This window comes from Primulina tabacum, chromosome 12 (genome assembly GCF_025594145.1).
Source record: "Primulina tabacum isolate GXHZ01 chromosome 12, ASM2559414v2, whole genome shotgun sequence".
NCBI classification, from domain to species: domain Eukaryota; kingdom Viridiplantae; phylum Streptophyta; class Magnoliopsida; order Lamiales; family Gesneriaceae; genus Primulina; species Primulina tabacum.
Window position 1 is genome coordinate 28,797,880 of NC_134561.1, and position 72,089 is coordinate 28,869,968.

Here is a 72,089-nt window from a genome sequence, read left to right on the forward strand (position 1 = left end):
CGACTTTCTTCTCCCTGCGGTTGTCTTTCCAACCCACATTGCTCTCTACCATATTAGATATGATTTCAAGCGCTGCGGTCGGCGTTTTCCTGTACAGGCTACCGTTTGCTGCCGCATCAAGCATAGATCTAACAGATGGATCCACCCCGTAATAGAATGTCTCAACCTGTTGGCCTACCGAGAAACCATGTCTTGGGCACATTCTCAACATCTTCTTAAACCGTGCCCATGCTGAATTCAGTGATTCCCCATCTCTCTGTCTAAATGAGGTGATTTCATTTCGCAGCTGTGTAATCTTAGTTGGAGGAAAATACCTGTGCATGAAAACCTCGACTAATCCCTCCCATGTAGTGATAGAACCAGCAGGAAGGTCTCGAAGCCACTCCATAGCTTCTCCTTGCAGTGAGAATGGAAATAGTCTGAGTCGAATGGCATCAGTACTCACCCCATTGTACTTGATTGTATCACAGATTGACTGAAAGTTCTCCAGATGTGCATTAGGATCTTCAGAAGGTGATCCTCCAAATTTGACTTGGAGTTGAATCATCTGGATGATGGCTGGCTTAAGTTCGAACGTGTTTGCCTGAATTGTAGGGCGGATGATACTAGAACCATAACCGCCAAAAGCGGGCCTATGAAGCTCCATTAGAGTGCGATTATCCTCTTCTCCGGCCATGTCTTCAACTTCTGGTTTACGGTCTATTTCAGATTCTGCTTCAGATTCGGATTCAAGAGCTAAGTTGTTGGTCCTTCGAGCTCTACGGATGCTGCGAAGAGTGCTTTCAATCTCAAGATCAAGTGGCACTAGATTCCTGACGTCTTGAGCACTGCTCATATAACACGAGCAAACCCCTGAAATCAAAAATTTAAGTGTACAATTTAAGCTCCAAAAGAGTGTAAAAAAAAATCTGAAATAAAATTAACTAATTAAAATACTAAAGATTTAAAAATAAATGAAAGATTTAAAACTAAGAATAAAAGCCTAGTCTCAAACAAATAATTTATCCTAATATTAAATAAATAATCCCCAGAAACGGCGTCAAAAACTTGACCGAAACTTTCGGTTGGGAAAAATTCTAGCAAGCGGACTAGGTCAAGTTATAGTAATTGGACGACAAGTCCAAGTATCGATCCCACAGTGACTATTTTTCGAGTACTAAGATTTAAATTATTCGATTCAATCTAGGCAAACGATAATAAGTGATTTGATGATTATTTAAACTAATTAAATCGACTTAACTTATACTAAATTAACGACCAAATTCGAATTCGCAGAAAAACTTGGGACTTGGGGATTTTCAAATTTAAATAAAATGACCGGGAACACACGACGGTAACAAACTCTGGTTATTATCATGCACTGGAATTATTTAACTACAGATTATTCGAAATCACGATGCAATCCTCTAATTTAACTATAAACCTATTTCTAGAATTTATAATCCTATTTTCATTTAACAGTCCAATTATTTTTAATTGAATTTAATTAAACAAAAATGCATTTATCAACGATAGAATTACATCTGTCGCCTAAAATCGCACACTGAAACCGAATACTATTTCTAGTCGGTTTAACCGTGTGTTGATTAATGTTTTTGAAGCTAATTTCAATCTATTCCCTTTCGAGTCAAGATCGAACGACAAACATGCAAATAATTGGCCAGATTAAAAGCACGAAGATTACGCAAACATTAATCAATAACATAAAATAATTTTATAAATCAAACAATCCAACGAATAAACAAAATCAATCGTTTGTCCCTATCGTGGTCCCGATCACAAGAAAAACTACTCCATAAACTCGAAACTAAAGTCAAATCTAATATTCGAATTCATGACTTAAAATAATAAAACGAAAGAGAAGAGAAAATCTCAGTGATGGTGCGCGGTTCTTGCGTGAGAAGTGCACGAATTCTCTTCCTTTTCTCCTAAGTCGTCGCCGTCTTCAACGATGCCAAAGTTCTCTCCTTTTCGACTCCCCGTTCTCGATCCGGAAAAAGTCCCCTATTATCTTCTATTTTCTTCTTTTTATTCATTCAAATCTCCATCAAATCTGCGCAAAATTTTGGATCTGATATCACGTACACGGACCCCGTGCATGCATTAGGGAAAGGGTCCGTGTAGAATCTGTCCAACGTTTCTTCCGGAATACTGGACACGGACACCATGTAGAGGTCTGTTCCGGGCTCCGTGTACACTCTGGATTTTTCTTCTCTCGAGGATAGCCGACACGGACCCCGGATACCGGTCCGTCAGGGGGTCCGTGTAGACTCTGTAATTGTCTTCCTTCGGCTTCTGAGGTACGGACCCTTACACGGGATCCGTGTATAGGTCCGGGTGTTCTCCTTTTGCTATTTTTCCTGGTATATCTGACATGGCATTGCGAAGCTTGACTTTTCTTTCATTTCTTTGGCTTTCATCCTCTTTTGGTCAAACCTGCAAATAGCCATAATGAGACGAAATAAGCGCAAAAATCGGAATAAAAACACCAGATAAGCACGAATACGACAAAATAAAGTCCCTAAAATGCTATATAATTCGTGCTTATCAGCGATCTACACTTACGGCCGTACAGTGCTTCATATGGAGCCATACCTATAGACGACTGAAAACTGTTGTTATAGGTAAACTCCACCAATGGCAACTTTGATTCCCAACTTCCTGAGAAATCGAGAACACATTCACAGAGAAGATCCTCCAAAATCTGGATAACTCTCTCGGACTGACCATCTTTCTGTGGGTGAAAAGCTGTGCTAAACAACAACTTTGTGCCCATAGCTGAATGTCGACTCTTCCAAAATGATGAAGTGAATCTAGGATCTCGATCAGACACTATAGAACGGGAATACCATGAAGTCTGACGATCTCCCGGATATACAACTCTGCATACTGAATCATGGAGAAAATCGTCTTAATAGGCAAGAAGTGCGCTGATTTAGTAAGATGATCAACAATAACCCATATAGCATTTGACCCTCTGACTGACTTCGGCAAACCGACAACGAAGTACATGGTAACATTCTCCCACTTCCACTCGGGAATAGGAAGAGGCTTGAGCATACCTGCTGGTCTCTGATGTTTCGCTTTCACTAGCTGACACGTCAGACACTCGGATACAAAACGTCTGATATCCCTCTTCATTCCGGGCCACCAATATAATAACTGCAGATCTTTGTACATCTTCGTATTCCCTGGATGAATAGATTACGGCGACATATGGGCCTCAGCTAAAATATCTGCTCGAATAGAATCACTGCTAGGGACCCACATTCTGTCTCGATACCTCACAATACCGTCTCTAACTATATACAAGATACTGCCCTTGGCCTCATCTCTCTGCCTCCACTTTGCCAACTGCTCGTCTGCTAATTGTCCACTGCATATACGGTCTAGAAGAGAAGACTGAATCGTCAAAGTAGATAGACGAGGAACTCTACCTCGAGGATATGTCTCTAGATCAAACCTCTGCATCTCAAACTAAAGAGGTCTCGGAATCACCAAATGAGCCATCACTGCAACTTCCCTGCTCAACGCATCGGCAACTACATTAGCTTTGCCAGGATGATAGCTAATGTCACAGTCGTAGTCCTTCACTAGCTCCAACCAACGCCTCTGCCGCATATTCAACTCTTTCCGTGTAAAGAAGTATTTGAGACTTTTGTGGTCGTTAAGATCTGAAACTTCTCTTCGTACAAATAATGCCTCCAAATCTTCAATGCAAATACTACGGCTGCCAACTCTAGATCATGGGTAGGATAATTCTTCTCATGAATCTTCAACTGACGAGAAGCATATGCTATGTGGGGCCCTTAGCTCCTAATCGTTATTACAATGCAATCTGATTAGGGTTAACTAATTACAGTGGAAAACGAGTTTAAAATTTCTTTACAATGAGCCCAAAATATTTCTTCTATAACTTAAATACTGAAAATAGTATTTAATCTCAAATCATAAAACATGCCCACACGTAATCAAAACCAATCATATACAAACAACTCATATCCTCGGGACATGTCCCGGTATATAGATACATATACATATATACTAGGAACAAGACATAAACATAAAACCTCAACCCAAGCTGTGGCTCCCTCCAGAAGTACCCTCTCCGGTCTCCTGATATCCTGGAGTACCTGCCATTGTCCACACACAAAGACAACAACAGCACCCCTTGGGGGTGAGCAAAGCTCCGTATGGAACAACCAATCATATATACCACAAGTATCTAAACAATGATATATGGTATGCAATGCATGTATGTCGTGGAGGTATCAGGTCAAATGCCCATCCACTGAGCACATGTCAGAATCAATCGAATCGCTATCAAATCAATGCTCGAGCTGGCACACCGGCCAATATGGGATACTCGTATGATAGCGTCGGCAAAGCGCCATCAAGTCCCAAATCTCATATCCAATCATATGGGGCCACAATTGTCTATGCTTTACGGGTCATATAATACCGGCATAGCGATTGTGTTCACAAACCCCGGAATCCAATCAAATCATATCAGGTACCCAAGGATCATAGCTCAACGTGCATGTCATGTATCGATGTATGCATAAAATAATGTGTGTTAACAAAACATTTATTTTATACATCGATATCTCAATCTCAATGTCATGTATGCCACATCAATCAACAAATAAGGCATATAGACACATTATCTCATTCCAATCAATCAAATCAATCCGACATATATCATATAATACAGATACCTGTCGTATGTTACCCGGTCGCAACATACCTCAATTCTTCGTTCCGGTTGATGTAGCTTGAGGATATCAGTATAATAATTTATCTAAATCAATAACATAGTCATTTCAATCAATAACCTGATTCAAAATCAATAATATAAGTTCCAAATATCTTTTGAAACTTTGAAAATTCATATCAAATCAAAATCAAACATAATTCAATTCCGACTTCGAATACGAGTTTCTTGTCGGTTATTCTATCACATATAGGAATCTCGACTTCAAATACATGCTATTTCAGCACTTTCATATTTAGAGGTACTGAAACTAGAAGAAAATTACCTCAAAAAGAAGCTCTCGACGCGAGGATTCCGAATATATAATTTGTTTTAAGTTTGGATAACGTTTCGAGGTGATTTCATACGCTTGAATTCGATTTTCTTATGTTTCTTCGAAGAGGGAGAAGAGAAATGAAGATAATTCTCACCAAAACCGTCCATAGCAATCTTAAATACCATACAGCTGAAGCGACGTGCGCATATGCGCGATATGTTCTGCCCCCGCGCGCGGGCCTGCGCAGGTTCGTGTCTTGTTCTGTCCGAAACGCTATTTTAGGTTCCGAATTAGCAAAAATGGTAAACAGGAAAGTTGTATATCTATGTCTTGGCTTTCATTTGCCACTAACCTCACTCAATTTGGATATCGGATGCGAGAGTTATGCTCATTCTCCCAAACTGTGTCATTGTAGGAACTACAACGCACACGATACACTTCGGGATGATTTTGCCCATATTTCCAAATGGATTTGGACAAAACTCAAACCATGAAAGTTTTAGTATTATGTATTATCTTTCCAATGAAATTGGCCTCATGTCATTTGGACCAATACTCTGTTAAATATGCTGAAAACCGTAACATGTGTCACTTTTCTGTTGCGGTTCATCACATGTTCCAAATACAAATCAATTTCTAATATTATCTTTCATCCTCACCACCTATTTTCTCACTTTAATTGTCATGATATACATCATATACATAATCACATGACAATTTCATGAATTATCGATAATCAACATAGGATTTACGATAATACGATACACGGTCCTTCCATTTCTCCCCCACTTAAAAGATTTCGTCCTCGAAATCTCAAGTGTCCATATATACATAACATTGGCAAACATATAGTACGTCACCAATTATAGTATATATCAAAACTAAAATCAGTAAATGGATCACTATACATTGAATACAATGGAACAGATGGAAGAGAATCAAACAAATGCGGATATGAATCTCGCATCTTGCTCTCCAATTCCCACGTCGACTCTTCCACCCCATGTCGTGTCCATTGCACTCAAACTAGCGGAATCGATTTATTACGCAATACTTTCTCCTTCCGATCCATAATACGAACGGGTTGTTCGACATAGGAAAGAGAAGGATCAAATTCAACCTCATCAGGTGCAAGTGCATGTGATGGATCTGGTTCATATTTCCTCAGCATAGAAACATGAAACACATCATGAATAGCAGATAGAGCTGGTGGCAATGCCAATCGATACGCAAGATCACCAATTCGATCCAGAATCTCGTATGGACCAACATAACGAGGAGATAATTTCCCTCGCATGCCAAATCGAACAGTGCCTCTAAAGGGAGATATTTTAAAAAATACTCTGTCACCTTTCTGGAATTCCAAGGGTCGTCTTTGTTTATTCGCATAACTCGTTTGACGATCCTGAGCAGCTTTCATCCGCTGCCGAATTAACTGAACCTTATCATTCATTTCCTGTATCATTTCAGGTCCAGTCAATTGTCTCTCACCAATCTCATCCCAGAATAACGGTGATCTACATCGTCTCCCATATAGAGCTTCAAACGGTGCCATACCAATACTCGTCTGAAAGCTATTATTATAAGAAAATTCGACCAATGGTAAGGCATCTTGCCATCCCATTTTGAAGTCCATCACAACAGCACGCAACATATCCTCTAACGTTTGAATCATACGCTCGGTCTGGCCATCAGTTTGAGGATGATAAGTAGTACTCATAGCCAAACGCGTACCCATCGCTTCCTGAAAACTACCCCAGAATTTAGAAGCAAATCTGGGATCACGATCAGATACAATCGAGACTGGCACACCGTGCAGTCTCACCACATTCTCAATGTATAAACGTGCCATTCTCTTATAAGGATAAGTCCGCTCATACGAAATAAAATGTGCAGATTTCGAAAGTCGATCAATAATAACCCAAATAGCATCACAGCCCTTGGGCGAACGAGGTAAATGAGTCACGAAGTCCTTAGCAATATGTTCCCAATTCCACTTTGGGATTTCGAGACTATGGAGTAAACCTCCAGGTTTCATTCTTTCGGCTTTCACTTGCTGGCAGACAAGACATTTCGAAATAAACGCAGCAATGTCCTTCTTCATACGTTTCCACCAGAATTTTGGTCTCAATGTCAAATACATCTTTCGACCTCCAGGGTAAATACTGTATTTACTACAATGTGCTTCTCGAAGAAGGGCAGATTTCAAATCAGAATCATCAGGAACTACCGGCCGATCATTAAGTCGTAAAGAACCATCAGAAGAAATTTGAAATCTAGACTGATGTCCAGCAGATACAAGTTCTTTCGACTTTTGGATCTGAGCATCGCTTCGTTGGGCCTTTCGTATTTTCGATATTAAGTTCGGCTCAATTTGCAATGCTGAGACAGTGACAGAATTCCAATTCGAGTGAAAAGTCCAGCCAGAAGTACATATATCCTCGTGTACTTTGGCGACACAAACAGAGGCTAAAACAGAATCATAAACTTTCCGACTAAGGGCATCCGCAGTAACATTCACCGATCCAGGGTGATATTGAATCTCACAATCAAAATCTTTCAGGAGATCCATCCACCTGCGTTGCCTCATATTCAAATCAGATTGAGATAAGAGGTATTTCAGACTTTTATGGTCCGAATAAATAACAAACTTTTCTCCGTACAAATAATGGCGCCAAATCTTCAGAGCAAACACAATGGCGGCCAATTCGAGATCATGAACATGATAACGAGTTTCATGAGATTTCAATTGACGAGACGCATAAGCAACCACTTTGCCATGTTGAATCAGAACACAGCCCAAACCTTTACCAGACGCATCTGTACATACCACAAATCCTCCGGTACCTGAGGGAATAGTAAGCACAGGTGCTGTGGTCAATCTCGTCATTTATTCAAGAAAACTAGCTTCACATTCATCTGACCAAATGAATCGCTGATTCTTCTGTGTCAGTTGAGTAATAGGTTTAGCTATTTTCGAAAATCCTTCAATAAAACGACGATAATATCCAGCTAAACCCATGAAGCTACGGATCCCAGGAACATTCGTAGGTCTCGGCCAATTCAATACGGCTTCAACCTTAGCAGGATCAACAGATATGCCATGTCTCGAAATGACGTGGCCTAAAAATATCCTTTTGTCCATCCAGAACTTGCATTTGGACAATTTAGCATATAAGTGACTAGTACGAAGAATTTGAAGCACCAGTCTCAAATGTTCAGCATGCTCCTTTTTCGATTTCGAATACACAAGAATATCATCAATAAATACAATAACGAATCGGTCAAGATAATCTCAGAAGACACGATTCATTAGATCCATAAAAATAGCAGGAGCATTCGTGAGACCAAAAGGCATAACAAAAAATTCATAGTGGCCATACCTCGTACGAAAAGCAATTTTGGGCACATCTTCATCTCGAACTCGTACTTGATGATACCCAGAACGAAGATCAATCTTCGAGTATACAGAAGTACCCTGAAGCTGATCAAATAAATCATCAATACGAGGAAGTGGGTACTTGTTTTTCACATTAGCCCGATTCAATTGTCTATAATCGATACACATTCGCATAGTACCATCTTTCTTTCGAACAAATAAAACTGGAGCTCCCCATGTTGATACACTCGGTCGAATATATCCCTTATCGAGAAGATCCTGTAATTGTTCTTTCAATTCTTTCAATTCCAATGGTGCCATGCGATAGGGAGCTTTCGAAATAGGCGCAGTCCCCGGCACAAGATCAATACTAAACTCGACTTCTCGATGAGGATGAAAATAAGGAATCTCATCGGGAAATACATCCGGGAATTCTTTCGCAACAGGAATCTCAGATAAAGAAGGCTCCTTCTTCGAAATATCAATAGCGTATATAAGATAACCCTCATCTCCGCTAGTCAACAATCGGAACATTTCCAAGAAAGATACCAATGGAATTTTGGCTTGGGAACCCTTGCCATAAAAATTCCACTTGGGTCCATCAATCGGTCGAAATCGAACCACCCCATGACAACAATCAACAGTAGCTCGATTTGTCGTCAAGATATCCATGCCAACAATACAATCAAAGTCGTGCATTGGGAGGACAATCAAATTTAAGAACATCATATTATCCTCATATATTAATACACAATTATGCACAACTTGCTCAGACGAAATAATCTTCCCTGTTGGCGTGGCTATCGATAGGGTATCATACAACGGGGTACACTCAATATCGTGAGATGCAACAAATGCATGAGATATGAATGAATGAGATGCTCCTGTATCAAATAAAACACGTGCAGGATAATCGCAAAGCGTGGAAATACCTGCAATCACGCCACCAGGAGCTTCTCTTGCCTGATCCTCGGTCATGGCATACACTCTTACTTGAGGAGGAACTTGGGCACTCTGACCACCCGGTCCTCGATATCGTGGGACACTCGACTGCTGAAAGGATGGAACAGGAACAGCAGGCCTCATCATGCTAGGGCCACCTCTAAATCCTGGTTGGGGTTGAGCAGAAGTCATACCCCTGTTCGGACATACTCGAGAGAAATGGCCTTCCTGCCCACACTGATAACAAGTACCAAACATACCTCGACACTGCTCGATAGTATGTTTACATCCACAATGACTACAGTAGGGAGCAATCACAGGACTCCCTCTCTGGGATCCACTCGAACTCGAAGAAGACGAAGAAATAGAGCCAGTCTTCTTGAACTTCTTATCCCTCGGCCGCAAAGTAGGCTGCTGAGATGACACCGGAGGTGGAGGAGTATACTGTGGACCTTCTCTCTTAAGTCCAGCCTCGGCTGCCTTGGCTCGTTCAACTGCCTCTGCGTAGCTGGTAGGCAATCCAGAAACAACATAAGTATATATAGCAGGATGCAATCCATTAACAAACCTGTTATATTTTGCCCTCGCATTCCCAGCTACGTGAGCTGCATAATTCAACAGAGTAGAAAATTTTGAAGCATACTCTGCAACAGTCATCGTTCCCTGCTGCAGACTATTAAATTCATTCTCCTGAGCAGTATAATAAGAAGGAGGAGAGTACTGCTCCAAAAACTGGGCCTTGAAGACATCCCAAGTGACTTCAATCCCGGCCTCTTTCAGTCCAATCTCAGCGGCTTCCCACCAAGATTTAGCTCGGTCTTTAAGCTGATACAGAGCAAGTTTCAGTCTCCGAGCCTTGGAATACTCAACAATATTAAACAAGTGCTCGATATCCTTCAGCCAGGCCTCAGCTCTTTCAGCACTCTCAGTGCCAAAGAAACTCGGTGGTTTCAGATCCTGGAATCGAGCCATCACAACATCCATGGACAACCCTTCAAATTATTCAACTATCCTCTCAGTACTGCTACACGCAGTTTCATTTGTGGGATCCATCTACAATCAAAGGATGAATATCACAAATCAATAACAATTTCATAATCTCATCATCTCAGATCATCAATCTCGTCAGATACTTACTCGAATCAAATCAAGTAGGAGCAAGTAATACAAATAAATCAAACACATACGCACAATTCATTGGTGCCTATTCACGTGTACACAAGACTCAATCGAGCATTCCCAGCTATGCTCTGATACCATACTGTGTGGGGCCCTTAGCTCCTAATCGTTATTACAATGCAATCTGATTAGGGTTAACTAATTACACCGGAAAACGAGTTTAAAATTTCTTTACAATGAGCCCAAAATATTTCTTCTATAACTTAAATACTGAAAATAATATTTAATCTCAAATCATAAAACATGCTCACACGTAATCAAAACCAATCATATACAAACAACTCATATCCTCGGGACATGCCCCGGTATATAGATACATATACATATATACTAGGAACAAGACATAAACATAAAACCTCAACCCAAGCTGTGGCTCCCTCCAGAAGTACCCTCTCCGGTCTCCTGATATCCTGGAGTACCTGCCATTGTCCACACACAAAGACAACAACAGCCCCCCTTGGGGGTGAGCAAAGCTCCGTATGGAACAACCAATCATATATACCACAAGTATCTAAACAATGATATATGGTATGCAATGCATGTATGTCGTGGAGGTATCAGGTCAAATGCCCATCCACTGAGCACATGTCAGAATCAATCGAATCGCTATCAAATCAATGCTCGAGCTGGCACACCGGCCAATATGGGATACTCGTATGATAGCGTCGGCAAAGCGCCATCAAGTCCCAAATCTCATATCCAATCATATGGGGCCACAATTGTCTATGCTTTAAGGGTCATATAATACCGGCATAGCCATTGTGTTCACAAACCCCGGAATCCAATCAAATCATATCAGGGTATCCGAGGATCATAGCTCAACGTGCATGTCATGTATCGATGTATGCATAAAATGATGTGTGTTAACAAAACATTTATTTTATACATCGATGTCTCAATCTCAATGTCATGTATGCCACATCAATCTCAATCCAACATATATCATATAATACAGATACCTATCGTATGTTACCCGGTCGCAACATACCTCAATTCTTCGTTCCGGTTGATGTAGCTTGAAGATATCAGTATAATAATTTATCTACATCAATAACAAAGTCATTTCAATCAATAACCTGATTCAAAATCAATAATATAAGTTCCAAATATCTTTTGAAACTTTGAAAATTCATTTCAAATCAAAATCATAACATAATTCAATTCCGACTTCGAATACGAGTTTCTTGTCAGTTATTCTATCACATATAGGAATCTCGACTTCAAATATATGCTATTTCAGCACTTTCATATTTAGAGGTACTGAAACTAGAAGAAAATTACCTCAAAAGGAAGCTCTCGACGCGAGGATTCCGAATATATAATTTGTTTTAAGTTTGGATAACGTTTCGAGGTGATTTCATACGCTTGAATTCGATTTTCTTATGTTTCTTCGAAGAGGGAGAAGAGAAATGAAGATAATTCTCACCAAAACCGTCCATAGCAATCTTAAATACCATACAGCTGAAGCGGCGCGCGCATATGCGCGCCAGAAATTGCGCATATGCGCGATATGTTCTGCCCCCGCGCGCGGGCCTGCGCAGGTTCGTGTCTTGTTCTGTCCGAAACGCTATTTTAGGTTCCGAACTAGCAAAAATGGTAAACAGAAAAGTTGTAGATCTATGTCTTGGCTTTCATTTGCCACTAACCTCACTCAATTTGGATATCAGATGCGAGAGTTATGCTCATTCTCCCAAACTGTGTCATTGTAGGAACTACAACGCACACGATACACTTCGGGATGATTTTGCCCATATTTCCAAATGGATTTGGACAAAACTCAAGACATGAAAGTTTTAGTATTATGTATTATCTTTCCAATGAAATTTGCCTCATGTCATTTGGACCAATACTCTGTTAATTATGCTAAAAACCGTAACATGTGTCACTTTTCTGTTGCGGTTCATCACATGTTCCAAATACAAATCAATTTCTAATATAATCTTTCATCCTCACCACCTATTTTCTCACTTTCATTGTCATGATATACATCATATACATAATCACATGACAATTTCATGAATTATCGATAATCAACATAGGATTTACGATAATACGATACACGGTCCTTACATGCTATCACCTTCCCATGCTGCATCAATACTGCGCCTAACCCGAGTTTCGAAGCATCGGTATACAGAAAAAAATCTCCGGGTCCTGAAGGCATGGCCAATACTGGCGCTGAAATAAGAGATTGCTTCAATGTATCGAAGCTCTTCTGACATTCTTCGCTCCACACATACTTAACATTCTTCTTCGTCAATGATGTGAGTGGAACTGCGATGGAGGAGAATCTCTGAATAAACTTCCGATAGTATCCTGCTAGCCCAAGGAAACTACGGATCTCTGATGCATTTTGCGGCACAACCCAATCTCTGACTGCTGCAACTTTCGCCGGGTCTACCTCAATACCGCTGCTAGAAACAACGTGGCCTAAGAACGACACCTTCTCTAACCTGAACTCGCACTTACTGAACTTCGCGAATAACTTGTGCTTTTGCAAGGTTTGCAGTACTGTGGTTAGATGTCTGCTGTGATCCTCTTGATTCTTTGAGTAGACGAGAATATCGTCTATGAATTCTATCACGAACTGATCAAGATACGGCTGAAATACGCGATTCATGAGATCCATGAAGATCGCTGGCACATTCGTCAAACCGAACGGCATCACAAGAAACTCGAAGTGTCCATAACGAGTCCTAAAAGCAGTCTTCAGAACATCGGCGTCTTTCACCCGCAACTGATGATACCCAGAACGCAGATCAATCTTGGAGAATACTGAAGCTCCCTCCAACTGATCAAATAAATCTTCAATCCTCGGGAGTGGGTATTTGTTCTTCATTGTAACTCTGTTCAAATCCCGGTAATCAATGCAGAGCCTCATCGAACCATCTTTTTTCTCCACAAACAAGACCGGTGCGCCCCATGGCGAAAAGCTCGGGCGAATGAACTCCTTGTCAAGAAGTTCTTGAATCTGTTTCTTGAATTCTGCCATCTCTGTCGGTGCTAATCGGTATGGTGCTTTCGATATCGGTGTGGTACCTGGCATAAGCTCAATAGAAAATTTCACCTCTCGCAACGGTGGTAAACCAGAGACGTCATCAGGAAAAACGTCTAGAAAGTCCCGTACAATAGGAACATCGGATGCTGACTGTTTGGGCGTCTCGGGAACAGATACAAGAGTAGATAAAAATGCTCGGCACCCTCGATGCATGAGTTTCCTAGCCTGGACATAAGGTATTATACGCGGTAAATTAAAATACCTGTTTGGTTCGAATAAGAATTGTTCCATCCCAGGCGGTCGGACGAGAACAGATCTCCGCTGGAAATCAATCAAAACTCTGTTTCTCAATAGCAAGTCCATCCCTAGAATTATATCAAATTCTGGCATCGGCAGAACGATAAGATCCGCATACACGAGATTACCATGAAGTTCAAGGTCTATATCTCGGATCACATTAGTAGCTGTCATCTCTTCTCCAGAAGACAATGCTACTGAATACGCTATGTCTAGCCCAATTGTCTTGATCTTGAGAGAATTTGCAAAGGTGTCTGAAATGAATGAATGAGTAGCCCCTGAATCTATCAAGGCTTTCATAACTGAACCGGCTATAAAGATTCTCCCTGAAAGATTGGAATATTATGGTAAACCCAATAGTTTTACAAGAACTATGCTTATAGACATGCAATGGTCAAAGTTCTTTTAACCTAAATTCTCGTAGCTAACACTGATTAGAACATGCAATCCTATCATAAATTCTAAGTTCAAAATCTTAATCCAAAACATTAAACTTCTAATACATTTTAAAGACTTAGGATACTTGTCATGAGCATCGTCTCCGGGTTAGTCTCCGTAGCATGGAGAGCAAAAACTCTGCCTTGGGTAGGCAGATTCTTCTGAGGGCAATTCTTCAATATGTGGTCAGTACTACCACATTTGTAACACTTTCCCGAACCATACATACAAGTCCCAGCATGACGACGTGAGCACTTGGCACAGACTGGATACTCCACTGTCCTCGGGACTGCTCGTCCCTGCTATTGCTGCTGTTGCCCTCTGATCCTGGGTGGACCGTGGAAAGGTCTCTTATTCTCATGCTGCTGCTGAGGAGGACGGTGTGGTGCCCGAAATGGTCGTTTACCCTGGCGATCGCGCTCAATATCATTCTGGTCTTGCTCTGCCGCTAGAGCTCTGGAAACAGCAACATCGTAGGTAGTAGGGCCAGCCACCCTAATATCACAGCGTAAGATCGGCCGCAGACCATTCAGAAAATGCCTCAATTTGGCTCCAGCATCATTAGCAATTAGGGGTACAAAATGACATCCCCTCTCGAACTTACGGATGAACTCCGTAATAGTCAAGTCTCCCTGCCTCAGGGTCATGAACTCCGTAGTCAACCTTGAACGCACCTCTTCAGTAAAATATTTAGAGTAGAATACCTCTGTAAAGCGCGTCCAGCTCAGAGTAGCCAAATCCAAGGCTACGGATGCTCCTTCCCACCACAAGCGGGCGTCTCCTCCCAATAGATAGGTCGCACAACGAACTCTGTCCTGATCTCCAAGCTCCATGAACTCGAAGATAACCTCAAGGGATTTTATCCATCCCTCGGCAATCATATGATCTGTCGTTCCTGAGAATTCCTTCGGTCGCATCTTCATGAACCGCTCATAGATAGCCTCCGGCCCCGTCTGTCTGGCTCCCCCTGCATTGTTCCCCGCAAACTGTGCGAATAACTGAGTCATCCCAGCTAGCATCTGGGCATTCATGTCTGGAGGAGAGGGTGGTGGTAAATCTCTCTCCTCGTTCTCATGACGATGCTCATCACCTCCCGTGCGAACAATAATGCGTCTAGGAGGCATGCTGTTCCATAATTATAACCCATACGTAACCAACATGCATAATTCCACTATTTTCTTTAAATTTAAATAAATACTGCATAATCGTAATCTTGACATAAAATATTTCATGCAATCACAATGTAAAAATATTTCATTCTTTAAAAGAAATGCGTAAACGTAAAACTTACAGACCAAAGACGTGACTTCATGAGCTTCTCGAGAGCAGTAGTAGTACAACCCTTTACAAGATCATAGGCTCTGATACCAACTGTAAAGGCCCGTATTTCGTTTTCGTATTTTTGCGGAATTATAAAAAATTTTCTAAATAAATACATAACTTGCCTCATTTATAAAATAAACATGTAAATAAAATTTAACTTTAAAATAACAGCGGAAGTAAATATTGTTTTCAAACAACAATTTAAAAATAATCCAACGTATTAAAACTGAGTTTGAATAATAAAAGATGCATAAACTAAAACATGAGGTACTCGGATTTACTACTGCTTCCCCAAGATAGCTCACTGGTCTCCGCCCTCCGTCTGGACCTCATAAGTACCTACAACAATCAAGTCTAGTGAGTCTAAAGACTCAACATGTATATATCGTGAATAACATGTAAATATATATCATAAAATCGCATGCAACCTAAAAATATGGTATCGTAGAGCGTGCAGTGAAAGTCGTATCATAAATAATTATAACTACGTGCATATCTGAAAATCATACGTAAAAACTTTGCTCAATAGAGCTCTGTCATATCATATCATAATTTTCTGGTAGAGATAATATTTCTAAGCAAGTGGCCCATAACATAACGTGAGCGCCTGATCAGACTGAACCAGAGTATACTGGGCGGTAGAGATCACCACAGCCCTTGGACTGGATATCCGTACCCATACATAATCGTAAACCGGTCGTAAGTCACCGGGTGAAGAGGTCCTCGGTTGTGCCTACCGACTTCCAAACCCATAAACATAAGGTGGCCACAAGACATATCGCATATATCTCAAAAATAAACATTTTATATTTTTATGAACGTAATATAATTATAAACTTATTTTTACTGGATGAGTTGGATCGTTCCCAGGCTTGCTGCGACTTAATTCTAATATGTGACACATGCAATAAATCCTAACTTGATAAAAACTTAACAATCGAACTAAAAACGAGACGATTAGAACCAATAACTTGATTTTTAATCATGGTTTCGTACCAACCCGAACCAACATTAAATTGACGTTTAACCATGCTTAAAAATACCCCTAACCTACTGAAAAATGTTCATGATGATAGCTGTACACGAAAATTGGTGAATGGAATCCAAAAACATAAAACACTCTTCCGAGAGTCATTTTGGCACCTTGCACCGTAAATTCTCCTACGACCTCTAAACTCAACCGAATCATGAACGGCCAAAAACATGACTTTCCTAACTCATTAAGGTACTGTCCAGTTCAAGGCCATGGGCTAAAAGCCAACCAAGAACTCAAACAAGCACCAAAACCGAAATGAAAGTTGCTGTAAAAAAATCCAGCAGTAGCAGCTTGTGTATTTGTGGTATAAACTCTGAAATTTAATGACCATTGACTTGAACCACCGACCAAGGACTCTTACCAACATCCTAAGGCATGGCTTGGACCATGGCTAAGGGCTAAAAGCCAACCACAACCCAAGCAACCACCTAGAACAAGAACAGCATACCAGCCGAGAGCACCCCTTGGGATGGAGTGTCTTGTAATGAAATATTTTACTGTCTTCTCTCGTTCCAAGGGCCATTTGATCGGCCATGGCTCGATCAAGACATGATGGAGAGTTGTATGAACCATGGCTATGGGCTAGAAGCCAACCACAATCCATCCAACACCCAAAAACCGAAAGTGTACACTCACAGCAAATGAAGAACCCGAAATGCACTTGTGTTGTTTTGGTGAAATTTTGATGGGTCCGTGAACCAATCCTTGAAGGGATGATTTGGTCACGTCCTTGACATGTTAAGGTAGAGTTCCAACCATGGCTACAGCCCATAGGACAGCCAAGATTCGAACACACCCATTAAACATTAAATGACCAAAAAAATCGTGACTCATTTCTGCAAGTAAGGAACGTTGCTGTCATTGCTTCGTTCTTGAGTGTATGGACTGAAACAAATGAACCAAAAAAATCTTCTGCAACTGATCAAATAAATCTTCTATCATCGGAAGTGGGTATTTGTTCTTCACTGTAACTCTGTTCAACTCCCGGTAATCAATGCAGAGCCTCATCGAACCATACTTTTTCTTCACAAACAAGACCGGTGCGCTTCATGACGAAAAGCTCGGGCGAATGAACTCCTTGTCAAGAAGTTCCTGAATCTGTTTCTTGAGTTCTGCCATCTCTGTCGGTGCTAATCGGTATGGTGCTTTCGATATCGGTGTGGTACCTGGCATAAGCTCAATAGAAAATTCCACCTCTCGCACAGGAGGTAAACCAGAGACGTCATCAGGAAAAACGTCTAGAAAATCCCGGACAATTTGAACATCGGATGCTGACTGTTTGGGTGTCTTAGGAACAGGTACAAGAGTAGCTAAAAATGCTCGACACCCTCGATGCATGAGTTTCCTAACCTGGACATAAGGTATTATACACGGTAAATTAAAATACCTGTCTGGCTCGAATAAAAATTGCTCCATCCCAAGTGGTTGAACTAGAACAGATCTCCGCTGGAAGTCAATCAAAACTCTGTTCCTCAATAGCCAGTCCATCCCCAGAATGATATCAAATTCTGGCATCGGCAGAACGATAAGATCCGCATACACAAGATTACCATGAAGTTCGAGGTCTATATCTCGGATCACATTAGTAGCTGTTAGCTCCTCTCCAGAAGGCAATGCTACTGAGTCTAGCCCAATTGTCTTGATCTTGAGAGAATTTGCAAAGTTTTCTGAAATGAACGAATGAGTAGCCCCTGAATCTATCAAGGCTTTTGTAGCTGAACCGGCTATAAAGATTCTCCCTGAAAGATTGGAATATCATGCTAAACCTAATAATTTTACAAGAACTAAGCTTTTAGAGATGCAAAGGTCAAAGTTTTTCTAAACTAAATTCCCGAAAATAACCCTGATTAGAACATGCAATCCTATAACCAATTCTAAGTTAAAAATCTTAACTCAAACCCTTAAAACCTTACATTTCAAATACGAACTTAAAGCTTTAGGATACCTGTCATGAGCATCGTCTCCGGGTTAGTCTCCACTGCATGGAGAGCAAAAAATCTACCTTGGGTAGACAGATTCTTCTGAGGGCAATACTTCAGTATGTGGTCAGTACTGCCACATTTGTAACACTTCCCTGAGCCATACATACAAGTCCCAGCATGACGGCGTGAGCACTTGGCACAGACTGGATACTCTGATGTCTTCGGGACTATACGTCCCTGCTGATGCTGTCCTCTGCTCCTGGATGAGCCGTGGAAAGGCTTCTTACTCGGATGCTGCTGATGAGGAGGACGGTTTGGTGCCTGAAATGGTCGTTTACCCTGGCGATCGCGCTCAATATCATTCTGGTCTTGCTCTGCCGCTAGAGCTCTGGAAACAGCAACATCATAGGTAGTAGGGCCAGCCACCATAACATCACGGCGCAAGATTGGCCGCAGACCATCCATAAAATGCCTCAATTTGGCACCAGCGTCAGTTGCAATCAGGGGTACAAAGTGACAACCCCTCTCAAACTTACGGATAAACTCCGTAACAGTCATGTCTCCCTGCCTCAGGGTCATAAACTCCCTAGTCAACCTGGAACGCACCTCGTCAGTGAAATATTTAGAATAGAATACCTCTGTGAAGCGCGTCCAGCTCAAAGTAGCCAAATCCAAAGCTACAGATGCTCCTTCCCACCACAGGCGAGCATCTCCTCCAAACAGATAAGTCGCAAAAACGAACCCTATCTCCATCTTCGAACCCCATGAACTCGAAAATAACCTCAAGGGATTTAATCCATCCCTCTGCAACCAAAGGATCTGACGTCCCTAAGAACTCCTTCGGCCTCATCTTCATGAACCGCTCACAGACAGCTTCAGACCCCATCTGTCTGGCTACCACAGCACTGTTCCCCGCAAACTGAGCGAAGAACTGAGTCATCCCAGCTAACATCTGGGCGTTCATGTCTGGTGGAGGGGGTGGTGGTAGATCTCTCTCCTGTCCATGATACTCACGGTCCTCATGACGATGCTCATCACCTCTCGCACGATCAGGAATGCGTCTCGGAGGTATACTATTCCATAAATAACCCATACGTAACCAACATGCATAATTCTATTATTTTCTTTAAATTTAAATAAATACTGCATAATTATAATCTTGACATAAAATATTTCATGCAATCATGCTTAAAAATATTTCATGCTTTAAACGAAATGCGTAATCGTAAAACTTACAGACTGAAGGCGTGACTTCAGAGCAGTAGTAGTACAACCCTTTACAAGATCATAGGCTCTGATACCAACTGCAAAGGCCCATATTTCGTATCATTTTTCTTTTTTGCGGAATTATTAAAATTTTTCTAAATAAATATTTAACTTGCCTCATTTATAAAATAAACATGTAAATAAAATTTAACTTTAAAACAACAGCGGAAGTAAATATTGTTTTCAAACAACAATTAAAAAATATCTGACGTATTAAAACTGAGTTTGAACAATAAAGGTAAATAAACTGAATCATGAGGTCCTCGGGTTTACTACTGCTGCCCCAAGATAGCTCACTGGTCTTCGCCCTCCGTCTCGACCTCATCAGTACCTACAACAATCAAGTCTAGTGAGTCTAAAGACTCAACATGTATATATCGTGAATAACAAGTAAATATATCATAAAGTCACATGCGACGTAAAAATATAATATCATGAAGCGTACGGTATCATGAGTAATTATAAATACGTGCATATCTGAAAACCATACGTAAAAGCTTTGCTCGATAGAGCTCTGTCATATAATATCATAATTTTTCTGGTAGAGATAATGTTTCTAAGCAAGTGGCCCATAACATAACATGAACGCCTGATCAGACTAAACCACAGTATACTGTGCGATAGAGATCACCACAGCCCTTGGACTAGATATCCGTACCCATACATAATCGTAAACCGATCGTAAGTCACCGGGTGGAGAGGTCCTCGGTTGCGCCTACCGACTTCCAAACCCATAAACATAAGGTGGCCACAAGACATATCGCATATATCTCAAAAATAAACATTTTATATTTTTATGCACGTAATATAATTATAACCTTGTTTTTTTTACCGGATGAGTTGGATCGCTCCCAGGCTTACTGCGACTTAATTCTAATATGTGACACATGCAAATAATCTTATCTTGACCAAAAATTGACAATCGAACCAAAATGAGACGATTAGGACCAACAACTTAATTTTTCAATCATGGCTTCGTACCAAACCGAACCAACATTAAACCGACGTTTAACCATGATTAAAAATACCCCTAACATACTGAAAAATATTCATGAGGACTGGAAAACACGAAAATTGGTGAATGGAGGCCAAAATCATGAAACGCTCTTTCGAGACTCACTTTGGCACATTGCACCGTAAATTCTCGTACGACCTCTAAACTCAACCAAATCACGAACGGCCAAAAACATGACTTTCCTAACTCATTAAGGTACTGTCCAGTCCAAGGCCATAGGCTAAAAGCCAAACAAGAACTCAAACAAACCTCCTGAACCGAGACCATGTTGCTGTCAAAACGCAGGATCAGCAACTGTGCATGTATTGTGTAGTTTAGGAAACTAATGGCCATTGGGGCTTGAACCACCAACCAAAGCCTCTTACCAACATCCTAAGGCATGGCTTGAACCATGGGTAAGGGCTAAAAGCCAACCACAACCCAAGCAAATACCTAGGACAATTCAAAGTTTCTGCCGAGAGCACCACTTTCTGCGTAGTGTGTTGTAATGAATTGTTTTACTGTCTTGTGTCGTTCCAGTGGTCATTTGATCAACCATGGCTTGATCTAAACATGATGGAGTGTTGTATGAACCATGGCTATGGGCTAGAAGCCAACCACAACCCATCCAACACCCAAAAACCGAAAGTGTACACTCACAGAAAATGAAGAAAACCGAAATGCACTTGTGTTGTTTTGGTGAAATTTTGATGGATCCATGAACCAATCCTTGAAGGGATGATTTGGTCACGTCCCTGACATGCTAAGGGAGGGTTCTAACCATGGCTACAGTTCCTAGGACAGCCAGGATCCGAACACACACCTTAACCTTCCAAGAAACAAAAACCGTGGCCCTTTCTGTAATGAGAATAAAGGTTTGCTGTCATTTCTTTATCTGGGTTGTATGGACGTAATTCAATGAACCAACAACATCCTAACACACTCTAAATTATGCCTATATGCAGCCTTAAGTGCCTGGAACCGAGCAACTCCCTGTAAGCAACAAAAACACACCAAACCGTGAAGTTGAAAAAAAAGAGCCGAGAAATTCTTTACAAATTATTGCTTGGAAAGTTGCTGTCATTTTCGTGATATTGCTTGAATCATGGTTATATAACGGGTTAAAAATATCTATAGGACTTTATTGAAGAGAAAGAAAACAATATATACATGCCTAGAATTTGTTTTTGAAGAAAACAAACCAATACGACAATACGACGCGGCGGAGTCGGAGTTGGTTTCTTCTTTCTCGTTTCTGCTGTTCTTACACGATTTTCAGCTGTAGTTTTCTCTGATATTTCGAATGTAAGGGTGGGGAAGGCTAGGTAATGAAGGTGAATGATATAAGAGGTGTTAAATGAGTCTTGAATTGCATTTAGTTGAGAGTTACAAGTGAGAATTTGAATTGTTTCTTCAACATTGCTGTAGCTGTTCTTATTCTTTTATTCTTGCTGCTAACTCACGATTTCAGTAGCCTATTAATTCTGATATTTTCAAGCATATGGAATGAAGGAATGGTATGTAATGGAGGTGATGGTTACAAGAGGTGTTAAAGATACCATAATATGCATTAAGGTGGGAGGTTACAAGTGAAGGCTTTGAATGAAATTTGAATTGCTCCTCTTGCTTTGCTAGCCGATTCTTTTTCTTATTTTTATTATTTTTTTCTGCATGTACTCGTTTATTTGCTAGCATATTGGATTGAGGAATAATTAAGGTGTATTATTGTGTTTGAATTTACTAATAATTAGTGAATTAAAATGAGAGAATTAATTCATGTTAATGGCCATTGAGGGTGACTTGAATGGTTTACTACACCTTTTAAAATGTCTTGACCGAAAGTTGTTACCCATTTGCATGGTATGTTATTAATTAAACCTTGTATTTTAAATTCTTTAGGTTTTAAAGATCTATTATATATTTTTTAATTTAGGCTTTAATTAAATGTTGGACCTAAAATAATTATTTAATAACTTATCTCCAATTAATTTGATAAATCCTAAAACATTCTTTTTCTTTAAATTCAATTATTCCTTGACTTAAATTAAATTTAGGAATATTTTTTCTTATTATTAATCTTATCTCTAATCTCCAAACTCCGGTCCGGCCTCGCGTATTTATCCTGAAAAGATAAAACTAAACATCTACTTTTTAAAATAAATAATCATGACTTAGCAATTATAAAAATGACTTAAACACTTCATATATTTATAAAAATTCATTTTTTTATTTAAATAATAGCAATTATGCATGGCTTATACGAAATCTGATTTTCGGGTTCTACAGGTACTGTCCTGAATGCTTTTTTATATGCTAATATGATTATTTTAAAATATTTATTTTAAATATTTATGGATTTTTATGATTTAATATGTTAAAATGCTTATTTTAAATTTTTATGGATTTATATGTTAAAATGTTTATTTTAAATGTTTATGGATTTTTATGATGAAACGATAACGTTAAAAGATATATTGCATGTTTTGTTTAAAAGAAAAATGCTTTATGCATGTTTAATTTTTATAAAGTAATGAAAATACGAAACGTTGAAGGACGTGAAGTAATTGTGACTAATATGATGATACGATTGGAGATGTCGTGAGGGAAAAGGCCTAGAGGGAGCCCGTTCACGGGAGAAGGCTCCAGAGGAAGCCCGAATATCGTATTTCCAATGACATGATATGTTAATACGTAGGCCAAGACTCAGTTGACCGGTGAGAGTGTCGCTGATGTCCCCGCCGCCCAGTGCTGTCGTTACATGTAGATGGATCCATCGCCCAATACGAATACGAAAGTCATAATTAACGATCGAAATTCAACGAAAATGAATATGAATATGAATATGGATATGGATATGAATATTAATATGAATAAGAATATGAATATGGATATGAATATGGATATGGATACGAATGTGAATATGATGAATATGAATATGTTTATGATGATATGAAAATGTTTATGAAAATTTTTATGTTTATGTTTATGCATCTTCATGAAAATGATATTTTACGTACAAATATTTTCACTGTTGCATGTGATCTGTATATGTATTACTTGTTATCAAGATTATAGAGTGTTGAGTCTTTAGACTAACTAGGTGTGATCGATGCAAGTGATTATGAAAATAATGATAATGGAGGTCTTGATGGTTGACCTGACTGGACTGAAGGTGCACATTACCTGAGGACCAACGCTAGTTTTCTGCACTAGTTTATGATTTATGACTTTTAAGATTATGTTAAAAATATTTTATGACTTTTATTATGATTTGGAGTGGTTTTTGAGAGGTTGTTAGTTTTAGCAATTTTGCTAATTTAGAGTATGCAAACGATTGACGATTTTATGGTTCAAACTATTTCCTTTGATTTTTAAATGTTAGTAGGTTGTTTTATTTTAAAATGGCGTCAAAAGTATTTATAAATATATATGTATTTCGGCATATTAGTAGTAGGCTATAAAAAAAATAAAAATTTCTAGTATTTTTTAAGAAAACGAGTAGTGGACGTTTCAATATTCATATTCATATTCGTTTTCGTTGATATCAGATCGTTAATTGTGACTTTCGTATTCGTATTGGGCAATGGATCCATCTACATGTAACCACAGTACTGGGCGGCGGGGACAACAACGACACTCTCACCCGTCAACTTAGCCTTGGCCTTACCTATTAACATATCATCGTATTCGTATTAGTCATAATTATTTCACTTTCTTCAACGTTTCATATTCTCATCACTTAATAAAATTTAAACATGCATATAACGTTTTTCTTTTAAACCAAACATGCAACATATCTTTTAAATGTCCTTATTAAATCATAAAAATCCATAAACATTTAAAATAACAATTTTAACATATAAAACAGCAATCAGAGCACTGCCATTACGTTTACTAATTTATAGGTGTAAAATTACTGTTTTACCCCGAAACGTAAAAATCCTCGAATTTGACTTTTTCTTAATTCCATTGAATCTAACATGTCCCAAATAATTATTTAAGCTTAAATTAATTTTTCCATAGTTGTATTTTGCTTAAATACTAGACTTTTTAATTAATCCTTAGTTGTTCGTTTTTAAGGCGTTTTAATCCCGAATTAATTCCAACTTTAATATAAAATTCTTAAATTAAAAAATTAGATTTTTTATATTATTTTAGCCCTCGTGAACCACGACTCGACCCCCGTGAGTCATGTTTCGAATTAATTTTAAAGAATAAAACCCTATCCCTCGACCCAAGCTTACCCCTCGATCCACCTTCATGTTTTTCTCGAGCCAAGCTCGAGCCGGCCTGAGCCAACATCGACCCAGCCCTCCCTTGGACCCTACTGAACCCTAAGCACCCAAAGAACCTGACCCTAGCCCCAACCGCAAGCCACAACCCAGCTGTATGCACCGGCTGCGCAACCAGCGCGCCTGCATGTGTACTCTCGGGTTGAAGTCCTAACTTGCTAGGACTCCTCCCCAGCCCTCGACTCGAGTCCTAGCGTGGCTAGTACTCCTTTCTTGAACCCTCACGGACCCTAGCCAGCCCTGGTCCCAGCCGAGACCAAGCCTAGCCACCATACCCTCATAACCTGAGCCCTTGACACCAAACCTCAACTTTCAAATTCAGCTTGTGTTCTATCATGTTGTAGCGTTTTCCTGTGTTCCTAGGACCCTTAAACTTGTGTAAAGACATCCTTGATCAATACCCTAACCATGACATCCCCTTAACACATATTAAACATAATTTTTGGATCGAAACACAAGAGTTTAACACATGTTCATGAATAGTCACGAAAATATAAGAAGTGTGGCTTGTTTTTCCATGCAATCTATGATCATACAAATACTATGGTGCGATAGATGATTGAAGGGAAGAATATGGCATGCCTTTGCGTGTATAACATACGAATTATCGTTGACGAGTTGAAGAACGACGACGAGGGAACGTTGGCATGAAAACCTTGACAAAAACCGATGCTTCCTCTTGAATTTCTTGTGGGTGCCGTGTGTTTGGTTGAGGGAAAGAGTTTTGAAAGTGTAGGAGAGTGGGGTGTGGGTTGAGTGTGAGTTATGGGGTGATTTTGCATATTAAAAAGTAAATAAAATACTAACAAAAACTTAGACCCATTAACAAAATTAATTATGCCTAAATAGTCTATTAGTGCTTAATTAAAATATTTTTTTAATAAAATTTGTGATTTTATCAGCCGGGTTGTCAAAACATTCATATTTTTGTTGAAAATCCAACAACGATAAAAACTACGTCCCGACGTATAAAATTATCTCAAAAATCCTTAATTTCAAAAATAAGAAAAAATATCAACCATATTTTAAATAATCAAAAACAATTATTTAATAAAAACACTTTACACTTTCCAGTCATCGGTCTCCGTTCCTCGATCGCAACTGGAATAACTTTAAAAATACATAATAATGCAACCGTCTAGAAAATTATATTTTAAACATGTCATAATACACAACATATTTAATTTATGTAATTAAAAAATTAATTGAAATACACAAAAAATTTAATAACTTGTATGCATGTGATACACATAAAACTTCAAATTTTCGAGAAGTTACACAAAAAATAGATCAGAAATAGAAAATATCCATTTTTCTTCTGAGGTTCTCAATCGTTGTTTATCTGATGAGAAAATAGAGAAAAAACCCATTTCTATCTGTACTGAGAACCCCATTCCTTGTTTACTTAAGAGGAGGAAAATGAAGCGAAAAAGAAAAACTATCCATTTTCCTGAAATCTATACTGATCACCCTGACCCAAGGAAAGATGGAGAGCATACAACGGAGGAGAAATCACAGATTGTTGTTGTTTCCCCTTATTTTGTCCCGAAATGCCCGAAGAAGGAAGATTCCGGAGTTCGTGTTAAAACTAAGCGAGAAAAGACGAGTAACATTACCCATTTTTCTGATTCCTATACCGATGATGCTGGCCCTTGTTTATTTGAGAAGAAAAAGAGGGAAAGGAGAGAGCACCTGATGAAGGAGAAATCAGATGTCGTTTCCCATGATTTTACCCCGAAATGTCTGAAGGAAGAAGATCCAGGAAGTGGGTTTCCAGTTTGTGTTAAATCTAAGCGAGAAAAGAAGAGAAAGGATGAAGATAATACTCATTTTTCTGAAATCTGTACTGATGGCCCCGACCCCAGCTTACTTGAGAATGAGAAGAAGAAAAGGATGAGGAAAAATCGAGAAAATCCAATGACGAAAGAATCAGAAATTGTTGTTTCGCCTTATTTTGGCGCACAAGATTCGGGAAATGGGTTTCCACTTTGTGTTAAGACTAAGGGAAAGATGAAAAGAAAAGTTGAAGATACTAGTGCTAAAGAATATACTAGCGTTGGACTCAGGAAGAGAGTGGCGCTGGAGTCTGGGTTTCTGGATTCATTCAGTGTCGAACACCGTGCAAGTGCTGTGGACAAAGCAATGCATGAGGCTTGGTTGGATGATTTCTTTTCACAGTTTGCTTATACTGGTGGGACCAAATCTTGTGATTTGCAGTGTAATACGAGCGGAAAGAATGTTAACAAGTGTAATTTGGGTGCTGAGGGTAAAATGAAGTTAAGTAATGCCGGAAAGGGTATTTGGGACAAGGGTCGAGTAGTTTCTCCTTATTTTGTGAAGGAAGCTAAGGCTGATTTGATTAAACAGGGACAAAAGAAGGAATGTGTCTCTGTAAGAAAAGTTTCTCCCTATTTTTCCAGCTCCGAGCAAGAGGATGTGCATTTGGGCAAGGTGAAAACCGAAGGTCAAAAGCCAAAAAGAAAGACATCAAGCCCTTCTCTTACTAAAGCCGAGAAGAGAGACGAGGCATATAGAAGAATAACTCAAGATATCACTTGGAAGCCTCCACTGCTGAAAGAAAAACTTATCCAACATGATCATGCCTCTGATCCTTGGAGGGTTTTGGTCATATGCATGCTTTTGAACAAGACTGGTGGCCTGCAGGTTAGTTCTTATGTTATCTCTTATCATCATTTTAGCTACCTTGATTAATTCATTTGAGCTGTAATGTTTTACCAATGTTAAGTTTACTGGAAAAACACATGCGCCCGTATCTGGTGTTTTTGTACCAGGAGCATTCATGGTGCAATATAGAATGACATGGTGATTATATTTGTGTTATAACTTACTGTTAGACTGCGAGATCATATATAAGATGAGATGGTGCACCAAAACCAACTTAGTTTCAATACACATGACAAGTAGGAAGTTGAGATTTTGAATATTTGTCCATATGCCATACAGAAAGACTGTTAATTCAGGTCCATTTTCTAACAATTTACGCTGAACCAAACTGAGATTCATGGTGAAAATTTCCTACATAAAAAATAATGTAATATTGAATAATTTTTCTTTAAATGAAGCTATATATTATGCGGCAATCAACTGTGAGTTACATTTTTATTAATTTCTGACCGAATTAATCATGTTTGTGGGATATTTTTATATCATGATCGCACTGATTGCAGTGAACTGTATTTTAGCTTAAGAAAATTCTATCCGATTTTTTCAATCTCTGTCCAAATGCCAAGAGAGCTACAGAGATTCCAGCAGGGGACATCGAAAATGTTATAAGAACTTTAGGCTTACAAAGGAAGAGGTCTGTGGCAATTCAGCGATTGTCAAGGGAATATCTGGAAGAGAGCTGGACTCATGTAACTGATCTCACGGGCATGGGCAAGTGAGTTCGATTTAATTTAGTGATGGATATAAATTATACGATCTTCTTTGCCAAAAACGCAATGTAATATTGTATTTTCTAACTGGTCAGATACGCAGCTGATGCATATGCAATATTTTGTACGGGGAAGTGGGAACGTGTGAGACCATCCGATAAAGAGCTGGTTAGATACTGGAGATACCTCCGTGCTCACTTTTCTTCAAAGGGAATTTTAAGTGATCCATAACTTATTCGTGAGGTTATTTACTCTTGAATTTTCCACGTCCTTTTTGTGATCCACATACATGCGAGGATGTCTTCAATAATCTTATCAAGCATGCTTCTTTGATGTGTGAATCATCATTTGAAGTTCTATTTATGCCTACAAGGCTTAGTATGCTTTCCTTTTACCATCTGAAGTTTGATAAATTTAATGCTTTTATGCAATTTATTAGTTTGTAAAGATTTTTGTTTTGTTAGATATTGGAGATACCTTCATGATGACTTTTCTTCAAAGAGAACTTCAAGTGATCCATAACTTATTAGAGAAGTTGTTTACTCTTGAATTTACCATGTCTTTTTTTGTGATCTTCATGCGAGGATGTCTTAAATAATCTTATCAAGCATGCTTCTTTGATGCGTGAATCATCGTTTGAAGTTATATTTACGCCTACAAGGCTTAGTATGCTTTCCTCCTACCATCTGTGTCAAAATATATGGAGAAAGCAATTTTCTGTATTGAAGATTCTAAATCTCACAAATACAAGAGAATAGTCACAAAGCCTATTTATACTAGAAAAGTCAACAATAAAAGAAAGTGTGAAAGTGTGGGAGAGGGAAAAAACGTGTTTCTAAAAACCAGCACTCAACACTCCCCCTCAAGCCTTGTGTAGATTTCGAACACCAGCTTGGAAATGAGATACACATGTTGGTTTTCGTTCAAACCTTTGGTAAAGGCATCTGCCAACTGCTGGTTTGTTGGAACATAGCTATCTGAAATAGCTCTGTTCTTGATCTTCTCACGAACTAAGTGACAATCGATTTCTATGTGTTTGGTTCGTTCATGATACATGGGATTTGCAGCTATATGCATCATTGCCTCATTGTCACATTGCAATACTACTGGAGTCGGTATGTTTGCTCCCATGTCTTTGTAAATCCCAAGAATCCAAACAATCTCACAGGTAGTGTTTGCCATGGATCTGTACTCAGCTTCTGCCGAGGACCTTGAGATTGTGCTCTGTTTCTTGGTCCGCCATGATATCAAGGAGTTTCCAACTTTGATACAGTAACTAGTTAGAGATCGCTTAGTCATCGGCAAACTAGCCCAATCCGTATCACAATATGCTGAGTATTAGAGTGGGTGCCCAGCAAGCCAACTTGTGGCTCGGGCTTTTATTGACTCTAATGTTAAACAATCTTTATTTTAGTAATATTTTACGATTTCATTCGATTATGACATTATACTTCATCTGCATACCCATGCAAGCTGCATAGATAAAGTCCTTAAATATACAATAGGTACCATGAGGTCTGCGTCGCAACGTAAGATCATGGAACTCATTAAGAAGTGTACCGTATATTCTAAACAGGTTCCTAGTCAAATCAGCCGCCTAAAACAAGGATAGAGGACGCTTGAGTTTGAGACTAGCATCTGTGATGTAAACGCCATGTTTCATTGGCAAGGGCATGTAGATGTCCATTCGCATAGATGGGTGATCATATGATGATGAACAACCCTCTCTCGGACTATCCAAGTGGTTCTCACTTATCGAGTGGAATAGTCCGCAGTTATGGTTGTACACCATGAGTCATTTGACCCGAGACAATGTAGAGGCTATATGTACTAGCATACACTTTGATCTGTTTACCGACTCCATTGAGGGTCATTAGGTGACAAGGTTGGGTGTAGTTTCGAAATACATAGGAGCAAATGCATTGTAGTCGGAGATTCACCGTTCGCCTACGGGTGGAGATATCCTTCTGATATGATGAGTTAATAGTGCAAGGAGTCGCTGGTCAGAGCAAGAAATGTGCTTTAGGGAAAGTTGTTTTCCTAGTTGCACATACCATGACACCGTTAGTACTCAAAGATAAATGGCATTGCTATCGAATTCATATGGGATTCTCGATATATCAATGGTTGCAGGTTCGATCGGGATATATGTGCTGAAGGGACCGTACTGTACGCTAACCATGACTAAAGATTTTTGCAGACACTATCAATGATATCTAGGGGATCATGGTGCGATGCTACTAGACGCTGTTACCATGATCCGATGGGTGAAATCAGAAATGACTTCTGACATTCTTGATCAAGATGTTGATGAAAAGAATGGGGCTAACTAGGGCAAGCTCGAGAATAAATGTTATTCTGAATCACATGGAGATGTGAACCCACGGTTAGCTGTATCCCTGAACTATTGAGGTCACACAAGTATCGGATTCTGTGTTCTCGTTGAGAAAGTCAGACTATAGTTTGATGGAGATTAAACAAGATGCTTGTAAAAGAGTTTATGAGCAAATTCCATAAGATGGAAGAAATAGAAGTTAGCTTGATTACCAATTAAGGAAGGAGAGTGAAACTGTCAGTTTAGTTAATGTTTTGTGAAGGAGTTCACTAAACTGGCAGTCGCCCAATATGGTAAGTGAAAATTTGATTTTCGAAATTTTCGGTTTTTTATTATATAAACAAGATTTGTATCCTACATACATCGGCGATCTCAGATAGTCGATCGAGATTATAATGAGTTCGGAATTATTTATTTAGTGATTTGAGAACTTACTAATTAAATGATTGTGCTAGTAGTGATGACTACTAACATGCATAAATTCCCATAAATATGTTCTAGAGGAGTCTAGAATTTAATTAACATATGAGTTAATTATATAAATTAAATCATGGTTATTTAATTTTATATATATATATATATATTTTATATGGTGATGTAAAATATGTGTATATAATTAAAAGTTGATAAATATATTATATATTAATGATATGGGAATTTAAAATATAATGAAAAATCCTTACCAATTTCACAAATAAACTCACGGCCACGTAAGGAAAATTGGAATAAATTTTGGCAATAAAAAGCAAATTAGATTTGCTTAATGATTGATTAAGAATCAATAATATTAGTTAATATTTGATTAAGAATAAATTAGCATAAAAACCATGATTTTGAATCATGGAACTCTCGGCCAATATACAAAAGGTTGGGAAAATTTCGGCCATGTGATTTTCTTCTACCGGCGCGCCGCTTCGTTTCCGGATTTTGAAAATTCGGAGGCTACAGTTTCAAAGCATAAATCTAGTGCAAACCAAGCGAGGAAGGCATTCTTCGATTGTGGACCTAATTAGGCGATCAAAGGATAAGATCCGTTCGTGGGGATATACAAGAATGACTATATCCGCCTAAACACCGAAGTAGTTAGGAGTCTAGCGTTGAGAACGCAAATGTATAATTCCAAATGTCTTATAAATGTTTTGAACACATGACGCCCAAGCAAAAATTTTTAAACTTCCGCTGCGTCTTGGGTGCGAGAATACGATGAACCGACACTAATATCTTTAAATCGTTTGCTTCTGGAAATATGATACCAAGACCTGGAGACCCTTAAGAAGATATCTCACCACTCGAATGGCAGCATCCACATGGGATTTCTTTGGAGCTTGCATAAATTGACTCAGATTTGGCACCGCATAACATATATCTTGTTGTGGACTGGTTAGTTATATCAATCTTCCAACCAAACGCTTATATGAGCTTATGAGCTCACATCTTCCAATAAAGCATCCTTACATGTGGTAGATTTTTTCTTACATTCTATTGCATCAAATTCATGTATGGTGAGTTAAAGGTTATGCTCTATCAGAGTTTCACAAGGCTTAGCTCCTGCCATTCCAAAATCTGCTATAAGTTCCAATGCATACTTCCTTTGGCACAAGTAAAGTCCCTCTGCTGACCTTGCCACTTCAATCCCGAGGAAGTACTTCAATAAACCAAGATCTTTCAACTGAATATTCGAATGTAAAAATGCTTTTAAGGAATTAATATCTTCATCATTATTTCCCGTGATTAGAATGTCATCTACATACACAATCAACAAAGTAACAAAGGCTCCATGGCGCCGAACAAACAACGAATGATCATGCTCAAATTGAGTGTAACCAGCAACAACCATTTTATTAGCAAACTTGTTGTTTCATTGTCTAGAGGCTTGTTTAAGCCCATATAGACACTTGCGGAGTTTACACACCTTACGCTCCCCCTCGACGCAATATCCCTGCTTAAGGGACATGTATATTTCCTCATCCAAATCCCCTTGAAGAAAGGCATTGGTAACGTCCATTTGGTACAATGGCCAACCATGAGTCGCAGCCAAACTTAACAAGCCTCTAATGGTAACAATTTTAGCGGTGGGTGAGAAAGTATCATGGAAATCAATACAGGGTTGTTGCGTATATCCTTTAGCAACTAACCGGGCTTTAAATCTATTACCCAACCATATTTCACCTTAAAAACCCATCGACAACCAATCTAGACTGTCCCCTTAGGAAGATCAACCACATCCCAACCAACACACGCAAATGAGTATATGAGGGTGGAGTAACCATGAGCAATTCATAAGGAGTTTTATTGTGCAAAATGGAATTAGGAGATTTGTTAATAAGATACGTGGCAGTCGACACACAGTCTCCATAATAATGAAGAAGAAGAGAAGATTGACATGAGCAATATCAAGAATATGCCTATGTTTGCGTTCCAAGGCATTATATGTCCTAATAATCTAAACCTTGCTATAAAATTGAGTTTGAAAAAGAGCAAAGAATGCCTTAAAAATGCGAAGCACATCTAATTTTGAGTGCATAAGATACACCCATGTGCCACGAAAAAAATAATTTACAATGGACAGAAAATATCTCTCCCCATTCAAAGTTGGGGTATTGAATTGCCTCCAAATATCCATATGAAGTAAATGAAAAGAGTGTAAAGATTTAATGTCACTGTGCAAAGGAAACTTCAATCTTGTTTGCTTAGACTGTGGACAAAGAGGGCAATGTAAGAGAGAAATTATTGGGCAAAAAAGATAGCAAACACATTCTTGATTCAGACATATGACATAGTCGCATATGCTACAAAGATTCATTTGCAGGAGAACAAGTAGGATTCTTCTTTTGCAACAGTAAAGTATTACATTGAGAAAAAGATGAACATAAGCTATTCACAGGCTGACACAAGGTCTTCAAGGAATGAGGAGCTTCAAGGTAAATAGAGTCCATTTTTTTCTTTACCAATCCCCACAATCTTCCCACTTTTGAGGTCCTGAAAAAGGCAAAAATGAGGGTAGAATGTGACAACAATTATGAGATTTGGTAAATTTAGATATTGACAATAGATTGAATTGAAAATCTAGATCGTGGTGAACATTATGAAGAGTAACTTAGGAAAGATAAAGCCATTGAACCTAGCGACTAATGAGGGTAGTACGACCATTAGGCAACCTCAATGAACTATTGGAATCTAACATGGACATAGGACCACAAACTCAGATCCCCAACCATGTGTTTATTAGCACCAGTATCAACAATCCAATTAGAAGGTGGCTTGGAAACATGAAATGTATGCAAATTACCTGCCATATTCACCACAGGTTCAGCATTTGTTTGAAGGTTGCTGTTGCCCAAAAGCTTCAGGATTTCTGCATACTGTGCCGAAGTAAACATAGGAGCGGTACTAGGAGCCGTGTTAGGAATAGGACCAGAAGTGTGCAAAGGTTGAGCTTCAACATTCTCAACCAAATGCACATCGACAACATTCTTATGTCCTCTACCATAACCTCGTCCAAAGCATTTATTACCACCACCTTTATTCTGTCCTCAGAAGAGACGATGCCACAGCTGATAACCAACAATCTTGTAGCAATTCTCTTTCGAGTGTTCATTCCAATTACCATACTCACACTTCATGATATCCTTTCGTTGGTCCTCTGGCCTACTCTGGTTTGAATAAAACACAGTTGGTGGATGCTCAATAACAGATAATGAATGATGAGATTCCTCTTGAGAAAAAATTGAGAAAGTTTGCCCTACTGTAGGTAGAGGCGACATCATCATAATCTGACTCCGTATAGAAGCATAACTTTCGTTCAACCCCATCAAAAATTGGAGCAATCGATGTTGTTGATTATGTTCGACATATCTTTTAGCTGCAACACACTCACATGATGGCAAAATCACCAAGGAAGCAAACTCATCCCAAAGTTGTTTAAGCTTGCAATAATATGCAGAAATAGTGCTTTATTCTTGGATCAATCATCCTATATCCCGATTCAAGGAAAAAATGTGAGAACCATTGACCTTATCAAATTATTCCTTCAGATTGCCTTTGAAGCTAAAAACGTGGGACAAAGAATCGGTGAAAGGCACCGTGTGCTTCTTCTATTCCAAAATGATTAGGTTACAAGGATTTAAATAAAGAAAACAAAACAAAGCGATAAGATAATAAAATCTAATCCTAGGAAATCAAAAACAAACAAAAGATAAACGAAGATAAGAGAATAAAGATCCTATCAACTAACTAAAGATCCTATCAACTAAGTAAAGATAAGATAGAGAATCCAACACTCCCCCTCAAGGTGGGTCGTAGAGATTAATCATTCCCAGCTTGGAAGATAATTCAGCAAATGTGGGGCGAAATAGAGCTTTTGTAAGAATGTCAGCTAACTGAAGTTGAGAAGGAACGTAGGTGACAGTAATAATCCCATCTTCAATTTTCTCGCTGATGAAGTGACGGTCAACTTCAACATGTTTCGTCCTATCATGGTGAACCGGATTCTTTGATATGCTGATGGCTGCTTGATTGTCACACAATACTTCAACTTGAGAATTTTCTTCAACCTTCAACTCTGTTAACAATCTTCTAAGCCACATTCCCTCACATATCCCAAGGGCCAATGCTCGAAATTCGGCTTCGGCGCTACTGCGGGCAACAACAGATTGCTTCTTACTCCTCCATGTTACCAGGTTCCCCCAAACAAATGTACAATACCCTGATGTCGACCGTCGGTCTGTAGTGGATCCAGCCCAATCAGCGTCACTGTATACTCTAGTTCTTCGATCTGTAGTCTTTCTAAATAGGATGCCTTTACCAATGGACCCTTTGAGGTACCTCAACACCCGATATGTAGCAGCCATATGTTCCTCGGTCGGATTGTTCATGAACTGACTGATAACACTTACCACAAATCCAATGTCTGGTCGAGTATGTGACAGGTATATTAATTTCCCCACTAATCTTTGATATCTCCCCTTGTCTACTAAAGGATGGTCCCCTTTCTCCCAAAATTTGATATTTGGATCCATTGGAGTGTCTGTAGGCTTACACCCTAACATCCCTGTTCTTTGCAGAAGATCAGTAACATATTTACGTTGAGAAATAAATATGCCACTAGACGATCTGGCTACTTCCATTCCCAAAAAATATCTTAGATGTCCGAGATCTTTCATCTCAAATTCCTGACCAAGAAGAAGTTTCACATGCTCGATTTCTTCTTTGTGATTCCCTGTGAGAACAATGTCATCCACATAAACAATAAGGATTGCACTTTTATCGTCTTCAGAGTGTTTCATGAATAATGTATGATCGGTCTGACATTGGGCATAGCCATCGTTCTTTAATACTTTCATGAATCGATAAAACCAAGCCCTAGGGAATTGTTTAAGCCCATACAAGGACTTCCGCAACCTGCACACCTTGGTAATTGGTATTTCAGAATCAAACCCAGGAGGTATTTTCATGAAGACTTCTTCCTCAAGATCACCATTAAGAAATGCATTTTTGACATCAAGTTGGTACAGTGGCCAGTCGAGATTAACAGCAAGAGACAGAAGAACTCGGATAGTGTTAAGTCTAGCAACAGGAGCAAACGTTTCTTGGTAATCAATGCCGTATGATTGAGTATATCCCTTGGCTACAAGTCTAGCTTTTAGTCGTTCTATACTCCCATTAGACTTATGTTTTACTGTAAAAATCCACTTGCACCCGACCGGTTTCTTACCTGATAAGATCAGTGATGTCCCATGTATTGTTCCTTTCCAATGCCTTTATTTCATCAAAGACAGCTATTTTCCAATTTGGATCATTTAAGGTATCTTCGATAGTGGAGGAAATCTGGACCTGATCAAGATTAGAAAGGAACGCACAATATGTAGGTGAAAAACGTTTAAATGAGACAAAGTTTCCTATCGGGTGTTGTGTGCAAGATCGAGTTCCCTTCCGTAGTGCAATAGGCCTTTCATCAAGATTATCATCAAGCTCACTGTTGTTAATCACATGAGTATCAGTAATGGTCAAATCGTGAGGGTGAGTACCTGGATTTGTCCTCGGGAAGATGTCATTGACAGCCTGAATTTCTGCGGGCATTGGTATAGTCTCTTGATGATGATGCTTCCTACGAGAATATGTATGAATTGGCTCATGGAGGTTGAGTTTTCTATGATCTGGAGAGAAGTCTATTGGCGTAGTAGTAGATATAAGAGGCTCTATATGTGGGATGGATGGGGTTGTGTATTCCAGACTGTTTGGTTCATTGATGGATGACTCCCCCTGAAGGGAAGACCCTTGGTAGAACGGCTGAAATTCAGAGAACGTGACATCCATAGAAGTGTAGTATTGTTTTGTGGTGGGAGAATAGCATTTGTACCCTTTCTGGCGTGGAGAATAACCGAGAAAGATGCACTTGACAACACGAGGTTCGAGTTTGTTGCGGTGATGCGAGGGTATGTGGACAAAGGAGGAACAACCAAACACTTTAAGTGGAAGGTCATGAAGTAAATGAGGAGAAGGATGAGTTTCCAGGAGGGTCTGAATAGGAGTTTTAAATTGCAGTATTCTTGAGGGCATTCTATTTATTAGGTACGTAGCAGTTAATATTGCATCACCCCAATAGTAGTGAGGAACATTTGAGGTAAGGAGTAATGCACGAGCAACCTCAAGAAGATGGCGATTTTTGCGCTCAGAGACTCCGTTTTGTTGAGGGGTATACACACATGAGCTTTGGTGAATAATCCCATGTGCTTGCAGATTACTCCCCAACTCAGAATTGAAATAATCACGGGCCCTATCAGTGCGTAGCACACGAATATGAGAAGAAAATTGGGTTTTAATCATTGAATGAAAATGTTTAAAGATTTGAGTACTTTCTGATTTATTTTTCATGAGAAAAACCCAACATAGTCGAGTGTGGTCATCGATGAATAAGATAAATCAGCGAGTTCCATTGAGGTTGGGGGTATTAGATGGCCCCCAAATATCACTATGGATAAGGGAAAATGGCGTAGATGGTTTATAACAATTGGGTCTAAACGTAGTACGAGTGTGTTTTGAAAATTGACATATATCACAATTAAATGGAATGGAAATTTTATTGCGAAATATGTCAGGAAACAATTTCTGAAGATATAATGGATTTGGATGACCTAAACGATAGTGCCATAAAACAATATCCTTGATCTTATTAGAGCTTAAAGCAGAGGCAGAGTGAGGTACTGATTTTGGGGCAGAAGGTGAGTCCAAGGCATCATCTGTCTTGAGAATATATAATCTAGCTGAAAGTTCAGCACTGCCAATCGTCCTCCCCGATGCCACATCCTGGAAAACACACGAATTACCCAAAAACTTAGTTAGGCAGCCAAGCTCATGATTCAGTTTACTAACAGACAGTAAGTTACAAGCAAGTTCTGGCACAAACAGGACAGAATGAAGACAAATATCCTTAGTTAACCGAATGGAGCCACAACCAGTCACGGTGGATAGAGAACCATTGGCTATTCGAACTGTGTTAGGGGCATTGCACTGCTGAAAACTATGAAAGTAGTTGAGGCATCCAGTCATATGGTTGGATGCGCCTGAGTCGATTATCCAATAGGATGACATATCATTCTGTGAAGATGTAAATGAGGCAATACCTGAATGAGCCATATTACCGATGCTGCTGAGAGATGGAGAGGGAGTGACAGTAGGCTGTCCAAACAATTTCTGGAGAGCATCGAGTTGTTCTTTCGTGAAGGGTGGCTGTTCAGAATTTGGAGAATCAATAGTAGCTGTGTTTGCACGTCGCTCCCTTGCTGGTTTCCAATCAGCAGGCTTCCCGTGAACTTTCCAGCAAGTATCTAGTGTATGTGAAGACTTGCGACATTTTGGACACCACGGACGGCTTTGCTTGTTTTGGCCAGGACTGGGTAAATTTGAGATCATGCGCATACTCCCATTAGAGTCATCGCTTGATAATGTGAGACGATGTTGGGCGGCCAAGGCGGATACATCGACAGAGGGATGCAAATCTGTCGTTGCTAACATAATCTTCCTACGGCTCTCTTCATGGCGAACAGCAGAAAATACACCCCGAAGGCTTGGTAAAGGTTTAGTGCCCAGAATTCTACCCCGTACATCGTCGAGTGATGGGTTGAGGCCTGATAGGAATCTGAATATCCTCCGCTGCTCCACAATCCCCCGAAATCTGTCACCATCTGCTGGGCACTCCCAGTCATAAACTTCGAATAGATCTAATTGTTGCCATAGACGGGTAAGTGCATTGAAGAAATCGGTGACCGAGGACTCTCCTTGGCGGAGATCCTGTAATTGGCATTCGATAGCAAACAATTCGGAGGTGTTATCTTTGTTGGAGTATGTATCCTTAGCGGCTTCCCAAATTTCCTTGGCACTGCGATATAGGAGGAAATTCTCTCCTATTTCGGTTGTCATGGAATTTATTAACCATGACATAACCATGCAATTCTCTGAATTCCACGTCCGAGATCTTGGATCCTCGGAAGTTGGACATATCGCTTCACCGGACAGGAAACCATCTTTCCCACGGCCACAGATAAAAAGCTTGACAGATTGAGACCACTGCAAATAATTCTTGCCATTCAATCGATGACAAGTGATGGGTACGGACGGGAAATCAATAGCCGAGGGGTTGGTTTCTGGAGGAAGGGATATTTTCGGTGTTGCCATGCTGTGTTTGGTCATGAATATCCCGTAGGCTCTGATACCATGAAGCTAAAAACGTGGGACAAAGAATCGGTGGAAGGCACCGTGTGCTTCTTCTATTCCAAAATGATTAGGTTACAAGGATTTAAATAAAGAAAACAAAACAAAGCGATAAGATAATAAAATCTAATCCTAGGAAATCAAAAACAAACAAAAGATAAACGAAGATAAGAGAATAAAGATCCTATCAACTAAAGATCCTATCAACTAACTAAAGATCCTATCAACTAAGTAAAGATAAGATAGAGAATCCAACAGCCTTCAGTTGCATAAACAATTCCACCGAAAATTTCTCTAGAAACAGTGCTCAATATCCACGACAAGACAAGAGCATTACATATCTCCCATTGCAATATTGTTGCACTACCAGCTTCAGGTTTCTTATAAGTACCATCGATAAATCCGATCTTATTCTTAGCTTGCAACGCTATCAACATAGCTCTGCTCCAAATGTCATAATTTTCAGTTCCTACTAACTGATCACTGACGAAATTCATGCATGGAGTATCTAAGGGATGAATGAACATAGGATCATTGAAATTAGGTCCATTCACCATTGTTGAGCTTCAAATTTGTAGTGAATCTGGAATGGAAGTCGCGAGCTAAGAAATCCTCGAAGATAAAATTGGTTGATCAAGTGTGATACAACAAATTCACGATCCAAAAGATCGAGATCTCGGATCTGAATCTCCTTACTCTAATACGATGTCACAATATATGGACAAAGCAGTTTTCTGTATTGAAGATTCTAAATCTCATACATACAAGAGATTAGTCACAAAGCCTATTTATACTAGAAAAGTCAACAATAAAAGAAAGTGTGGGGAATGGGAAAAAACGTGTTTCCAAAAACCAGCACTCAACAATCTGAAGTTTGATTAATTTAATGATTTTATGCAATTTATTAGTTTCTAAAGATTTTTGTTTTGTTTTGCTTTTTTGGGACAATGGTTGGATCACAGAAGATCCGGGTCACAGTGTACTCCTTAGCGGGTTTTATTTATCCCCATTCTTCATTTGTTTCTCTACTCTTGCCTTTGTTCTCCTCATGGTCCACAGTCCAGATCAAGCAACCAAGCAAGTCAATTGTGGTCTACGGTACATGGGTTTATTCGAAACTGTAGTTGTCTTAATAAGATTTCGTGTGTAGCTGTTTGAGTTAAATTTCTATCCAAACACTACAGAAAGCTAATGATGATTTTCAACATACATAATCTTCTATTTATTTATTGATTGGAATGTTTTGTTGTAGAGCTAAATGCAAAATGTTGTGAATCGTGTTTTCTCGTGCCCAAACGCAGCGGAAGTTTTAAAATTTTTTGAATCTTGACATTCAAGATATTGTTTGAACACTTATATGGTTTTAATAAACATTCTTAGGATGTTTGGTATATACCTTTAGTGAACAATTTTCATTTGAATCCAACTACTCTGGTATAAGCGGACGTAGCTTTTGTTGTATATCCATATGAACTTTCTTCAAATCTTATTTCTGCAATATCCTAATCCAGTCCACGACTGGATTACTTGTTCCTCTTCCCACTTGCACTAGAAAGTATAGAAGGATTTTACGTTGAGATGGTGGCCGAAAACAAGGAGAATGGGAGGTGTTTTTTCGAAAATCCCTTGGCTTGGAGGCTAGGGTTTCGAAAATTGCATGGGTTAATTGTATTTAACCCTAAACCTAATACACATATATATATATAAGCTTCGAGCGCATCAATTAAATTAAATACTTAATGGGCTTAATCAATTAATTATTCTAATCCGACTAGTTTAATTAATTAATTAATCCTTTTAAAGTCCAATTAAGAACCTTAATAATTTGTATGTTGATATTGTACTCGTACAAGCCCATAATACACACACCCATTACATTTAATTTAAATCCTTTACAAATTCAACATTTGAATTTAATATTTAAATTATAAATTCAACTCACCTCCAAAATTTAATAGTCATAAATTCAACTCCTTGAATTTTTTTCTCAATGTTTTCTGTAAATTCAACTCCTTGAATTTATTATCTCAATGTTTTATACAAATTCAAAACGGGGACAAAATAATCCAGTACTTGTGTGACCCTCAATGGTCCAGGGATACAACTAGCCGTGGGTTCACAACTCTTTGTGATTCAGGACATAATCTTTTATTCGGGCTTACCTTAATTTGCCCCATTCTATGTAATCAACTATTGATCAGAGAATGTCAGAAACCATATCTCTGATTAAATCAATCGAATCATGGTGAGAGCGTCTAGTAGCATCCCCCCATGATTCCCTGGGTATCACTGATAGTGTCTGCAAGAGCCAGTCGATTATGATTAATGTACAGTACGGTCCCTTCATCTCATATATCCCGATCGAATCTGCAACCATTGGTTCATCGAGGGTTGCATAAGAATTGATAACTGTATGACACATCTTTGAGAATAAATAGTGGCATCGCATGTACAATTGGAGAACTCTTTCCCTAATGTACATCTCATACTCTGGCCAGAGATTTCATGCACTATTATTTCATCAGATGATACAGGATATCCAGACCCGTAGGTGAGAGGTGAATTTTCAACTACAATGCACTGGCTCCTACATGTGTCGCAAATGTACCCAATCTCGCCACCTGATGACCCTCCTGAAGTCGGTAAACGAGTCAAAGCACAACCCTAACATATAGGTCCTCAGTGTTGTCGTGGGTCGCATGGATTTATCATCTCGATGAATGGTTACTACTTGAAAAGTCCTAGGGAGGGCAGTTCGGTATAATCATCGTATGACTACCTATCGGCATGTTTGGACATCTCTATGCCCTTACCAAGAAACGCGGTACACAACATTACAGATGCTAGTCTCGAGCTCAAGCAATCTTTATCCATGTTTTAGGCGGCTGAATCGACTAAGAACGAATTTAGATTATACATTGTTTACAAATGAGTTTCAAAATCGAATTACAATTCAATTTGTCTTAAAGTATAATCAATGTATTTATCTATGTTGATCACATGGGATAAAAAAATAATGCATTATATTTAAATAAAGATAGTTTATTACAACCGAGGCATCTACTCTAACACAAAGAAGGACTAGAACTGCAAGGCCTGTTGAAGGGCTGCTGAAATGATAAATTTGGACAAATTCTTCTACGGTAAAATGCCGATAGGTTGGATGTTTGCTTGGACAATACCTATAAGGTTGAACTCAGTAATTTGCTTGGACATAATCTGCTCTGTTAATTTTGCTGCTCGGGTAAAACTTTTGAATTGCAAGGAAATTAGGAAGAAGGCGATCAACATTTTACTCAAACTCAGCAAAGATTCATCTGAAATATGCAACATATTATTAGTTGCTCGAAATGTGTCTTCTGTCTATGTTTTCTTCTTGATGTGGTGTTAGTTCTCTAACGAAGAAACCTTTTGATCTCCGGATTTGCAGGAGCAAGCTTAACATGTGACCAATGGGTATCCTTCGAGAAGAATGTAGTCACGATCGAGACGGCAATCATGAAATTGGAAGCTATGTAAATGGATTTGCAGCAAAAAAGTCTGGATATGTTTCGATGATAAAAACCTGTGTCGGATTCTATATTTTTGGATGCTGCCTTTTGATTTTTGCAGCTTTTGATTGGGTGGAATTCGTTTTCATCCCCAACGTTTGCTTTCTAACTTCTAATTTATCGGTCAGGTTTACTAATTCCTATTCACGAAAGTCGCATCATAATATATATGTGTTTTTGGCGGTGATTGTTTGAAATCGATATTGGGACTGTTAATTGAATATTGAAAAATAACAATTTAAAATGTAGGCTTGAACCTTTTGTTTTATTTTCCTGCATGAGTTTTAATAGTACTTTTTATTTGTCATTTCTAGCATATTTTGAATTCATGTTCTGGTCGTTTTGGTTGGTTTATATACGCACAAAGATATTTAACTATAAGTTCATATGCCTTTGTCTATGATACATAATTTATGTGGAGTTTATTTTTTATTTTATTTTTTTGTTAAATATTAAATATTTATTTTTTAATAATTTTTGTTAATTAATGTTATCAGTAGTTTCTAACTTCAAAAAGATTGTAAACTTCAGTTACTGAAACTATGATGCCTCGGATTCAACAATTATTTCACTATGTCATAATTGGTTTTTCAGCGTGTGTGTATGTATTCTTTATATTTGACGACAATCTTCAGTCCACCAATACTGGTCTTTTCTAACGTGTATCTGTCTTCACTCACTCATTTCATAATTGTCCAAGTCAAGAACACTTAAATTTAAGAGTTTTTATGTGATGAATTCCAGATTCAACGACTATCTTCAGCATACAAAAATGGTCTTATTAGTGTGTTTGTTTTTTTACTCACACGTCCTTTGGAAACTTTTTAGAGTTACTTCAAAACGTCCATAACTCATTTTTTCTTTAACATTTACTAGAAATTTTTTTATTTTTTATTAACATTGCTCTCGACCGAACATATATATATATATATATATATATATATATATATATATATATATACACACACACTTTTTGTTCCATTAAAATAAACTCAACATTTATTTTACTCAAAACTTATAATTGCCGTAAAATTCATAAAATCATAAACATCAAACCAAACCTAAAACTAACATTTTTCAAAAATAGCATAAATGTCATCAATCTTCTCAAAAACCACTCTCATTTCCAAAAGTTATCAACATCTTTAAAGTAATAAAAAAGCATAACTGTGCGGAAAAACTAACAAAGCCCTCGGGTTAGTGCACCATCCGCCCAGCCAATTCAGTCATCCAACCCTCATGTCTCAACAGTAAAATCCTCACCTGCATCATTCATACCTAGTGAGAGTCAATTGACTCAGCATGCCTTAACCATAATAAAAAGTAATACGTATACATCCATATGCAACAGTGAAAATACTTTTAATAACTTTTTCATGAATATGCATAAATTTAAACATTTTCTTTCATCATATATTTTTTCTTTTATCATAACATATACATATACATATACATTTTATTTGAGGTGAAATCCGTTTGTTAGTTGTGACTATCCTTTCACCTTTCGGTCAATTGATCAATCTCAGCTGTAATTATGATATCAGGCGGCAGGGCAACATTTGACCACTTTTCTGTTACGTGCCTTGGCCTATAGTTGGCGGAAACACCAGTAACCACTTTTACGTTAATGAGCCTTGGCCTATGGAAATTCGGTATTGGGTTCCCACGGGGCTTAGTCTCGTAAACGGGTTCCACTGGTGCTTAGTCCCGTAAACGGGTTCCACTGGGGTTTAGTCCCTCATGAATCCCTATTTTCTTACAATTAAGTCACTTCATTCAAAACATTTTCAGCATTTCCATCACTTTATAAAAATACATGCATAGATATCATTTTCTTTTAAACCAAACATGTAACACATCTTTTTGCATTTAACATTTCCCATCATAAAATTCCAAAAACTTTCAAAACAAACATTTTAACATTTACTACAGCATTCAGGACATTGTCAGGACTCTTAACATTTTTCAGGTGTAAAATGATCGTTTTGCCCTTAAAACCCTAGTTTTCCCATTTTACCCCTGAACCTTAAACTTCGACTTGAATCCATCCAAACATATCATAACACCTTAAAACACATGAAACGTCCACTCATTTTTAAATTCAACTGAAATATTTTTTTTAAAACTAAGGCGGAAAATACACACGCTCAAAAATATTTAAATAAGTTAAACATGCGTTTTAAAAGGTCATCAAACATCTGAATAAAAATAACTGTAGTTAATTAAATCTTAAAATAAAATCAATCTCCTAGTCTACTGATTTAAAAAAAAAACTCGAATCGGTAACAAAAATCCGATGAATCAACAACGTATAACAAGACTAAAAAACATTTAACCATATTGCTTAAACCCATGTCTCATAAACATATTATGCGGAAGAAATGCAAGGTCTTCGGATTTTCACGTGCACCCCCAGCTTAGCCTACTCAGTTTTCGACGCCTCCAGTCTTCTCAACAGTCAGATCACATGCGTCAATCACACCTACTAAGTCTAAAGACTCAACACACCTGAACCGTTATAGCAAGTTCATAAACATTGTAGGGAACAGTGAAAAGAACCGTAATAAAAATACATTTCATGATATTTAAAGTGTAAACATAAACATAATAAAGCATACAAGTCAAAGCATGTCTCAACATATCATCATATACGTGTTCATCTCTTTTAAGTGAATACCATTCATTAGTTGTGACTTTCGTATCATCGTGTTAGTCGATGGAACCATCTACATGTAACCGTGATACCCGGCGGCGGGGACATCAGCGACAGCATTACCCGTCCACTGAGCCTTAGCCTTACATGTCATCGTGCATCGTAATAGTCACAGCCAACTCCTATCATTCAAAACATGTCATCGTATTCATCATTTGATAAAACCAAGCATATACTTAAATTTTTCTTAAAATCAAGCATGCAACGTATTTTTTCATGTTTTCATAAAAAGTCATGTTCGTGATAACATAAACATTTAAAACATATCAAATGGTGATTAGGGCGCTGCCAGGACTGCTAACTCGACTCGGGTGCAAAATGACCATTTTGCCCCTGGAAACCATAATTGACCATTTTATCCCTGGACCTCAAAATTTCGACCCGAACCAACCAAACACCTTAAAAACCTCAAAACGTATTTATAATTATTTCCTAGGCGTAACCACGAGTCTGTTCCGTAACTTTTATGATTCGTTTTAAAACTTGGATCAGAGTCTCAATTTTAACCCGAAACTCAATCAAACTTTTCCAAACTTAAACCATGATTTGACACCACCTAAGCAGGCATAAAAAAACCCTGTTCAGACCGTTTAGGGCCCCGAAACTCAGCTGAACACTGCTGTAAATTTTCTGCACATAAGGACCCAAACCCTATCTCCAAGCCAAAGCCCATATCTCGACTCTGACCCAAACCAGCTTGGACCAGACCCTAAGCAGCCCTTCCTAGCCCACCACGGGTCCCTCATGGACATACCTAGCCATGGTCCTCAGCCCCATGTACGCGAACGTGCAAGAATCACCCGAAGCAAGCCACAACCTAACCAACCCAACCCTAGCTCTTTCGATCTACCCCTAGGCCATGACCACCTGTACTCGAGCCATCTTGGACCACGTTTCAAACCCACCAGGGTCTGATCCAAGGCGTGGAACGATCCTTACATCACTGCCCCATTCTTATGACCCGATCGTGCCCTATTTGCCCAAAAACATGATAGATCAGATCGACCCCTACAAATCAGATCATGCAACGTATATTTCATAGATTCATAAAAATCATGGTCATGATGCATAAAAATTTAAAAAATGATAAATTTATGCTCAGGGCGCTGCCAGGACAAAAATCTCGAATCGGGTGCAAAATGACCATTTTGCCCCTGGAAATCCAAAATGACCATTTTACCCCTAGACCTCAAAATTTTGACCTGAAGCTTACAAAACTCCTTGAATCATCCCAAAACATTTTTAAAAGTGTTTCTTAGATGTAAACTCGAGCCCATTCCAAAAATTAAACGATTCGTTTTAAAACTTGGATCGGGGTCCCTGCTTTAACCCGAATCAACCCGAATCTTAACCAAATTTTTCCCAACTCAAGTCATATGTTAAATCTACTAGACCAGCCCCTAAAACCTCAATTCTAGACCCCACAAGACCCCACAACCCTTGCTGAAAGTTTCTGGAAAAATATGCAAGTCTACCACTCGAAACCCTAGACTCCCTACTTTCCGTATTTTCGATCCTAGCCTTCACCCAACGGGACCAGCCCCTAACCAACCTCACTTAGACAACCCTAGGCTCCTCTGGACCTGCTCAACCCACGGCTACACTGTATTGCCCAAATTCAGTACACGTATAACCCATGCATTTATTTAATTATTAAAGCATTTATTTAATTTAAAACGAGTCTTAATAGTGCATGATTTATTTAAATGCATTATTTTAAATTAATTATGTTTGAGTGATGCACGTTAAAATGTTTTTCGAGTTTCATGTTTCAGGCGACTATTCGAAGCGCGATCGAGGAAAAGACCGGTGACAATTTTGGTAATCTAAATTGTGGTACTTTATTTTAAGTTGAGGTTTGGGCATTTTCAAATAATTTATTAAGTTTAGCATTTTAAATCCTAATTCAATTATTTAGCGGATTTAAGAGTTTAAAAATTTTAAAATTGGTGTGTAATTATTTTAAGTAAAGAGTTTGATTAAATTAGTGTGTGTTAACCTTTAATTAGTATTTTAATTAGTTAATTTAGCTATAATTTCTCCTAATTAAATCACACACACACACACGTTTTATACAATCACACACACTTACATGTTTTACACACACTAAAAACCGATTAACACACACACACTTCATTATTCAGATTTTATTATTTTTGAGAGGAGAAAACCTAGGTTTCTAAGAACCCTTGCAGCCGCCCCTCCCCTCTCCATCTTCCAGCAAACTTTCGTGTGTTTTCTTCAAAGATTTTAGCGCCACGTTCGTCCCAAATCAATCCTCACGCCATCTCCGCTTCGGTATCGCCGTTTCGGTAAAGTTTATCATCAAAAAGCACGTATATTCTGTTATTTCTGCATCGATCTCGTCATATTATGTGTCGTGTTATTTTTATGCGTAAAAATTCATGTGTGACGTTCGTCGTTTAAGCAGAAAATGGTTTGGATAAGTTTTGGGATAATTTTTAGATCTGAAAACTCGTTTTTACTGTCTTTTTAAATACTGCGACTTTTCGTTCTTGATTTTGAGAAAACTTTCAACACAAAAATTGTAGAACTTTTTGATACCTTTGATTTGCCAGTAAATTCGAAATATTTGGATAAAAATCGAGTGAGTTATGACGTTTTTCGTGGGACTGTTCAAACTGCATTTTTCAGAAAATTATGTGTTGTTGCGTTCTCGATATTTTATTGTTGAAGGCTTTGTTGGAAATCGAAAGGTGATCGTTGTTGCGTCTAAGTATGCTTAGTATGATGTTGGGTTGTTATTTGATATGTCGTTTAGTGTCGATAGGCACTCGAATGCATTAGAAGTCGTAGGAACCGATTTGGTGTCATTTGCCACGTTTTTGAATTGTACGTGTCGTAGGGTGGACGTCGTTATTGTGGGATCTTGTACGAATTTGGTTTGATGTTATGGCATGCTAGGATGGGTCTCGGGGTGTCGATTCATGGTCCGTACAATCGAGTCTAGAATGATAAGCATCGCATGTAATAAATTTTCGTGAGTTTGCAATTTCCGCAAGTACACGGACGCCCACACGGACCAGGGCACGGGGTCCTTGCCTTTGTTTTCTTCTCAATGTCAATTTTCCGAGCCTACACGGACCCCCACATGGACTAGGGCACGGGGTCCGTGCCTTTCCCCTTCTGCACGACAAATTTTACCGAGTCTACACGGACCCGGAGCCAGACCTGGGCACAGGGTCCGTGTCCCTTCTTCTTCCCGTGTATTCCTTTTTACTTACCTACACGGACCCCTACCCGGACCCATGCATGGGGTCCGTGTACTCCATATTTTTGGGAAATCTTATTTTGTCTTGGAGTTTCATGTCTTGGGTTAGTACGATGATTTAAATGAGGTCAAGTTCCGAGTGTTATAGAATGTCTTAAGTTATTTATTGAATTCGGTGGTAAGCACGAATACCTACGTCTAAGTTATGCAAGTTAAGCATTTGAATTCATGTTAGTATGTGCAGCAACGGCCCCAACCGAAGTCCATCGAATCCCTCAACGCCAAGTAAGTATGTTGTGCAAGAAAAATATTTTGAGTTTTTGAGGTATGCTAAATGTCTTGTGACCAAATTATGTTTAGGATTGGAAAACATTAAATTATGAACGGGGACCAATCCTCCCGTTAAATTATGAACAGGTTTAGATCGAGATTGAAAAGCGTTAAATCATGAACGTGGACCAATCAGCCCGTTAAATTATGAACGGGGATCTCATGTATGTGGCAGTGGATACGTCCCTGTCATCCCAGTACTGTGGTTTAGTCTGATCAGGAAATTATGTTATGGGTCACTTGCTTTGAAACATGCCTCTACGCAAAATGATGAAGATATGTATGTTTAAGTATGTTCAAGTGTGCAAGCATGTTTAAGAAAAGTTTATGGCACGTCTAAGCATGTATGTACGTATGTTCAAGTTTTATCTTGCAAGTTCAAGTTTAAAGTATGTATGTCCTATTTTAAAGTTGCATGTGATCTTATTATGTAGTACTTGTTACTTCCAGTTTATACGTGTTGAGTCTTTAGACTCACTAGAATTGATCGATGCAGGTGAGGATGTTTATTAGGAGACAGGAGGTGGGGACCAAGGAGCAGGCTTGGACTGAGCGGGAGGCTAAACCCGAGGACCGTCATGTTTTTAAGTCTTTATGAAAATGTTCAAATACTTTTGTCAAACTCTATTTTAGAGCTTTGTTGAGACGTACAATTTATTTTATCGAATTTTGAATGCTCACGATTTTATTTAAGAAAATTTTTAATTCTTCCGCAAATTTTAGTAGTAAAAATTAAGGTACGTTACAGTTGGTATCAGAGCCGTGTTCTTGTAAAGGGTTACGGCTACTGCCAGTCGCAAGAAGCTCACGAAGTCACACCTCAAGTCTGTAAGTTTTAAAGTTTTAAATTTATGTTATGTAGTAAGCATGAAGTTAGTATTTCAGTATGCGCATGTTTTTAAGCTCAAGTACGTGTATCCTACATTAGTGATATCATGTTAATGTATGTAGGGTTTACGTGTTGGGTAAATTATTGGAACATTATACCTCCTAGACGTGTGATCGATCGTGAAGCAAGGGATGAGGATAGAGAGGCTCGAGAGGAGAGGAGAGACGCTCCTCCTCCTCCACCTCCGGACATGCAGGCAAAGATGCCTGCAGGTATGACGCAGTTCTTCGCACATTTTGCGAGGAACCAAACTGCAGTAGACGCAGGGGAGAGGCCCAGACCTGAGGCGGTGTATGAGAGATTCAGGAGGATGAATCCTAAGGAGTTTTCGGGTACCACTGACCCGATGATAGCTGAGGGATGGATTAAGTCCATCAAGGTAATCTTTGATTTCATGGAACTGACCGATGCAGATAGGGTCAGGTGTGCCACGTTCCTTCTGACAGGGGACGCCAGATTATTGTGGGAGAGTGCATCGGTGGCAGTCAACTTGCAAGTGCTGCCTTGGAATGGCTTCAAGGAGGTGTTCTACTCCAAGTACTTTACTGAGGAAGTACGGTCCAGATTGACGAGGGAGTTTATGATGCTGTGACAGGGAGACAGTAGCGTGGCGGATTTTGTCAGGAAGTTTGAAAGGGGGTGTCACTTTGTGCCCCTGATAGCTAATGACGCCCAGAGCAAGTTGAGGCATTTTATGGATGGGTTGCGGCCAGTCTTGCGCCGTGACGTCCGAGTTGCTGGTCCTACTACCTATACGGTTACCGTGTCAAGAGCTTTGACGGCAGAGCAAGACCAGAGAGATATTGAGGCTGACAGACAGGGTAAGAGGCCCTATCAGGCACCACCGCAGCACCAGCATCATCAGCGACCGCAGCCTAAGAGGCCATACCAGGGGCCGCCAGGGAAGAAGCCGTATCAGGGACCGCCAAAGGGCAAGGGTCCAATGCAGCATCAGGTGGCGCCTCAGAAGCCCGTTAATTTTCCAGTGTGCCTTAAATGCAACCGCCAGCATCCGGGACAGTGTTTGTATGGGTAGGGCAAGTGATTTAAATGTGGAGCTACTGACCACATGCTGGAAGAGTTCCCACAGTGGAAGCAGCCAACCCGGGGTAGAGTGTTCGCCATGCATGCACAGGATGCGAACCCAGACACGACTTTACTGACAGGTAAACTTTTCTACCTAAGCTCAGTATTATTTTGCCTTGCACGTGGAATTTATTTGGGATTATTAGTGTGCTAGTAATACGTTTGAGTGTCTTGGAATACTAATTTCTACTATGCTTGAGGATAATGTTAGAAATTTTGGGATATAAGTTTTGGTGTTGTGCTAACATCTCTCAGGAAATATTTTCATTAAGAGAATAGCTACTCAGGCCTTGATAGATTCAGGAGCCACTCATTCATTTATTTCGGAAACGTTTGCTAACCACTTGGATATCAAGACCATTGGACTCGACGTGAATTATTTAGTGACAGTCCCATCCGAGGAAGAACTATCAGCTACTAGTGTGGTCAGGGACATTGACCTGGAATTACACGGCCACCTAGTGTATGCCGACTTGATCGTCTTGCCAATGCCAGAATTTGATATCATTCTGGGAATGGACTGGCTGACGAGGAACAGAGTCTTGATCGACTTTCAGAGGAGATCCGTTTTGGTTAGACCAGTGGGCATGGAGCAGTTTCTGTTTGAACCAGCCAGATCGAGAAGTTTCCCTCGCATGATCTCTTGCATGCAGGCGCGGAAACTCATTTCCAAGGGGTGTCAGGCTTTCTTGGCCAGCATCATTTCAACACCTGACATACCCACTCCGTCACTATCAGAGATGCCAGTAGTCAGAGACTTCCCAGACGTCTTTCCTGACGACGTCACAGGTCTTCCACCAGAAAGAGAAGTGGAGTTTGCAATCGATCTTATGCCAAGCACTGTGCCAATCTCTAAGGCACCATACAGGTTAGCTCCAGCTCAAATGTTAGAGCTCAAACAGCAGATTCAGGATCTTCTAGACAAGGAATTCATTCGCCCTAGTTTCTCACCGTGGGGCGCACCAGTATTTTTTGTAAAGAAGAAGGATGAAAGTATGAGGCTGTGCATCGATTACCGAGAGTTGAACAAGGTAACGATCAAGAACAAATACCCACTTCCAAGGATCGAGGACTTGTTCGATCAGTTGCAGGGAGCCACAGTGTTCTCTAAGATAGATCTTCGATCGGGGTATCACCAGCTGAAGGTGAGAGACGCAGATGTGCATAAGACAGGTTTCAGAACCAGATATGGGCATTACGAGTTCTTAGTAATGCCGTTTGGACTAACGAATGCTCCAGCAATTTTCATGGACTTGATGAACCGAGTATTCCAGCCCTACTTAGACCAATTCGTCATAGTGTTCATTGACGATATTCTTATTTACTCGAAGAGTCATGAGGAGCACAGTCAGCACTTGAAGACAGTTTTGCAGACCTTGTAGAGTCGCAAGTTATTTGCGAAGTTCAGTAAGTGTGAATTCTGGTTGGAAAAGGTAGCGTTTTTGGGTCACATAGTATCTAGCAGTGGGGTTGAAGTGGATCCAGCCAAGGTGGCAGCAATTAAAGATTGGGTTGAACCGAAGAATGCATTAGAGATCCGCAGTTTTCTGGGTTTAGCCGATTACTACCGTAAGTTTATTCAGGGGTTTTCGTCCATAGTAGTGCCACTCACTTCACTGACCAAGAATAATGCTAATTTTGTGTGGAGTGATGAATGTCAGAAGAGCTTCGATACTTTGAAGAAAGCTCTTATTTCAGCGCCAATGTTAGCCATGCCAACAGGGCAAGGAGATTTTGTGCTATACACCGATGCATCTAAGCTCGGGTTAGCCGCAGTGTTGATGCAGCATGATCGGGTGATAGCTTATGCATCCAGACAGTTGAAGGTGCATGAGAAGAATTATCCGACTCACGATCTTGAACTAGCCGCCGTTGTCTTTGCATTGAAGATTTGGAGACATTACTTGTACGTCGAGAAATGTCAGATATTTACCGATCACAAGAGTCTCAAGTATTTCTTCACACAGAAAGAACTGAATATGAGACAGAGACGATTGTTGGAGTTAGTAAAAGACTACGACTGCGAGATTTGCTACCATCCGGGAAAGGCTAATGTCGTTGCAGACGCCTTGAGCAGGAAAATGGCAGTTGTAGCATAGTTGCCAGTGCAGAAACCTCTTCAGTCTGAGATTCAGAGGTTTGATTTAGAAGTTTACCGCAAGGGCAGAGCTCCAAGGCTGTCTGATCTGACAGTCCAATCTTCCTTGCTAGACCGTATTCGTGCGGGCCAGCCTTCAGACGAGCAGTTGCAGAAGTGGAGGTTGAAGGATGAGGCCAAGGGTAGGGTACTCTACTCATTGTCAGATGGTATTGTGAGATACAGAGGTAGGATGTGAGTGCCTAGTGTTGATTCGATCAGAGATGATCTTCTGACAGAGGCACACGCATCTCCGTATTCTATTCACCCAGGAGGTACCAAGATGTACAAGGACCTACAGATTTTGTATTGGTGGCCAGGGATGAAGAGAGACATCCGCAGATTTGTGTCTGAATGCCTCACTTGTCAGCAGGTGAAGGCAGAGCATCAGAGGCCATCAGGATTGATTAAGCCACTCCCCATCCCAGAGTGGAAATGAGAGAATGTTACAATGGACTTTGTGGTTGGTTTGCCAAGGTCAGTCAGAGGATCCAATTCTATTTGGGTTATAGTGGATCGACTCACTAAGTCAGCGCACTTTTTACCAGTGAAGACGACATTCTCCATGACGCAGTATGCGGAGCTTTATATCAAGGAGATAGTGCGGTTCCATGGAATCCCAGTTTCTATTGTGTTCGACAGGGATCCAAGGTTTACATCGTCCTTTTGGAAGAGCTTACATGCAGCCATGGGGACGAAGTTGCTTTTCAGTACAGCTTTTCACCCGCAGACAGATGGCCAGTCTGAGCGAGTGATTCAGATTTTGGAGGATTTATTGCGAGCCTGTATGATCGATTTCTAGGGGACTTGGGAATCGAAGATACCTCTAGTGGAGTTTACCTACAACAACAGTTTCCAATCATCTATATGTATGGCCCTCTACGAGGCATTGTACGGAAGGAAGTTCAGATCACCAGTTCATTGGGATGAGGTTGGTGAAAGAGAAGAACTTGGCCCGGAGATAGTTCAGCAGACGGCAGATGTGGTGGTCAAGATTCGAGACAGAATGAAGACCGCACAGAGCCGCCAAAAGAGCTATGCTGATAAGAGAAGAAGAGATCTAGAGTATGCCGTGGGTGATCACGTCTTTGTAAAGATAGTGCCCATGAAGGGTGTTATGAGATTTGGAAAGAGAGGCAAGCTCAGTCCGAGGTTTATCGGGCCGTTTGAGATTCTTGACAGAGTTGGGACATTAGCTTATCGTGTGGCCCTTCCGTCGAATCTGGCCGGGGTACACAATGTGTTCCACGTCTCGATGCTGAGGATGTACCTAGCTAATCCTTCGCACGTGTTGAGCTATGAACCGTTACAGTTGGCTCCAGGCCTATCTTATGAGGAAAGACCCATCCAAATCCTAGACAGACAGGAGCGGAGACTTCGGAACAAAGTGACCAAGTTGGTCAAAGTTCGGTGGCTAAATCAATCCGTGGAGGAAGCCACTTGGGAGTCAGAAGCGGACATGAGGATTCGCTACCGGAATTGTTCGGTAAGATTTAATTTCGAGGATGAAATTTTTATAAGTGGGGGAGGAACTGTAGTGCCCAAATTCAGTACACGAATAACCCATGCATTTATTTAATTATTAAAGCATTTATTTAATTTTAAAACGAGTCTTAGTAGTGCATGATCTATTTAAATGCATTATTTTAAATTAATTATGTTTGAGTGATGCACGTTAAAATGTTTTTCGAGTTTCATGTTTAAGGCGACTATTCGAAGCGGGATCGGGAAAAGACCGGTGACGATTTTGGTAATCTAAATTATGATATTTTATTTTAAGTTGAGGTTGGGGCATTTTTAAATAATTTATTAAGTTTAGCATTTTAAATCCTAATTAAAAAACACACACACACACGTTTTATACAATCACACACACTTACACGTTTTTACACACACTAAAAACCGATTAACACACACACACACTTCATTATTCAGATTTTATTATTTTTGAGAGGAGAAAACCTAGGTTTCTAAGAACCCTTGCAGCCGCCCCTCCCCTCTCCATCTTCCAGCAAACTTTCGTGTGTTTTCTTCAAAGATTTTAGCGCCACGTTCGTCCCGGATAAATCTTCACGCCATCTCCGCTTCGGTATCGCCGTTTCGGTAAAGTTTATCATAAAAAAGCACGTATATTTTGTTATTTCTGCATCGATCTTGTCATATTATGTGTCGTGTTATTTTTATGCGTAAAAATTCATGTGTGACGTTCGTCGTTTAAGCAGAAAATGGTTTGGATAAGTTTTGGGATAATTTTTAGATCTGAAAACTCGTTTTTACTGTCTTTTTAAATACTGCGACTTTTCGTTCTTGATTTTGAGAAAACTTTCAACACGAAAATTGTAGAAATTTTTGATACCTTTGATTTGACAATAAATTCGAAATATTTGGATAAAAATCGAGTGAGTTATGATGTATTTCGTGGGACTGTTAAAACTGCGTTTTTCAGAAAATTATGTATTGTTGCGTTCTCGATATTTTATTGTTGAAGGCTTCGTTGGAAATCGAAAGGTGATCGTTGCTGCGTCTAAGTATGCTTAGTATGATGTTGGGTTGTTATTTGATATGTCGTTTAGTGTCGATAGGCACTCGAATGCATTAGAAGTCGTAGGAACCGATTTGGTGTCATTTGCCACGTTTTTGAATTGTACGTGTCGTAGGGTGGACGTCGTTATTGTGGGATCTTGTACGAATTTGGTTTGATGTTATGGCATGCTAGGATGGGTCTCGGGGTGTCGATTCATGGTCCGTACAATCGAGTCTAGAATGATAAGCATCGCATGTAATAAATTTTCGTGAGTTTGCAATTTCCGCAAGTACACGGACGCCCACACGGACCAGGGCACGGGGTCCTTGCCTTTGTTTTCTTCTCAATGTCAATTTTCCGAGCCTACACGGACCCCCACATGGACTAGGGCACGGGGTCCGTGCCTTTCCCCTTCTGCACGACAAATTTTACCGAGTCCACACGGACCCGGATCCGGACCTGGGCACGGGGTCCGTGTCCCTTCTTCTTCCCGAGTATTCCTTTTTGCGCACCTACACGGACCCCTACCCGGACCCATGCACGGGGTCCGTGTACTCCATATTTTTGGGAAATCTTATTTTGTCTTTGAGTTTCATGTATTGGGTTAGTACGATGATTTAAATAAGGTCAAGTCCCGAGTGTTATAGAATGTCTTATGTTATTTATTGAATTCGGTGGTAAGCACGAATACCTACGTCTAAGTTATGCAAGTTAAGTATTTGAATTCATGTTAGTATGTGCAGCAACGGCCCCAACCGAAGTCCAACGAATCCCTCAACGTCATGTAAGTATGTTGACGTGCAAGAAAAATATTTTGAGTTTTTGGGGTATGCTACATGTCTTGTGACCAAATTATGTTTAGGATTGGAAAGCGTTAAATTATGAACGGGGACCAATCCGCCCGTTAAATTATGAACGGGTTTAGATCGAGATTGGAAAGCGTTAAATCATGAACGTGGACCAATCAGCCAGTTAAATTATGAACGGGGATCTCATGTATTTGGCAGTGGATACGTCCCTGTCATCCCAGTACTGTGGTTTAGTCTGATCAGGCGATTATGTTATGGGTCACTTGCTTTGAAACATGCCTCTACGCAAAATTATGAAGCTATGTATGTTTAAGTATGTTCAAGTATGCAAGCATGTTTAAGAAAATTTTATGGCACGTCTAAGCATGTATGTACGTATGTTCAAGTTTTATCTTGCAAGTTCAAGTTTAAAGTATGTATGTCCTATTTTAAAGTTGCATGTGATCTTATTATGTAGTACTTGTTACTTCCAGTTTATACGTGTTGAGTCTTTAGACTCACTAGACTTGATCGATGCAGGTGAGGATGTTTATGAGGAGACAGGAGGTGGGGACCAAGGAGCAGGTTGGGACTGAGCGGGAGGCTAAACCCGAGGACCGCCATGTTTTTAAGTCTTTATGAAAATGTTCAAATACTTTTGTCAAACTCTATTTTAGAGCTTTGTTGAGACGTACAGTTTATTTTATCGAATTTTGAATGCTCACGATTTTTTTTAAGAAAATTTTTAATTCTTCCGCAAATTTTAGTAGTAAAAAGTACGGTACGTTACATACACTCCCATGCAAGCCGCATCGCACCTACAATCGCTAGCCCTCAAGGAAATACCACACGCGGCCAACTCCTCTACCACTCGATTGATCGACTTCAAGGGTGGCTGTAGTAGAGTTTGAGACATCCTCAGCCATGTCTCAGACCCATCATGTTTTGGTCTAAGCCTTGGATCGGCTCTTGCACCGCCAGCCCCAACCCTGCGCACACTACCTCTCCCAAAACCCTAGCCGCCTATGATACCAATCTCGGCCCTCACCCTAAAACTGTACCCCATCAACTCCAGCACTATAACAGCATCAAACCACTGTTCCTAGCTCCTAGCAGTAAGAACTTGGCAGCACCTTTGCAACAATTCGAGGAAAAACGTGAGTTGATCATAAAAATCGAGAACTTATACAAAATCGAATAAAAACTTTGAGCTCCAAGCAATATCGAAGGTTTTACATGCATTAACATAAATTTTGCATAATATCAGCGTGTATGATGCACAAAGGGAGAAAACAAGCGTGCCTTGAAGAATTAAACTCGAAAACCCTTGAAGAGCAGGGATGAACTTTTCTTGAGAGAAAATGGAGGAGGTGCTTTACTGCTGGTTTTCTCACATAAAAAGATGCTGAGGAACGTATAAATTGGCTGCTTGTGGAATGGGGTGGGCAGCCACTATTAGTCAAAGAGGTTTAGGGTTTATTTTAGGTGCTAATTAAGTCATTAATGAGCACTAATCATAATCAAATGGTTTAAAAGAGTTTTTGAGCCCATTAATCTTTAAAACAAGCCGAAAAACACTCCAGAAAAATATTTTGTTTAGGTACGTTTTTTGAAAATATTGCCCGAGCCCTCAAAAAGTCTTCCGAATCGTTAAAATTTGCGTATTAAATAAAAATATATCCCGGCAGGTAAAAATACCCAACCAAGACCCATTTTCTAAACTCATACTTAAAAAAATTTCATATTAAATAATAAAAAATAATTATTCAATAAAAATATTTTTCTTGAATATCCCCAGTCTCCGTTCCTCGTTCGAACGTGAAATGAAACTTAAATTTCTAATACATGAAACTTTAAACAAACCAGGAATTAAAACACAAATTCATGAAATAAACATGCATTTAATGCTTTAAAAAAAATTAATAAAATACCAAAAAAATTTAATAACTTGCATGCATGTGGTTTACGTGGACCTTTAAATTTTCGGGACGTTACACGAACGGTTCCAAGCTTGAACTTAGCATTTAGAACACGTAAAAACCTGCTGTAGATCATTCCTCATACCTCAAACGTGGCAGCCCCCTTCAAATCAAGGTAAAAACGTGAGCTATATGTCATGGAAGTCAAGTTTTTTTATGAAATTCAATGAAAAACGTGAAGAACTCATGAGGTCTGCCATATACCTTGCATATATACATTCAAAAATACATATTATGGTGTGAAAGACGAGAAAACAAAGGTTAGTGCGTGCCTTTGCATATTTACGCTCGAAAACCTTGATATAATCGCGAAGAACGTGCACCGAAGAGACGGGGAAGAAACCTTTTGAGGAACTTTGAGAAAATCTAAGGAAAAGAGATGTTGAAATTTTGAAGAAAGCTGGTGGAAAATGGAGGGGGCGGCAGCCATATGGAAGTAGGGAGATTATGGTTTTAATGATAGGTTTAGATATAATAATTAGTGTATTATGACCCTTAATTAAAATAATGAGTTTAGGTAGGATTTTAGGCCCATTATACATTAAAATAGTCTCATTTGGCCCAAAAACACTCCCGTAAAATATTTCGTTTAGGTACGTTTTTGAAAATATTGCCCGAACCCTCAAGAAGTTCTCCGACTTGCTAAATTTTGCGTACCGGTTAAAAATATGGCTCGGCGAGTAAAAATATTCCACCAAGACCAATTTTTGAAATTCATCATTAATTACACAATATAATAAGTTATTAAAATAATTATTTATAAAAATATTTTTCCTAAACTGTCTCCGGTATCCGTTCCTCGTTCGAGCGCGAAATACTACTAAAAGACCCTAATACAATAAATCTTAATAACCAAGAAATTAAAAATATATATTCATGTTAAAATCATGCATTTAATGCATTAAAATAATTTAATTAAAATACACAAGAAATTGATAACTTTCATGCGTGTGGTTTACGTGGACCTTAAAATTTTCGGGACGTTACAATCTCTTAAATTGAATTTCGTCTCCGAAATTCTCTTATCTTCGATAATCAAAAGTTTAGACTCTTAATTCTAGTATCCCAATAATTCACGCTTTCGCTGCGCTACTATAACAAAATAAGCTTTAGGTTCTTCTTATGTCTCATCAAACCTAATTAAATTTGCCTTCAAAATCCTTATTTTCGAATCACAACTTAGAACGACTTATGTTGACTTAGTTCTATTTTACTATGACATCGAATTTTGATTTTTCTCGCAATCCGTTACTGGAAATGGAGGTCCAAACTTTATCGTATCTTACTTTCCTTATACTGTGTCCAAGATGTTCATAAACCTTTTACGTTAGCATTTACGCAGTTCAACTTAAGAGATCTTGTAAGGACCGTGTATCGTATTATCGTAAATCTTATGTGATTATCGATAATTTATGAAATTGTCATGTGATTATGTATTTGATGTATATCATGACAATGGAATTGAGAAAATGAATATTGAATATGAATTGACGTTGTAAGAGCTCGAGTGGAGAAGCCAGACGCAAATATAGTACAAAAATCAATATTTGTACAAAACGTGTGGCGCCCGGGCGGTAGAAAAGGACCGCCGGAGCGCCAGGATATATGAAATTTGTGTTCGGGCAGAACGTTCCGCGCCCGAACGGTAACTTTTGACCGTCCGAGTGCGGTACAAAATTAACTCGGGGAAAGAATGTCTCGCGCTCGGGCGCGAGAATTTTACCGCCCGAGCGCGAAGGCGGTGGTGATAAGAATGAGATTTTGCTTCATTCTTTCTTCATTCCTCGGCTGAGACTTCGAGAAAGAGAAAGAAAAACTAAATTTTTTCGTCCGAATCGACTTCGTAACGCTGTCTAAACGCGAAACAAATTATAGATTCGGAATCGTCGCGTCGAGGGCTTCTGACTGAGGTAAATTTATTCTCGTTCCAGCAGCTCTAAATATCAAAGTGCTGGAATAGCATGTATTTGAAGTTGAAATTCCTATATGTAGTAAAATAACCGACAATAAACTCATATTCGAAGTCGGAATTGAATTATATTATGATTTGGATTTGATATGAATTTTTGAAGTTTCAAATGATATTTGAAACTCATATTAATAATTTCGGATTATGTTATTGATTGGAATGAGTATGTTATTGATGTAGATAAAGTATTATACCGATATCTTCAGGCTACATCAACTGGAAACGAAGAATTGAGGTATGTTGCGACCAGGTAACATATGCGCGAGCAAGAGGTATGTATAAGCGCAGAGACAGTAGGTCTCGCGCATATGCGCGAGACAAGGCGCGCATATGCGCGAGCATGTAAAATATCCAAGTGCCGAGACAGTAGCATATGCGCGAGCATGTAAAATATCCAAGTGCCGAGACAGTGGGTCTCGCGCATATACAGTAGCATATGCGCGCCTTGTCTTGCGCATATGCACGAGACCTACTGTCTCTGTGCTTATACATACCTCTTCCGCGAGGACAGGGCGCACATATGCGCGAGCAGATGAATTATTATGCGTCGAGACAGTAGGTCTCGTGCATATGCGCCGGTGATGGACGCGCATATGCGCGAGACGTGCAGAATGAAGATTGAGCCACATGTATTTGCCATGCATATATTATGTAAACATATCCTCCTCCCATTTCAGACCTTGCAGGAAAGATCGAAGACTCCATAGAATTCCTCAAACTCTTCAAATTATAGAATTGTGATTTTTCAAGATCTGTCCGTCAGAATTTCGATACGAGAATAGTTCCGTGCTCCTCTCATCAAAGGCTTCAAAAGTATGTGAGTTTAATTACTTTTCAGCATGGTTCGAAAATTATTGTTGTGGGAATCATGATTTGACCTATATTATGTGTTCCTGAAATTGTGATAATCATATAATCGAAACCGGATCGAAGAACAGACAACCTGTATAATTGTTATCATTTTTTAGTTATATTCAAATGGGGTTGTACAGATTTGGTATTGGAATTGTGTTTATTGATTGATTATGAGTTGTTGAGATTGGTCGTTTGTTGTTTGTATTGCTGGATATACTGAGATTTTACTGTTATGCCGTCGAAACAGAATTAGATTTAGTTCTGATCATATCAAGTATTGCTTTGGGTTGTATATTGATATTGTACTTCTCGAATATGGCATTCCAGAGTTGGTATTGAAGACTTCGAAGAAAGATCAAAGCCAGATTGAGATTTGAATCAACCGAGATCTACGAAAAGAAATTTATAAATCAATGTTAAACCGGGAAGATACAACTCGAGTAAGAGATAGCTTGAGTTTCACAAAACAACATAATTTATCGTAATTGCTTTGATGTATTTGCAATTCTTGAGATTGATATGCTTAGTCTATTGAGTTATAGAAAAGCATGCATTGAGTCTTTGGCATAGGTGCCAGGTCACTAGACATTTGGTGTATATCGATGTGCTTAGGAGAAGATCGACTCCTATTGTAGAGATTCGATATAGAGGGCCAATGTCTGGGAATAAGAACGTACCACCATCTAGCTGGGAAGAGTAGGTGAGAGACTTGTTACGTTCTTATTCAACCGGGATCCCTAGATAAGAGTCGAGTCAAGATTATGAGTAAAGAGTTTGATTTATTACTTGTATCTATTTATGCTTTTGTAGACTACAATGCATATTGTTTTCCATACGTTATATGATTTTGTGTATGTTTATATGAAATGCATGTATACGTTGTTTATACTGGGAATATATTTCTCACCGGAGTTATCCGGCTGTTGTTGTGTTTGTATGTGTGCATGACAACAGGTGGGACATGATCAGGGTCGAGAAGAGGATGAATGATCGAGATTAGAGTGGAGATCCGGGCCTAGATGTAGAACTGATTTTCAACACTTGATATGTTGTGGATGAAAATTAGTAGGTTATAACTTTCTTTTGTACAAGACTTGTACTTTTGATCTGGTGGTATATATTACACTTGATTTTGTAATTCAATAAGATAATGCATAACTTGTTGTAGTATTTGGTACACTTGATTATAAAGTGTTCAACTTTTAAAAAAAAAATTTCGACCTAGTTTTGTTATTGATCCACTTAATCCCAAAGAAGATGAAGAAATGAATTAGCGTCCGGGTCCCCACACCTGGCTTGCCACAATTATAACAAGAATTTGGTTATTCCGTGGTGTTATTTTTCTGATATGGCCTCTGGAATGAACCTTGGTTTCTTCTCATTAATTCACCAAATTTCTTCACAAATAATGAAATGGCATCACTACTCAGCTGATCTACTATTTTCTCAACTGAACCAGTTGGTTTCAATTTGATAGCACTAAGGGAAGTTTTGATTTGTGGTGTAGAAATCTGTCCTTCTCTTTTGTTGGAACATTTCATTTTTGCAATAGTACTTTATTTTGATGTTAACAAAACTTGTTATTTTTTTACTAAAGATTTTACCTAAGTTCGCAAAAACTGAAACTCATCAAGACTCGAACAGATCAGTTATCAAGCCAAAACAGAAGCTAACGAGAAGCAAATTGAAATTGCCAACTGATTGATCGAACTGACCAAATACAACTGAAGTATCAAAAGCAGTTCAACTGATTGTCCAATTGATAGGAGATTCATCAGAAGACCTTCAGAAGCCCGGTGAGCTGATGAAGTGTTAAACTGATGAAGAGCCCAACTGACCAGTTCAACTGAATAAGTGAAATCAGTTCAGCTGATGAGTCAACTGATTTCACCTCACAAGTTCAACTGACCAGTTCACAACATCAGTTAGAACCAATCATTTGCAGAACTCGGATCCAGCTGTGCACAAAGGTACAAAAGCATCTGTACAATCAATAGTACAATAATGGACGTTGCAGCAAAGCTTAAAGACAAAATGTTCCAGTGTGTGAGAACACCTTTCGAGTTGTTTTTCAGAGATCAGTTCACACACACCACCACTCAAATACCGTCTTGCACAAAGATGTAAAACTTGTGTATGTATTCTTTGACACACAGACGTTAAACAAGTGTTGGCTGGAAGGTAATGCCTTCAGTCTAGACCAGAAGTTCAGTTAGGCAGTAGGTAAGTCCTAAGCTGGGTGGGTTAGTACAATGTGTTGTATAAATTGATGTCTTCTAGTGGTTCCTACCCAAGTTGGTAGAAGGGGTGACGTAGGAGCAGTTAAAGTCTCCGAACATCCACAAACATACCTTTTGTATTTAATTGCTTAAAATTTGTTTTAAATTGATTTGATCAGTTCAGCTGATATCGGTTCAGTTCTGACCATAATGCTCTAACTGATTCCCCTTAAATCAGTTAACCAGTTTAAGCAAGCTAAAAGTCTTTAAAATGTATCAGCTTTATTCACGAAGGATTATTTCGAGTATTTTTCGCTTAGTTTGTAACCAAACTCGATCTAATTCATCGGTGTTTTCATTCTAAGAACACGAGCTATAGCAACTCATTGAGAATATTGTGTTGGAAGCACCCTCAAATGTGCTCGAACCGATCCATCATCTTGTTTGCAGATCAAACTCATAGACTTTGATATCAGCAAAAAAATCATGTAATTCAACCTTATTCAGGTTCTTTGACTCTCTCATAGCCATGGTCTTGATATCTCATTCCTTGGGAAGACCTCTAACCACCTTCAGCGCAACCTCTTTGTTTGAATACACTTTTCCAAGTACATTCAATTCATTTATTATGCCACTGACTCTTTAATCGTACTCGTTTATTAACTTTCCAGTCTTCATTTTAATATTGTCAAACTTCTGAACATCAACTGAGAGTTTATTTTCTTATGTTTGCTCATTGCCCTCGCATAGCTGAATCAACTTCTCTCAGATCTATTTTTTTGTTCTGCACATCTTTATCTTGCTTAAGTAATTTTATCCAACGTCTTATACAGAATGTCTTTGGCAAAATTATCAAGATTGGCTTTCCTTTTATCTTCTCCTGTCCACTCTTCACGTGGTTTGTCGATTCGATGAGGTGCACCATCAGTTATGGCAACAACAATGTTAACTTTCAATATTTTCATTGGTCCGTCAGTTATGATGTACCATATATCATCATCTTGTGCAGCTAAGTGAGCCTGCATTCTTATCTTCCAATCGTCGAATTCTTCTTTGAAAAAACATTGGAATTTTGTTGAAGGAAGACATGGTAATCAGATTTGTAGATGGAAAATATTCGAGAACAAGATTCAACCTGGCTCTAATACCACTTGTTATGATCGGTTGGGTGTTTGAAAGTGTTTAGAAGGGGGGGTTGAATAAACACTTGGCAATTTTGACAACTTTTCTATGAATGAATCAGTTTAGTGATAAACTGAATTAACGAATCTTGTTGTCAATGTCAAGTAATTAACTAATGAAAGTGTGGAAATAAAGTAAATGATAGATAGAATAAAATTGAGAATAAAGAACGCAAGATTTGTGGATGTTCGGAGATTTCAAACACTCCTACGTCACCCTTTCTATCTCGAGAATAGGATGTTTTACTAAAAGGCTTTGATATATACAACACTTTGTACAAACACGCTTCAGTTTGAACTTAACACTGGCAAAACTGAAACTCTTAGTATCAATACAATTTTATCAGTACCCAATTTAAGTAATTTCTAAGCACAACTAATCTCTAAAAGATCGAATATTACAACAATAAATGTTTGTGCTTAAGCTCAAAATATAGCCTGATTGCTCTGAATAAATCTGATGAGTGTGAGCTTCTTGTAACTAATCTTTACAAACTGTTTAACTAAAGAATGAATCTACGCGCCTCTAGAGTTTTTCTCAGCTGATCTTCTCGGCTATTTATAGGCTTTGTTCTCCAATGGTAATAATGAATGCGCTTGAATCTTTATATCCATTAGACACGTCAACATTCTTCTGACAATCGTAAAATGTTGCTTTTCTGAAATGCGGTTGTTGGCTACACGTCAACATTCTTCTGAAATGCGGTTATATCCATTAGACACGTCAACAATTTGTCGGTTGTTAGCAACACTCTTTAACTGATGACGTGTCAAGCTAATTTATCAGTTAACTCTTTATAGCTGATGGAATTAATTGATTGTTGTGTAACTGATCAGTCTTAACTGATCTTCCAGTTGACTACACACATATTCAGTTAGCATTGAACAGTTCAGTTGCCTTTAATAATTGGTGAATTAATCTTCAGTTCGGGCAACTATTAGTTACACATCTTCAGTTTTCTTGATCAGTTCTTCAATCTTTTCACGCTCAATTTTTCAAACTCCAAAATTATAATTTCAACAGTTGATAATGAATCATAATTGAAAAAAAAAATCATGATTAAAAAATATGATGTCACGGCCACTTTAATTTTTGGAGAAGAAAGATTTCGGCCATCAAGCTTTCTTCCGCCACTGCGCCGTCGTCGCCGCACCGTGTCCGGATTTTGGAAATTCAGAGGCTACAGTCTCAACGCACAAATCATTTGCATTTTCTAGTTAAACCAAGCGAGGAAGACAGTCTTCGATCGTGGACCTAATTAGGAGAACAAATGAGAAGAATCTTAGGATTTAGATGAAGGGCTATATCCGCCTAAACATCGGAATAGTTTGGAGTCCAATCATTAAGAACACAAAGGTAAAATTCTTAGAACACCATATGAATGTTTCTAAAATCACGACACACAAGAACAAAAATTTTAAATTTCCGCTGCGTCTTGTGTACGAGAATACGATGTCCCAACACCAACAGTGATATCTGGGCAGGTAATTCTCAATCGTGTGTTTTAATTAAATTGTGTTGAGTTTATTATTTCTAACCACGTAAAAAATTTTCAGAAAAAATGCCCCTCAAATTTATTTTTGAAAAACCAGATTTTTTTGCGCTCAAATTTATTTTTGAAAAGCATTTTTTTAAAAATAAAAATCGGTCTGCGAGGAACTGTTCCGAGCATACATACGCGCAGTGTCCACGCGGTGTGCGCGCAGATGCACGCCACGCGCCCGATTGGAACAGGCAGCGAGCGGTCATACTGCGCGGGAAGGAGCCCGATAACATCTTGGGCACCACGCTGGGTCATGGGCTTGAATTTTTCCGGCCTAGGCACCAATTTTCTGATTTTACAAAATTTTGAATAAAATTGAAAATTTTTAAATTGATAATTTCTTACAAAATAAATAATTGAAATAATATTTTAATTATTTATGGTAAAAAATGTTTTACACGAAATTTAATTATTTGAAATAATTATGGCGGTTAGTGATAATTAACGAGATATACAATTTGTTGATAATATGTGATGTTATCGAATTTAATATAATATATGATATTATATGGTAAAAGGGTGATCGAGAAACATGACTAATGTGCTAGGTGTATGTTAAGATATTTTACGTGTTGTAATTTTGATTATTTGATAATTAAAAGTGGACCTAGTTTATAGTCCGTACCCATCCCTAAATTTGTATCCCAATGTTCCATGGATATTTAATGTAAATATTATAATTAGTTGGAGATCGAAATTTAGACGGTGGGCCCGATCTTCTCAAGAAATTTTGAAGATCGAATACATGTAAAATATTGGAAGCTTATGTAATATTGCATTTGCATCCGTGCATTTACCTATGTTATGGACATGGATCCGTATGTGACTCATACGGATCAATTAGCTCTCGATTATCGATCATCCTTTATTATTTATGATATATGTTATATATTATAAATAATCAAGCGTTTTATTGTTAATATAATAAGAGGAGTTGCATTAATCCGACAATCATACAAACAATCATGGCCCAAGTTTTAAAATTAATAATGACACAATTTAAAATTAAAATCCTCATTTTGGATAAGATCCAAAATTTAAATCAAGCCCATTAAAAAGATAATTAAAAGAAAGTTTAATAATTTCTTGCCTTCCATCAACGGTGGTTGCATGATGAATGATACCTACGGTCAATGTCTGGCTCATATTACTGGGGAGGCATGGACGCCGGAAAACTATGACTTCCACTGACATACTTGATGTGAACTACGTGGAACTCCCATGACTTCGGCTCATATTATTGGGGGATCTCATGGCGACCTTCCCCTAAGGTTTGACACTGATGGGTCGGGCTTGACACATGAAGAGAAATGAGATCATATTATTGGATCTTCCTCAAACGTGAGGCAAAATAACGTATGGGCTGCAAAATGTTGCAATTGGGCTCTACCTTTTGGAAATTATGATTGGCCGATATTATTCGGGATCATGATTTCGCAATTGGGCCGTGCATACTCATTAAAGAAATTGGATTCCCCGTTTTCATCCAAGGGTGGTGAAAATGTCAAAATAGTGGGAGGCTATAACGTCCAAAAAGTCAACCCACGTAAACCACATGCACATAAACGATTTAAATTGCTTACTTGCTTTATTTAATTGATTTTAAATGCTTACATGATGCATATTATATGATTAATGGTCTAATTGCATGATTTATGAAAACTGTAGATTTTACCCGAATATTAAATAATAGGCTTGGGAAAAGAAACCGGGGACGATCAAGATAAAATAAATATTTTTCAATAAATTTTTTCAAGGCTTATTAATATGATTAATTTTTTCTAAAAATGGTAGTATTCAAGTTATTTTCCGAAAAGAGCTCGATTTTATCCTGTAAGCCGGTTTTGGGCAAACGAGGGACTTTTAAAAGATAAAAATTATTATTTGTGAAAACTAATTGTTGGAATCATAATTTCGGAGTTTGACAAACTGAACTTAATAATGTGGCCTAAGAACGCCACTCTCTCGAGCCCAAACTCGCGCTTGCTGAACTTAGTGAATAACTTTCTATCTTGCAACAATTTCAGTGTCGTTCTCAAGTGCTGACTTTGCTCTTCTTTTCTCCTCGAGTAGATCATAATATCATCTAAGAAGAGTATGATAAATTGATCCAGATACGGATGAAATACGCGATTAATGAGATCCATTAAAATTGCTGGCACATTGGTCAACCCGAATGGCATCACCATAAACTCGTAGTACACATATCGTGTTCTAAAAGCCCTCTTATGAACATCAGACTCCTTCACCTTCAGCTGATGATATCCTGAACGAAGATCTATCTTCAAGAAAATCGATGCTCCTTGCAATTGATCAAATAAATCCTCGATTATAGGCAAGTGATGATTATTCTTGATGATGACTCTGTTCATCTTTCTATAATCAATGCAGAGTCGCGTATTACCATATTTTTTCTTCACAAATAATACCGGTGCGCCCCACGGAGAACCATTCGGGCCAATAAAACCATTCTCCAATAACTTTTGAATTTGGTCTTTCATCTCGGCGGGTGCTGGACGATAGGGTGCCTTAGAAATTTGCACAGTGCTTGACATCAACTCAATAGAAAATTCCACCTCCCGGTCCGGTGGAATGCCAAAAACGTCCTCAGAATAAACGTTAGGAAAGTCTATGACAACCTCAACATCCTCTAGCTTCTGACTAACAGGAACAGGTGTTGAAATAACACATGCTAGAAAAACTTGGCAGCCTCGTTTCATTAGTTTCCTCGCACAGATGCAGGAAATAATGTGCGGAATTTCCTTGTTTCTTGCTGTCTCAAAGACAAAATATTTCCTGCTTGGCGGTCGAATAGATACTGACCTCTGCTAAAAATCTATCGAAGCTCCATTTAGAGATATCCAATCCATGCCAAGAATGATGTCGAATTCAGGCATTGGGAGTACGATGAAATCTTCCCGAATCACATCTTTTTGCAAACGAAGCTCTAGATTCTTCATAATGCTCGAAGTGATCATCTGATCACCGGAGGGAATGGACACTTGAAAGCCCAAATCCATATCCTCGGGTATAATCTTTAGTCGCTTTACGAACGTCTCGGATATGAATGAGTGTGTAGCACCTGTGTAATATCTCTTGTCCCACATATTAAAAATTAAAGATTTAAAATGAGTTTATAATGGGCTTACAATGGACTTCTATAGCAACTTGGGTTAATAATTTTCGTAAAGCAAGGACGAATACGAAGTAGTTGCTGTAGGGACCCATCGTGCAGTCACACTGGGCTTGGGCTTGGGCTTGGGCTTGGGCTAGGGGCGTGACAGAATGGTATCAGAGCTGGTCACCTGCAAGGAACACCGAGAAATAAGTGTTATGCGGGGAAAAATGCTACGTGTATGGGAAGCACCTCTTGAACCTGCAGGGCGAAGTGCTACATTGACGGGAGCCACCTCTTGAACCTGTAGGAGCAACCTCTAGATTCTTGGCGATGGTGGATCGAGGGGTCAGGCCGCGACGAGGATGTCGCATTCTGAAGGAGGGTTGATTGTAGTACCCTATGTCCCACATCTTAAAAATTAAAGATTTAAAATGAGTTTATAATAGTCTTATAATGGACTTCTATAGCAACTTGAATTAATCATTTTTGTAAAGCAAGGAAGAATAAGAAGTAGTTGTTGTATGGGCCCATTGTACAGTCACGCAGGGCACGGGCCTGGACTCGGGGCGTGACATCCTGAATCCAGCAATGCATAGGTAGTTACGCCTAAAATAAATATCCTTCCTGCGACAAATATACCATCAAATCCAATCGTGTTGAAACTTAAATAATTTCCATCATTAATTACCCAAAAGTTCTCAAAATTATCACTTTTAACCCCAAATAACTTTCGAAAATTGCATTTCAACACTTAAAAGTTTGAATTTTCTTCATTCTAGTCCTTAAAATTTCAAAAATTGCATTCCTATCCCAATAAATTTTTGAATTCAATAAATTTAGGCCCTAACTTCTCTAAAATAATTGTTTGATCCCTAAAAGCCAAGAAATTCCGGACACAACCCCTACTTTCTAGAATTCGCAAAACAAACCTTTAAATTATCAAACTTTGCAATTTAGTCATTGAATTTTTGAAAATTCTAGATTTCTTCTTAGAACTTTCGGTCATCTCAATTTCAATCACTGGACTTCTTAAAATTACAGTTTGGCCCTTGAATTCTCGGTGTATGCCATGCAATCCCATAAGTAACAGTCTGTCTATGGTACTAGGTATGCGTCTAGGAGGAATTATATCTGAATGTTTTCCAAATTTATAAACGTAACCAATATGCATTTAAATCTAATCTTCTAATCATGTTGCATATAAAAATCCCTTTTTCAGCAACTTTAACATAAATATCAATTAACTTCAAAAAGCTTTTAAACATGTAACCTAAACTTATGAACCATGTAAACATGCATGTACTATCATTAAAATCATTTAAACCAATTTTAACTTACAGACTTGAGGATTGATGATTGAGCTTTTCGAAACTGGCGGTTACACAACCCTTTGCAAGAACATTGCTCTGATACCAACTGAAACGACCACTACTCATTTTACTTTAAAATATATGAAAAATTATTAAAAATTTCGGCTATATATATATATATATATATACATACTTGCACAATTTAAAATAAACTCATCAATTATTCAAAACGCAATTCAAAACATAAAATCATGAGTCATCAAACCAAACCAAAAACTGGCATTTTTCAAATGAAGCACAAACTTTTAAATCTCTCATAACACTCAAAAGCATAATGTCATAAATCATATAAGTGCGTAAAACTAGCAAAGTTTTTCGGGTTATGAGCACCATCACTCCAGCAAGTTCAACCATCAAGGCCTCCAGCATCAACAAAATCATGCTCACCTGCATAGATAACACCTAATGAGTCTATTGACTCTGCAAACCTTAACTATGATAACAAATAATACATATGTTCCCAAGAAAGAGTGAAATATGCTTTTAATAAAATAGCTTTTCATTAACATGGATATATTTAAACCTTAATTTCCTTTCATCATAAACATTTCCTTCATCATATACGTATACATTTTCCATTTTTATTGAATTTAGATCATTAATTATGACTTTTGTATCAGCTGTAGTTTGATGGATCCATCTACGTATAACCATAGTACCAGGCGACGGGGAAATCAGCGACATTCTCACCCGTCAACTGAGCCTTGGTCTTACATATCATCATATCATCGTATCACTATATTAGTCACAATCAAGTCACCTCCTTCAAATTTTCATTATATTCATCAATTATAGAAACTCATGCATATATATAATTTTTCTTTTAAACCAAGCATGCAACATGTCTTTTAGCATTATTGTTTTAAATCATAAAATTCCATAAACTTTCAAAATAAACATTTTAGCATTCATTACAGAATTCAGGGAACTGCCAGGACGTCTAAATTTTTTCATGTGTAAAATGATCATTTTGCCCCTGAAACCTTAACTTTTCAAATTTATCTTTAGGCCTTAAAACGACAACCCAAATTCATCCAAGCTTCATATAACACCTCAAAATACACCTATA

At 38.8% G+C, this 72,089-nt stretch overlaps 1 protein-coding gene across 4 annotated transcripts; it reads left to right on the forward strand.

Annotated features, from left to right (window-relative positions):
- Positions 1-26,460: 26,460 nt before the first annotated feature.
- LOC142521017 (uncharacterized) lies at positions 26,461-43,354 on the forward strand. 4 transcript variants are annotated; one of them, XR_012814050.1, is made up of 5 exons: positions 26,461-27,760; positions 28,300-28,496; positions 28,587-28,734; positions 28,956-29,025; positions 42,966-43,354. XR_012814050.1 is itself a non-coding variant. In XM_075624195.1 (4 exons), exons 1-3 carry the CDS (start codon positions 26,516-26,518, stop codon positions 28,720-28,722), a joined length of 1,578 nt encoding a protein of 525 aa, XP_075480310.1. In that variant the 5' UTR covers positions 26,461-26,515; the 3' UTR covers positions 28,723-28,734; positions 42,966-43,354. The 4 variants fall into 4 exon arrangements, 3 of the variants coding, with proteins under 3 accessions (XP_075480310.1, XP_075480312.1, XP_075480313.1); XM_075624195.1 differs by lacking the exon at positions 28,956-29,025; XM_075624197.1 differs by lacking the exon at positions 28,956-29,025 and having other exon boundaries at positions 28,587-28,659.
- The last annotated feature ends 28,735 nt before the right edge of the window (positions 43,355-72,089 follow it).

Coding starts and splice junctions, on each gene's coding strand:
- LOC142521017 (XM_075624195.1), top strand. CDS start 26,516: ATGAAGCGAAAAAGAAAAACTATCCATTTTCCTGAAATCTATACTGAT. Junction 27,761..28,299: donor ACAAGACTGGTGGCCTGCAG/GTTAGTTCTTAT, acceptor ACTGTATTTTAG/CTTAAGAAAATTCTATCCGA. Junction 28,497..28,586: donor GATCTCACGGGCATGGGCAA/GTGAGTTCGATT, acceptor CTAACTGGTCAG/ATACGCAGCTGATGCATATG.